The sequence below is a fragment of the Megalobrama amblycephala genome, linkage group LG12, assembly GCF_018812025.1.
Source record: "Megalobrama amblycephala isolate DHTTF-2021 linkage group LG12, ASM1881202v1, whole genome shotgun sequence".
In the NCBI taxonomy this organism is placed as follows: Eukaryota; Metazoa; Chordata; class Actinopteri; order Cypriniformes; family Xenocyprididae; genus Megalobrama; species Megalobrama amblycephala.
The window spans coordinates 29,780,019-29,852,107 of NC_063055.1; positions in this window are offsets into that span (position 1 = coordinate 29,780,019).

Below are 72,089 nucleotides of genomic sequence, written 5' to 3' on the forward strand. Positions count from 1 at the left end.
TACCTCACTAAATACAGTAATGTGTAACTTTACTGTATTTTTCAAATGGCTGTGCAAATAGTATATAGTGCTGTCTTGAGCATTTTCAGGTAGTGTCACCAAGATCTGACTTTTTTGCATTGGAAAACATTGACAGAGTAAACTGTCATAATGAAAACATGACAAAGCCATTTGACTATCTTGTTCATAAACAATGGTGTCAGGACTTTTCATCTTGATGACACTGACACTTTCATTGACACGAATACTTGCTTTTGAGGAATGACCTATCCATTTTGAGCAAGTGACACGCTTTTGCAGGTTATCAACTAGGTTTTGCAGTTTGTACTAATTGTTTTGAGAACTGCATTAACTGTTGTGCAAATGTAAATAGTGATGTGAGAAATGCACCAAAGCGACTGAGAAAAACTGTAGAATTGCAAACAGCATATGCAGTAAAAATGTGAAACATACATATTCAACACAGTAATGTGTAACTTTACTGTATTTTTCAAATGGCTGTGCAAATAGTATATAGTGCTGTCTTGAGCATTTTCAGGTAGTGTCACCAAGATCTGACTTTTTTGCATTGGAAAACATTGACAGAGTAAACTGTCATAATGAAAACGTACTCGGTTACTAACGTAACCTCGGTTCCCTGAGATACGGAACGAGTACTGCGTATGGGGAAAGGTCTCCTTTTTCCCCGTTACTGAAGCCTTTTTCAATAACGCAGTGTAACTGCATCGTCATTGGTTCACTCATAGACAAGTTGTTGAACCAATGACGGCGCGGCATAGCTGCGCGACCTATGGCGACAGAGCGCGCGAATATTCCCGCCGAAATGGGCGGGGTTTAGGGCTATATAAGCGGGCGTTTCGCCATAGGATTTCAGGTCATTCGACTGAAGCGACGACACTGAAGCCGCAGCCTCGTGGCACGGCATGTAACGCAGTACTCGTTCCGTATCTCAGGGAACCGAGGTTACGTTAGTAACCGAGTACGTTCCCTTTCGATACTTCACTCGTACTGCGTATGGGGAACGAATTCAACCGTGCCGTGCCACGGCAGGGAACGACTGGACTTGAAGTCTTGGGCACCGTGAGGGAACCAGAGGACAAGTGAGAAGGCCGGAGCCGTCGAACCCTCGTTACACTACAAAAAGGGAGTTAACTCCCAGAGTGGCATGAAGCGGAGCTCGATAGAGGCCGCTGGATCATACCGAGAGGACCCGAGCTTGTAAGGTCGGGACGTCCAAATGATAAAATCTGACAAAAGTGGACGGCGAGGACCAGCCGGCCGCCTCACAGATGTCTTTAATCGAAACTCCACTAGACCAGGCCCAAGAGGAAGCCATTCCTCTAGTAGAGTGAGCTCTAACTCCTATGGGGCAGTCGAGGCCCATAGAGGAGTAACAAAGAGCAATAGCGTCGACTATCCAACGCGAAAGACGTTGCTTTGAGACCGAAGACCCTTTGGTGCGGCCACCAAAGCAGATAAAGAGCTGATCAGATTGCCGAAAAGGCTGTGATCGATCAACGTAGGTCCTTAATGCCCTGACAGGGCAGAGTAGTTCCAACTCTTGCTCGTCCGACGAGGGAGGAAGCGCTGAGAGGGAAATAACCTGTGCTCTGAATGGAGTCGAGAGCACCTTAGGGACATAGCCATGCCTAGGTTTCAAAACGACTTTGGAGTCGTTGGGCCCGAACTCAAGGCATGCAGGGCTCACGGAGAGGGCCTGCAAGTCACCAACTCGCTTAACCGATGCTAGTGCAAGTAGCAGAGCGGTTTTTGAGTGTCAGGGGCCTGAGGTCAGCTGAACGCAGTGGCTCAAAGGGAGGCCCTTTAAGAGCTCTGAGGACCAAAGAGAGGTCCCAGGTGGGAACAGTGAGAGGACGAGGAGGATTTAATCGCCTAGAACCTCTCAAGAAACGCACCACAAGGTTGTTTCGTCCCACTGACTGGCCAGCGATAGGAGCGTGAAACGCTGCAATGGCTGCTACGTAAACTTTGAGCGTTGAAGGGGTGCGACCCAGATTCAAACGCTCCTGGAGAAAAGACAGTATCGGAGATACGTCACACTCCACTGGGTCTATGTTGCGTGTAGAACACCAGTCAACAAAGACCGACCATTTCTGGGCGTAGAGGCGTCTCGTGGACGAAGCTCTTGCCTGAGAAATGGTATTCAGCACGTCCCCGGGGAGGTTAGCAGGCTCCCGTCGAGGGACCAGAGGTGCAGAGCCCAGAGTTCTGGCTGGGGATGCCAAATCGTCCTGTTCGCCTGAGAGAGGAGGTCCCGTCTCAGGGGGATCGGCCACGGAGCTTTTGTGGAAAGCCTGAACAGCTCTGAGGACCAAACTTTGCTCCTCCAGAGCGGGGCCACCAGGAGGACTCTGTGCTTGTCTTCCCTGATTCGTCTGATGACCTGTGGGATCAGAGCGATCGGGGGAAAAGCGTAAAGGAGGGTGCTGGGCCAGACATGGGCCAGCGCATCTTCCTCCTTCGAGAAATAAATTGGGCAGTGAGAGTTGCCTTCTGAAGCGAAGAGGTCTACCTCTGCCTTTCCGAAGAACTCCCAGATCATGAGAACCGTCTGGGGGTGGAGCATCCACTCGTCTGAGGGAACATTGCTACGAGATAGCATGTCTGCTCCCAAGTTTGTTCTCCCGGGTATGTGAGTCGCCCTGAGCGACTGAAACCTCGGTGATGCCCATTCCAGAAGACGCTTCGCCAGAGCGCATAAGCGGCTGGACGAAAGACCGCCCTGGTGATTTATGTATGACACCACTGTCATGCTGTCCGACTGGACTAAGACGTGGCGCCCTGTCAGGTGTGCCTGGAACGCATGAAGGGCTCGAATCACTGCCAACATCTCGAGGCAGTTGATGTGCAGATGGCATTCCTCGTGAGACCACGAGCCGAAGGCCGGTCTGCCCTCGCAAAGAGCGCCCCAACCTGTGTTGGACGCATCCGTTGAGAGCACCGTCCTTCTGGACACCGCCTGTAGGGGTACCCCTTGGCTGAACCATACAGGGTTCATCCAGGGTTTCAGAGCCACCAAACAGGCCTGATTGACCCTGAGACGCAGGCGGCCGTGCCGCCAGGCGTGAGGAGGGACCCGAAACTTCAACCAGTACTGCAGAGGCCGCATCCGAAGAAGGCCGAGCTGCAGAACCGGGGAGGCGGAAGCCATCAGCCCTAGCATCCTCTGGAAAAACTTCAGAGGGAAATAGGCTCTGTTCCTGACCGATGCCGCGAGCTGCTGAATGGCCAGAGCTCGCTCTGGAGATACTACAGCCGTCATACGGACTGAGTCGAAAACTGCACCCAGGAACGTTATACGCTGGCTGGGGAGCAGTGAGCTCTTGGCAAAGTTGACCCTGAGACCCAGGCACTCCAAGTGGCTGAGTAACACGGATCTGTGATGCTCCAGCTCGGCTCGTGACTGGGCTAGGATGAGCCAGTCGTCGAGGTAATTGAGAACCCGGATTCCCATCTGTCTCAGTGGGGAAAGCGCCGCGTTCATGCACTTGGTAAAAGTGCGAGGAGCTAGGGACAGTCCGAACGGAAGGACCATATATTGGTAAGCCACACCCTCGAACGCGAATCTCAAGAATCGCCTGTGATGGGGGGCTATCTGGATGTGAAAGTATGCATCTTTCAGGTCCAGCGAGCAGAACCAGTCCCCGGGGCAAACCTGCGCGAGGATCTGCTTCAGCGTTAGCATCTTGAACTTCCGTCTCATGAGGGAGAGGTTCAAGAGCCTGAGATCTAAGATGGGTCTGAGACCGCCATCTTTTTTGGGAACTAGAAAATAACGGCTGTAGAACCCCGAATTGCTCTCTGAGGGGGAGACTATTTCTATAGCTCCTTTCCTCAGAAGAGACATGACTTCGGCTCGGAGGACATGAACGTCGTCCGTGTTGACTGAAGTCTGAAGCACCCCGCTGAAGCGCGGGGGCCTTCGGGCGAACTGAAGCGAGTAGCCTCGACTTATGGTTCCCAGAACCCAGCTTGACACTCCGGGGATGGCCCGCCAGGCCTCGGCCCGCGTGACAAGGGGCTGAATGGTATCGGGTGACGGGCCGCCAATCGGGGGCCCGTGCAGCGGGGAGAGTGGAAGAGGAACTTCTCTCTTTCTTAGAGAAGGTAGAATATTCATAGTGTTCGCCATAAGAATAGCATTTTGCATGGACGCAGCACTGGGCCCAGTTAGTACAACACTGAACATATCTCCCACGCCCGGAGCTGAACGAGGCGGAGGGGGGGTGGAACGAAAGAGCTTTTGGGGTGGTCCGGCCGTGGCGAGACTTTGCCCCATCCTCTTCCTTCCTGAAATATCAGGAGGGCTTAGGAGGCGTCGGGTCCAGCGTAATCTTAGGCCGGGGTCCCTGACATTGCCTCGGGAAGGAGGAGCGCTTACGATGGCGCTGTTCCTTGGGTGGTGCTGCCTGAGAGGTAGAGGGGGCAGTTTTGTTCTGCTGAGCCGGCACAGACTTGGGGCGGCTGGAAGCAGACGTGGAGCTAGGGCGTTTAGGCAGGAAGTGTCGCATAGCCTGAGATGACTTTTGTGCTGCAGTAAAACGCTCCGGCCGAAGCTGTGGCCTTTGTGGCACGCAGGGCTAAGTCAGTGGCGCTGCGGAGGTCACGGAAGGCAGGTGCATCGACGCCGGACTCATCCAGAGAACGGAGGAGCTTCGCTTGAAACACCTGGAGAATAGCCATGGCGTGCAGCGCTGAGGCAGCCTGGCCCGCGGACGTATATGCTCTGCCAGCCAGGGCAGAAGTGGTCCTGCAGGGCTTGGATGGAAGGGCCCTCTTAGTTTTCCAACCCACAGCCGTGGGGGGACAGAGGTGAGCCGCCACCGCTTCGTCCAGGGGCGGTAAATGCTCGTAACCCTTCTCTTCAGAGCCATCCACAGAGGTGAGAGCTGAATAATGCGTAGTACATAGGCGGGCAGAATACGGGGCGCGCCATGACTTCGTCAGCTCATTGTGAACCTCTGGGAAAAACGGTGCGGCGCGTTGACAAGGGGCCTGGCGGGAACCCGGCAGGAACCACTCATCGAGCCTGCTCCGTGATGGCTCCTCTGGCGGAGCCCATTCGAGGTCCAAAACCTCTACTGCTTTCGAAAGGATGCAGAAGAGCTCGGCATCCATACCCGGCTTGCAGTCAATGGGCTCCAGCGAAGGAAGGCGGGCGGGGTCAGAATCACCGGCCCAACCTTCGGATTCAGAGGCCGCGAGAGACATGACGTCATCAAGCGGCTCGTCCTCAGAACCGCCAAAAGAGATGAGGTCGCTCGCATCTGCCGAGGGACGCAGCTCAGGGCGGGAGAACAGGACGGGGGACTGCTCTCTCGGGGGAGAGGGTGAGGCACGCGGGGAAGCCGGCGTGACGTCATCCAACTCCGTGCACTGGGCCGCTCTACCCCGCCGTCTCTTCCTAGCCGGCTCGCGGGAGGAAGAAGACGGGAGGGCGCGAGCGGCGAGATCGCCTTCACTGAAGAAGGCGATCCGCGAGCGCAGAGAGGCGAGACTCATGTTCTCACAGTGAGAACACGAGGTCCCGGTGAGCGCGGCCTCTGCATGGGGTCTGCCCAGGCAGCCGACGCACTCACCGTGACCGTCGTCGTCATGCAGAGGGGCTCTGCATGTGCCACACGAGTGGCGCGGCATTTGTAACAACGCCGTGAAAACGGCGTTTGAGGGGCTCTTTTAGAGCGGCGAGGGCCGCTAGAGCAGTGAAAACCGCTGTTGGAAAGCTCTTTTAGAGCGGCAATAAACCGCGGGAAAATCGCTCTTTTAGGCGCGCCGGATGGCGGCAGGAGATGGGCTGGCAGGCGGCCGGAAGCGGGAAGCGGGCGGCTCGAGACGGCGCTCGAGGCGGCAGTCGACGAGGGCGCCGGCGCTTCTTCCTCGGCGAGCTCAGCAGTCCGCTGCGGGAGCCTCTTCGACGGCGGCGAGAGCTTCTTTCCAGGCGAGCTTCTTCCAGGCGGCGAAGGCTTCAGCCGGAGATCAGCGAGGAGCGATGTGAAGTCGTCGCTGAAGGAGAGAGAACTGAAATCCTATGGCGAAACGCCCGCTTATATAGCCCTAAACCCCGCCCATTTCGGCGGGAATATTTGCGCGCTCTGTCGCCATAGGTCGCGCAGCTATGCCGCGCCGTCATTGGTTCAACAACTTGTCTATGAGTGAACCAATGACGATGCAGTTACACTGCGTTATTGAAAAAGGCTTCAGTAACGGGGAAAAAGGAGACCTTTCCCCATACGCAGTACGAGTGAAGTATCGAAAGGGAACCTGACAAAGCCATTTGACTATCTTGTTCATAAACAATGGTGTCAGGACTTTTCATCTTGATGACATTGACACTTTCATTGACACGAATACTTGCTTTTGAGGAATGACCTATCCATTTTGAGCAAGTGACACGCTTTTGCAGGTTATCAACTAGGTTTTGCAGTTTGTACTAATTGTTTTGAGAACTGCATTAACTGTTGTGCAAATGTGAATAGTGATGTGAGAAATGCACCAAAGCGACTGAGAAAAACTGTAAAAATAACATGTATGTGGGTTATAGATCGCCGCCACAATCATAAATGTTTTTTTTTTTTTTCTATTACATTTTCTATAACATTTTCAGACCTTTTTTTCTCAAAAAATTGAATGGATGTTATCTTTTGATCTCTTGGCATGAAAACAAACATGTTTCAACCAATCTTTAATGATTTTTCATGTTCATCGCTATTTCAAAATAAAGGTCTGAACATGCCTTATGAGTATGAAAATATTCTTGTTGCAAATTGATAAATTACTGCTCCTCTGTAATTTATTTTGAAAATCAAATGATATATAGTTTGTCAAGATTAGTTTTGGTTTAGTATAGAATATTACTGTTTTAAATTTGTAATGGCTGTGGGCCCACCGGTGGGCCCGTGACAGTTAACAGGTTAAAAATAAATAGATTTGAATATCCATCATGGCACCAAGTAAAGACACTATATGAAAAACATCAAGATTCTAAATGAGTCTGAGCTTGTATCACTAAAGGACATGAGCAGTTTTATTAATATTACACAGGCTACTTCGATGGTATAAATCACATGTTTTAATGCAAGTTAAAGAGCAATAAAGACTTGTTTCTTTGCAAACAATGTTTGAGTCTCTGTTCTTAACAGAGGTGGGAACGTCCGTTCACCCAGAAGACCCTATCAACTACACACTCTAGCAAAACCCCAGCAACTGCATGGCAAGCAGGCACGTGCACACATAGACATTCTGTTTTTTTTTTTTTTTTAAGACAATGAATATATATTCCTGTTTGTGCACAATTTCCCTGTCAAACAAATATATTTACTGAATAAATAATTTAAAAAAAGACTATGTATCAGGTCGGCTTTGTCGAGTTCAGATGCCCTCCCTCCGCGACACGGCATTCATTCCCGCACACACGCGCGCACCCACCTCGTGTTTGCTGCTGGCTGACAATTTGTGACAACTATTCCCGGGAAAAGACAACAGCTGTCTGGCGATGAGAAGCGAAAAAGAAAAAAAAGCCCTTGATGAATCCCGTACATCTCTTTCAGGTAGCCTATGTATGTTCACAAACATGACATTTTTGGCTATTTAAGTTTGAGATTATTTATACGTTTAATGCCGCGTTTATTTTGACCACCAGCAACGCATCTGCCTAATATAATACTGATGCAATTTATGTCATATTATAATTTTAATTATTTTAATATGCGATTGCGTTTTTAACCATGGTAAAGATATCTGTAGGGATACCGGAAGAGGCGCATTCCACGAACGCGGATCCATGAATCCATTATTACACAGTTTTCAAAGGATGCGCAATTTATTAAAACCATTTAAAAATAATAATACAGCATTGCATAATGCAGTCATTCTTAAATCTACACTTACACAGGAGAATACATCAATAAAAGTTTAAACCCTCACTCTGAGTGTGCATGCTTAGATGTCCACATATTCTTGAAGAAATTGCAGTGGCTGTAGCATTTCTATCATAAAGAAGTGGCTGATTATTATTATTATTATTATTATTATTATTTATATAATATTATATTTTTTTATTTTGCTGGTTGGCCAAAAACAAAGATTTGATCATGCTGTGTAACAACAACAATCACAAGGCTTTTGGCGCCCTCTGTAGGCATTTGTTATATATATATATATTATGTCTTTAACATTTCAGGGGAAAAAAACGCGACACATTTAAATATAGAGATTAGCTTGTTTTGGTTAATTTAGAAGAATTCTACACATGCGAACAGACGGAGGGTAGGCTTAAAACAAACACCATCTAAATGTGTATTTTTTCTTATATTAGAGTAAAAGACATGGAAGAAAAAATAGTTTGCATGAAAGAAGCATTCCAATAACACCAAAAGAATTAAAATGATTTACCGGTTTGTGCAAAATAAACAAATTATTAGTGAAAATGTCCCACTCATTGGTGCAGTCATTTATTCTAAATATATATAGCTGAAAATAGTAGTAGAAAACATGCTCTTGTGATAAACCTAGTGAATACCAAAGAAGACCCTGGTCTCTGTGTGAACTGATTATTTTGTACAAATCTGTGAAGTATGAAACAATTGCGTGAGTGTGAGGGGAATTAAAATAAATTGGTAAGGAAGTCGGAGTTGTGTTAAAATATTTAACATTTTGTTTATCATTTTATTAAAATAAATAATTATGAGAAATGCCCTTTTTTCCACTTGAGCCCCTGCTCCCCAAAATGTCTGTGCATGTCCCTGATAGCAAGAGCTTAGCAACCACCCAGAATCTCATAACTTTAAAAAAAAAATTTAAACAAGACTTTAAGTTGGCTTTATAACAAGCCAGCATAAATTTGTCTTTCAAAGTTTTCAGTCTTATTGTTTTTCCAGGTCAAAATAAATAAGACGTTCTAGTCAAAAACTTATTCTTGTCTGACAAAATCAAACTTTGGCATCAGATGACACAAAACTTAACAAATACACAGACTACTGCACTGCCCAGTGAACACTTGTGAGATCAATTCATATAACACTGTAACAAAAACCTCTTATTGGGATTCAGGAATTATTTTGCAGCTCAATGTCTACTTTACTATACAAAAATAAATTAAACATATGCAGATACAGTAAAATACAGCAATGAACTTTTGGAGGGATTTTTTTTTCTTTCATTTTACTATTGTAAATTGTAGTAGATGAAAAGCATGAGAAAAATAAGTATGAACATGATATGCACCACAGTTGCAGTAAAAGTAAATTCAGCATCCTCTGCACATTTGGCTAAATTTCATTATAATATATACAGTACTATAGCAGTGTATTGGTCTTCTGACACAAGACTATATCCCTAGGCAATCATTTCTCAGTTCTGCAAAAATACAGTAGCTACACATAAAAAATGGCTACAAAGAAAGTTGACAATCACACATTTGAGGGTGTAAACGTGTTACAGTTTACTGTACAAAGAATAGTGAAATTTCCCTCATCTAAAGTACTGGTACTATGTAAGTTTAAAACCCCTGTAAATTATTCATTCAGCTCTTTCAGATTTTGACTGGTGTGTCATCAGTTTTGCTACCTAATGTTGTCATTATTAAACATTTTGAGAAATGTTTAATGAACGAATGGTTTGGAAACCTGGGCCAGCTGAATCACTTATAATGTGTTAGCAATCGAGAAAAGCTAAAATACATTTAGATTCTTACCTAACTCTGCTATTATTTTCTGTGATCGGGACATATTCGTATGGGATTACATTTCTCACAGGACTGTAGAGAGGCTGGAGAGACAAGGCTGGAGAGAATGCCGGTGGATCTGGATAGAAGACAGCGGATGACGAAGGCTGAAGATGGACAGGAATCTCAACAGGTAAGTAAGATGCCTTGGTTACAGAGGTAACCCTTGTTCTCTGAAGGAGGGACATTGGACTGACCGACAAATAGGAATCTTGCTAGAAAGGCCAATCTACTTTAAGTAGCATTCTGTAGCATTCTGAGCATTCTGAAGTACTCTTAGCACCAGTGCAAGGTCCCAAGAGGGTATGGAGGGGAGTCAAGGAGGATTCAACCGTCTCACCCCCCTAAGGCACCTGACGACCAGGTTTTGCCATCTATGTGGTCGTGATATGCAGATATTGCAGCAGCATGCACTTTGAGGGTGGAGGGAGACAGCCTTCGCTCCAATACATGCTGCAGGAAGGAAAGCGCGGCATTGATCAAACATCATCTGGACACCTGTTCTATGGGAACTCCTGCCCGAAGAAACAAGGGGTCCGACCACGGATCTCATATGAAGCAAACTGAGTGAAGTTACTGCCACTGCAGCTGCCATATGCCCCAGGAGCCTCTGAAAGGATTTCAGTGGGACCGCCATCCTGCCCTTGAACGCATTCAAGCAGTTAAACAATGACTTAGCACGATCCTCCGTGAGACATGCTGTCTGTTTGAACGAATCCAACTCCATACTGGGAAAAGAGATCCTCTGCACAGGGGAGAGTTTGCTCTTTTCCCAGTTGACCTGAGGACCCAACTGGCTGAGGTGACTGGGCACCAGGTCCCTGTGTTTGCATTCAGTAACTGATCCTGAGACTGAGCTAGTGTAAGTCGTTGAGGTAGTTGTTCATCGAGATAGTCCTCTCATGGGAACAAGAGCCCCCTTCGTGACTTTTGTAAAAACACGGAGAGAGGGACAGCCCAAAGGGAAGGAAATGCTTGACCCTTAAACGCAAAGTGCAGGAATGGCTAGTGTTGAGGAAGAATCAGGTTGACTGCTGCAAATCAATCTTTGGGACAGTTGCACTCACAAATGCGTTTCTGCATGAGCACTTAGAATTTGTGAAGGCTCCGATTCAACACTCACGGGTCCAAGATTGGCTGTAGCCCACAGCTTTTCTTTGGTACAGTGAAGTAGGGGTTGTAAAACCCTGACCTCATGTCAGCTGGAGGGACCGGCTCTACCATGTCCCTCGCCAGTAGGACTGCGATCTCCACTTGCAAGTCTGTTTCTGCTGTACAAAGTTCTCAACCGCATCACAGAAGAAGCCAATGGGATACGGGGGAATTAAGAAACCTGACCTTGCTGGTTTCCCTCATGTCGGCCAGATACAGCCAGAGATGGCGTTCCTGGACCACCATCGTGGACATCGCACGATCCACAGACCACGCTGTGACCTTTTTCGCACAAAGCCTGAGGTCCGCTGCAGCCTGAAGTTCCAGCCCAGGAAAGCATAGCCATCATCTCCAGGTCTGACTCGGGCATTGCTACCTTTCCCGAAGGAGGCAGCCCGCTGAATCGTCATCCCCAGAGAAGTCTGGCTTACCCTCCAATGGAGCGACAGACATCCGGTCATCAAGGGGAGCCCCAAAGAATACGCTGGTACACACCTTTGAGATGATCCAGCGTGTTCCCACGGTAGCTCTGCTGTCTGTGGAGCACAGGAGGGATGAGGGTTGGTTCCCTGAAGGAAGCAGATTTTAGTTCATTTTCATGGTGTCTCAAAATAGCACAATTAACATGTTCTTAAGATTATCTTAAAGGTGCCGTAGAATTGAAAATTGAATTTACCTTGGCATAGTTGAATAACAAGAGTTCAGTACATGGAAATGAAATACAGTGAGTCTCTATTGAAAACACTATTGTTTCCTCCTTCTTATGTAAATCTCATTTGTTTAAAAGACCTCAGAAGAACAGGCGGATCATTAATATGTACGCCCCCAACTTTTGCATATGCCAGCCCATGTTCAAGGCATTAGACAAGGGAAGGACATCTGGATGTGCACAGCTAGATCATCAGACTAGGTAAAAGCAAGCAAGGACAATAGTGAAAAACGGAGCAATAATAACTGACATGATCCATGATATCATGATATTTTTAGTGATATTTGTAAATTGTCTTTCTAAATGTTTCGTTAGCATGTTGCTAATGTACTGTTAAATGTGGTTAAAGTTACCATCGTTTCTTACTGTATTCATGGAGACAAGAGACATAATTATTTTCATTATTAAACACTTGCAGTCTGTATAATTCATAAACACAACTTCATTCTTTATAAATTTCTCCAACAGTGTGTAATGTTAGCTTTAGCCACGGAGCACCATCAAACTCATTCAGAATCAAATTTAAACATCCAAATAAATACTATACTCACATTATCTGATCCATGCATGCAGCATGCATGACAAACATTTTGTAAAGATCCATTTTGAGGGTTATATTAGCAGTGTGAACTTTGTTTATGCACTGTATTATAGTCGAGAGCTCGGGGGGTGGGGAGCACGAGCATTTAAAGGGGCAGCAGCCTGAATTGGCGCATTTATAATGATGCCCTAAAATAGGCAGTTAAAAAAATCAATTAAAAAAAATCTATGGGGTATTTTGAGCTGAAACTTCACAGACACATTCAGGGGACACCTTAGACTTATATTACATTTTGTGAAAAAACGTTCTAGGGCACTTTTAAGAAGTACTAAAGAAGAATTTTTAGTATATTAACTACTATAATAATAATGCGTGAAAATTGAGCACTTATAAGTTGAGCACTTGAGTACATTATGGAGATACTTTTTTCACTTGGGTTTGAAAGTGTGTGAGAAAGATGGAGTTGTATGGAATGAATTGAAAAATGATTAAAGCATACGTCTACTGCACAGCAGGCTAGACGTCTAAAGCATACGTCTACTGCACAGCAGGCTAGACACTAGAGATCTTCTGTTCTCAAGTGATAGTGTTTAGTGGAGCACTAGAGACCTTATTCTCAAGTGATAGGGCCCTATTTTAATGGTCTAAGTGCATGGTCTGAAGCGCAAATCCACTTTTGATAGTTAAATGATGGACAAAATGGTCACCAAAATGGTTGTACCTAGTCTTGGGCATTTTCTTGCACCATGGCGGATTGCTATTTACATGCTATTTACATACATACAACAATGTGCATGAACACACCTCATTTTCAGACCAGCACGCCCATGGGCGAACAGATGGGCGTGAGTGCCTTAGCTATTTTAACTATGTGGGCGCTGGATTTAACAGGTTAAATCACATCAACTATGCAGTTTTTTTTTTGTTTTGTTTTGTTTTTTTCTTCATTTTATGATTTTGAGTTGAACTATGAAATTGAAATGTGCTATTTGTCTGCATCTTTTTTTAAAAATTTGATCATTTATTGAATTCGTTTATATTATTAGCACATTCAAGAGCTGTTCTGTGACATTTATGCATTTATCCAAAATCAAGGTATACAGTTTGTCATTTCATTCATTCCCAGGTGTTAGACCCATAATCTTAGATTTGCTAATGACATGCACTACTTTTTGAGCTACAGGAACAAATCTATCAATATCCATTGCATTAAATCACACTACTTGGTTACTCCATGGTTACTATTTTTAACACTAACATATCAATATAGATTATCATTAAAAGAGGCTTTCTGAATTCAGTGATTTTGTTTATTTTATTATTGACAGTAGTTGCTAGCAATGGTATTTTGGTAAGAACAATGGTTTCCATGGTAATTTTTGTGTATAGGTTAGGGTAGGTAATAATCCACCACCTGGAAGGAAAGAGAATGAGTCATATTGCTTGAATGTGAGAGCAGAAATCAAAAGACGTGTCAGAGAGCACTTAGAGGTAGAACATTCTTATAATGAGTACTTACAATCTGATTCTAGACTCCATTGTCAAAACCAGCAATATGTAGATTTTTTTAATATCCTGTTGGGTAAAGTCCCAATACAAAATTAACTTAAAGCAAAGATGATAACATGCACTGAATCATGGACTGTGTAATTGATGAACGTAGAAGTGAAACAGTATCAGGATTGTGGAATAACAAATCTTGGATGTTTTTTTAATGCTAGTATTGCTCAGTTATAATTAATTCAAATAGATGTTACCTAATAAATAACAATTATGCATGTGCTTCACTTGGAGAATACACTTGCTATTTTTCTAAATGCAGTACTACAACACACCTTCATGGATAACCTAGAGCAGGGGTCATCAACTATATTTGTCCAAGGGCCAGAATTTTTCACTGCAGACACTGTAAGGGCCAGATACTCGTAATATAAAATAAAATTCGAATTGTATCCTAATACTGTATGCTATTATTTGATATACTAATTCTAATTCCAAATTTATGTTATTTTTTACATATTACCTGTACTGCAGCAAGCCACCAGGGGGCGATAGCGATATTTTAGGCTTCATATTTGTGAGGCTTTCAAGCTGTCCATCACTGTCACGCAATTGTGCGCAAATCCCAGGCAAGGAAAATTTTGACATTTGTGAAAAAATGAGCACGTGAAACAATAAAAGATGTTCAATGAGAGAACGCGTTTATCGTCATTCTTGACTGAAGGCAGGCTATGGCACAAGCTACTTTTCAGAAGGCTTTTTGTTTCGTTAGATTAAAAATAAAAAACGGTTCTCATTCCCCCTTGAATAAGGCCGGCGACACACTGGCTGCGTGAGCGACTCAGCTGCGTGGCGTGTCCGTTTTTATTTCGGCTCCCATATTTAACAGGTTGGAGTTTGCACACTGAGACACGCGTCTCAGGCGCGCTCGAGCCACGCAGAAAACGCGTGCATGCTAGAAATAGAACCGACGCGTGTTCCAGCAACGGGAGTGTTCTCTGGCTAGAGCGCAGAACAGCGGAGTTTGTGCATGTCTGAGCTTGTGTTTTGTTGCTTTGACATTGTGGAAAATAGAATAATAGACAAAATGTATTAGCATTTTTACCCGTTATTATCAATCTAAATTAATCTCGTTTTTAATTTAACTTAATTTCGTTTTTCTTTGTTTAAATTTCGGTGTCAATTTGTTAGTCAGAAAATTATTAGACTACCTTAAAATTATTGCTTAATTTAACAGACCTGTGTGTGTGCGTTTTATATCACTAGTGCAGTGTCCGTTCTCGGAGCATAAGCCCTGCCCGCGTGAGGTGCGCCGCTTCCCGCTCGCGCTGCTCTAACTGTAGTTTACTAAAAGTTTATTAATTCTGAATGTGTCGCGTCTCGCGTGTCCATCTATATTGCACCAAATGCGACACTGCACTCCCCTGTGAAGTCGATTGGATGAACGGTTCTCGAAATAATAAAAATGCAAACGGATATACAGACACAGATTCCTGCCTTTATTAGAGAGAAAAATATGTTCAGCCCCTCTCTCCGAAGCTTCGAATAGTCGATGTTCATCAAAAAATGGTATTCGGACCAGCCCTAAACTTTTTCCTCTTACAAGGCTATTCCTGAATTCAGTATTATTCTGGGGGCCGGATGGAAATCTATGGCGGGCCGGATTTGGCCCGCGGGCCGCCAGTTGACGTTGCATGACCTAGAGTCTTAAATGTTTGTCATTATGCCTATCAAATGTCAGCTTTATATTCCTTCCATCCTTCCTTCCTTCCTTCCTTCCTTCCTTCCAGGGTCAAAGATAACCAATAAACAAACTGTAGTTTCCCAGGAAACCTTGATGTAAACACACAACTCACGGTTAAGTCAGAAAGTATTTTATCATGAAAACACTTTGTTTAGTTTGTGATGGACTGACCACCAATCTAAGGTATTTCCATGCTTACAGCTCAACTGACAAGACATGCTGGGATAGGTTCCAGACACTTTTATCCAAAGCAATTTATACTGAGTTCTTGCATTTTCTGGGAAATGAACCCATGACTTTGGTGTGGCTAGTGCCATGCGCTGCTTCCTGAACTACAGGAAAGTATCTAGCTGTATCCATTGCACATTACCACATTCCTTGGTTACTACAGTTACTGTTACTTATTTAAAACAATAATATATTAACAGAGACTATCATTCGAATAGTATAAGAGACTTTCAGAATCACACAACTCACAGAACTGGGGTGTGTTTTTCCCAAACAACAATGTAACTTGCTGCTGAACTACCATAGCAGATGCATTGTTGAAAAAGAGAGCTTAATGAAGCCTCAGATATACGTCGAAGAATTAATGAGTTCTATGAAGAACTTTATAAGAGTGAGTATGTTGAAGATAGACAATTGTGTGAAGATTTTCTAAGTGGTTTGCCTCAAGTGGAAGAGATAGAGAAGGCAAAATTAGTGACGCAATTGACAGAGAGTGAGTTATGTAAGGATTTGCAAAGTATGGGTAATAGGAAAGCTCCAGGGATTGATGGGCTCACAGTCAATTTTTATGAAGCTTTTTGGAATATTATAGGCAGTGATCTTTTAGAGGTTTTTTGTGATCGTATTTCTCAAGAAAAGTTACCATTGAGCTGCAGATGTGCAGTTTTGACTTTGTTGCCAAAGAAGGGTGACTTAAATAGATCAAGAACTGGAGACCAGTATCACTTTTCTGTGTATATTTAAAAATATTGTCAAAAGCTTTGGCAAATAGGTAAAAAAAAGTGATGGGACAAATAATACACATTGATCAGTTGTATCGAAAGATCGATAATTGACAATATTGCTGTAATTAGAGACATCTTTGATGTAGCTCAAAAAAACGGGTCAAAAATTTGATTAAATTTCATTGGACCAAGAAAAAAAACATTCAAACGACTAGAGCACAATTTTTTTATGGAATGTTCTTAAGAGTTTTGGTTTTCCCCAAGGTTTTGTTAATATTATTAAGATGCTATATAGTGACATTGAAAGTATTGTAAAGGTTTAAGTGCGCCTTTTGATGTTAAAAGAGGGATAAGGCAGGGGTGCTCTCTTTCAGGGATGCTGTATCCTATTAGCAATCAAGCCAATTTATTTAAATTGAAAAAGGTTTTAATGGGTACATATTTCAATGGTGAACAAATTATATTTGTCTGCATATGCTGATGATATAGTGGTGGTTGTGAAAGGGAAAGATGATATAGAAAAAATGGAAATGGTGGTGGAGGAATATGGAAAATTATCATCAGCAAAAAATAAACTGGAGCAAGTGTGCTGCTTTAGAAGTAGGTGGGTGGGAAGAAGGAAAACCTAATTTACCGGGTGGTTTAAAATGGACTTCAGGTGGAATTAAGTATAGGAGTTTACCTGGGTAATGAGCACTATGTAAAAAGAAACTGGGAAGCAATTGAAGAAATGTTTGAAGGGAGACTAAGAAGATGGAGATGGTTGTTACCTAGGATGTCGTACAGGGGGCGCACACTTATAATTAATAATCTGGTGGCAACAGGTCTGTGGCATCGTTTGGCTTTGACGGAAATGACGTGGATGGTACTTTTAGGAGTCTAGTGATAGCAAGAATAAGACATGAGTTTTTGTTCTATAAGTTAATGAAGAACATTGAGGGTTTTAAAGATGTATGGAATTATGATGATGTATTGTGTACTGTTGTAGATGATATTTTTTCTCAAATTGTATTGAATAATACTTTGGTGTTTTGAATGGCTTTAGATAGGATGTAATTTATGGATTGTGATTAAAAAAAAATTGTTGAATAAAGTAGATTTAAAAATTCCTTCCTTCCTTCCTTCCTTCCTTCCTTTATTCTTCATTCTTTGAAGTCTTGAAAACAAAAGCTCCAATCTATTACAATATATAAAAAACAATGAAAAATAGTTTCCCTATTCTCACAAAAAGGACATTTCCTTCCTTCCTTCCTTCCTTCCTTCCTTCCTTCCTTCCTTCCTTCCTTCCTTCCTTCCAGGGCCAAAGACAACCAATAAACAAACTGTAGTTTCCCAGGAAACCTTGATGTAAACACACAACATTGAAAACAGCACAGTATCGATAATATGCATAACAGACTGGAGTGGGTAAGTATGCATGTCATATCTATACCACTTGCGTCACCAAACAAAAGTTCTAATTGGTTTCCCAAAACTCCCGGTTGAGTCGGAAAGTATTTTAACATGAAAACAATGACACACTTTAAGTTTAGTCTTGTGATGGACTGACCACCTATCTAAGGTATTTCCATGCTAACAGCTCAAGTGACAAGACATGCTGGGATATGTTCCAGACACTTTTATCCAAATAAATTTACACTGAGTTCAGGAAATGAACCCATGACTTGCACAGTGCCATGCGCTGCTTCCTGAACTACAGGAAAGTATCTAGCTGTATCCATTGCACATAACCACATTCCTTGGTTACTACAGTTACTGTTACTTATTTAAAACAATATATTAACAGAAACTATCATTCGAATAGTATAAGAGACTTTCAGACACAACTCACAGAACTTGGGCGCGTTTCCCAAACAACGATGTAACTCACTGCTGAACTACCATAGTATGATGCATTGTTGAACAAATCAACTAGCTAGTCATGACTGTTTCCCAAAACCGTATTGTCACAAACCTGTCATTCAACCACATGTGCAAAAACACATATACATGTGATTTTGCACATGTGAAATGTAACATGTGAAATGTGTTTTGCACACAGGAAATGTGTGCTTTTGGAACGTTTCCCATGTGAAAAATGTGTGAAACCCCATGTGATCACATGTGAAACCCCTATGTGAATCCCCATATGAAAACCCATGTGATCACATATGAAACCCCCATGTGAGATTTTGCACATGTGAAATTTAACATGTGAAAACATGTTAGAAGCACATGTGAAATGTGTGCTTTTGGAACGTTTCTTGTGCGTGTAAAATTCTCATGTGAAACCCATAAGATCACACTTGAAACGTATATTCCAATGTGAGACCCACAGAGTAACATTTGAAACCTATCAACAATCACTTATAATATAAATCAACAATGTATGTTACACCTACATGCCATGTACATCTGTAATTTCATGTAAACCCATGTAAAATTGAGCAATATATAACAGAAAACAGTACCATGTTCTTCTGTAGGGCCTATAACCATGTTTCCCAAAATGAAAACAATTAACTAATTCGAATTTAGCTTTTATTTAATTTCAAAATATGCAATGAAAATTTAATGTTTAAAACATACAAAAGTAAATATTAAAATTACACATGAAAAAAAAAAACCCTCTAAAAACTCTGTGTTTGTGTGTAAGTGCATGCAAGTGAATGGGTCTCAGTTCTCTTTGTCTCTTCAGTTCTCCTTTGTTCCCTCAGCAGGCTTCCTGATCAAAAGATTAGGGCAGTACAAACAAGTCTATCCTGATAAAGTACATTTTTATTTATTTTCTTTCTGGATTTTAGGATCGGATCTGTTAATTTCACATGATAATTTCACTATGTATATTGGCAGTACTCAAAAATATAAACAAACTGTGCAGACCCACAGCATGCAGTCTAGAAGACTAGAAGAAGAGTTCTTAGGATTACACAATCATTAGTATCTCTGTTGGTCAGTTGGGGTTTTAATGGCCAAGATTTCTTGGCATGTAACAATGTAAAATCTTATACAAGTCCTTTAAAGTTTACTTTGGAAAAAAACTTATTGATTTAAAAAAATGATTTAGTGTCATCAGTATCTTAGCATTACAGCAGGGGTGCCCAATACTGTGCCTAATGCTGCATTCCTGGCAACCCGTAACCCGTGTTTTTCCAACCTTCTACCCGTGAAAGTGCACTGGAACAGCAGTCAAACCCATGACTTCCCACCCGTGAACTCCCAGTTACGGGTTCTGACGTCACATAGCCCGCGAAACAACAATGGCAGCCCCAACGGATGCGGTGTTTATGCAAGTGCACGGTAAAATAACGTAAAATGGGTTATTTATGTATGCGCCGTTTTCCTCTTCCGTTTCCCTCAAATAAGCAAGGATGAACCACCTTTGGCGATAGAAATAATTGTTACTGAGCATAAGCCCTGTACGGTCCGCCATGCTGGTTTAACACTTTTACGCAGTTTGGCGTGACTTTCCTGGTACTCTACAAAGTTGTGAGTCGTGAATTGAAGTTGTGGCTTACGGGCTCATAAACCTGCCTGGAACGCAGCATATTTATCAAGTGTTTCTGAAGATTTATTTACCTGTTACAACTGTGTTTGATTAGAGATGGAGCTGAACTAGGTAGATCTCCAGAAACATGACTGGGCACCCCTGATTTGCAGTATAATAGGTTACAATTAGGGATGCACCGATAACATTTTTTACCGATACTTTTTTTCTAGTACTCGCCGATACCGATACTATTGCCTATACATTTATTAATTTCTCTCTCTCTCTCGTTTTGTGCGCATGTACGGACGGAGTGAGTGCTGCGAGGAATGTGTGAGTGAAAACGCTGCCGTGGTGAAAGTGAACTTTTTCTCTTTATTCCTGCTTTTCCCACACTGTTTTTTCACAAGTGTTTTAGTGTTAACGTTTTGGGATAATTTTGTAGAGGAATAATAATTGTGTGAAGCATACAGTGAGAGGTCTCCATTGCTCAAACATGTTGTTTGTTTTAGACGGCAAGTGTATATGATTTTAAACAAAGCCGAGGATGAAATGAATGTGGCGTTCAAATTTCGAATTGACAGATTTAATTATGTAATTTTTGCATCTTCCTATACAATGAAGTGCTTTGAGTGTGGCAAAGAAGGTCATACCAAACGAGCGTTCCCTGGGAGGGTTGAGGGTACAGAGGCTGGTATGATGACAAATGAAAATGCCAGTAGTAGCAATGTGGAGCAGACTAGCGTTGTTAATGTTACAATGAATGCACAAAAGCAGCGCGGAGATGGTGAAAACAGTAGGAGTATTGATGTTAGGGGGGTTGAGGGTGAGGATATGGAGGTTGTTTCAGGATTTATAGAAACTGAATGGTGCCAGAGATAGTCAAAAAAAAGAGCACTATTTGAGCTAATTACTCAGAAAAAAATATTGATGTAACATTTATACAGGAAACTGTTACGTTTGCTGGTGTAGAGATGAGGCAGATACGGATTTCCACAATACATTCAATACTTTAATATAAACGAAGGCAGAGAACACCATACAAACACTAACACAAACAGAGAACGGACGAGGAGTGAAGGGAGTGAGTGCAATATATGGGGAGTGAAGACAATAGAGTCCAGGTGCAGGTGATGAGTGATGATGAGGAGCTGACGAGGGAAGTGAGTGCAGGTGTGGAAACAGGAGGATTCTGGGAAATGGAGTCCAGGGGAACAAGGGATCTGTAACATATGAATGGGGCGCCCTGGAGACCTCAAACCGGAGCAGGGGGATGAGTAGACTGGAGTGGAGGTCTCCAGGGCGGGCTCAAAAGCCATGGCTGGTCAGGAGCCGAGAGCGGCCATGGCGGGTCAGGAGCCGTGGGCGGCCATGGCGGGTCAGGGTTAGCGGAGATGGCGGAACCAAAGGCTCTGCCGACCGAAGCGCAGCCGGGACTCCAGAAGGCCGCAGTGGAAGCAGTAGGACAGCCAACAAAAAGAACACCGGGGGGAGTGAGGAAGCCAACTGAAACTGAGGGACGGAGTGACGGAGCGGAGACGGAGGAGTGTAGTCCAGAGGGAAGGGCAGGCTGACGAGTGCACAAGGTGTGAGTGGAGGCAGGATGGATACTGGTGACGCTGGTGGACTGATGGGTAACGGTGGAGCAGAGGGAGGTTGGAGCCGGGGTGTAGGTAATCGCCCAGAGGTCCGAGGTGGAGATCTGGGCGAGGGGGCTTGAGGTGGAGGTTCCGTGTAAACATAAATGGATGGAGGTGGGAGAGGGAGGCAGGGAGGGAAAACAGTCTTAGAGCTGGCGGGTTCAGAAACACAGTTCATAGGGGCAGTAAGCTCGGCGGCGGCTGGAGCGGCTGACTCGGCGGCGGCTGAGACTGGCGCTGCTTGCTCGGCGGCGGCTGAGACTGGCGCTGCTTGCTCGGCGGCGGAGACTGGAGCGGCTTGCTCGGCGGCGGAGACTGGAGCGGCCTGCTCGGCGGCGGAGACTGGAGCGGCTGCTCGGCGGAGACACTGGAGCGGGCTCTGGAGATACTGGAGCGGGCTCTGGAGATACTGGAGCGGGCTCTGGAGATACTGGAGCGGGCTCTGGAGATACTGGAGCGGGCTCTGGAGATACTGGAGCGGGCTCTGGAGATACTGGAGCGGGCTCTGGAGATACTGGAGCGGGCTCTGGAGATACTGGAGCGGGCTCTGGAGATACTGGAGCCGCTTTCTTCCTCCTCCTCCGCTTATTGGGCCCAGTAGAGGAATGTGGGTCCAGCATGGGGCAGGCAGGGAGTTCGCTGGAAGGGTATGCGGAGGAAGACAGAGCTTGGCAGACTGGCCGGGCTGACCGTGTTTTTGGAAGGACTGGATGAGAGGAACACCCAACATTCTGAACCTCTTGGACTAAGAATTCGGAGCAATTTAAATACAAAACTAAATTTATAGCATCAGTTAAGGAAACATAATCGTTAGGTTCAATAAAGCGAATAGTGTTCTCATCTAGTCCATCCAAAAACAGGTCGATCAACTGAGCATCCGACCAATCTGTCAAATAAGCGAGCTCTACGAACTCCTCCACATACCTCTCCAGCGAACGACCTACCTGCAGGAGCCCGATAAGGCGATCGCTGGCTGTAAGGGTGAGAGGCGTTGGAGGAGCTGGATCCAGGGAGCCGGTGAAAGTCTCCATTTTTTTTTTCCTGTGGAAAATCCGGTTGATTTTTGGGTCCGTTCTTCTGTTACGTTTGCTGGTGTAGAGATGAGGCAGATACGGATTTCCACAATACATTCAATACTTTAATATAAACGAAGGCAGAGAACACCATACTAACACAAACAGAGAACGGACGAGGAGTGAAGGGAGTGAGTGCAATATATGGGGAGTGAAGACAATAGAGTCCAGGTGCAGGTGATGAGTGATGATGAGGAGCTGACGAGGGAAGTGAGTGCAGGTGTGGAAACAGGAGGATTCTGGGAAATGGAGTCCAGGGGAACAAGGGATCTGTAACAGAAACACACAGTGATTGCTTGAATGAAATTGACTGGAGGAAAGAATGGAAAGGGGAAGTGTACCTCTCACATGAACTGGACAGGCCTTTATCTTTTGGGGAGATTTCACAAGCTGTTCAGGAAATGTGTTCTGGGAAGTCACCTGCATTTGGACGGTCTTACAGCAGAATTTTATAAATCATTCTGGACTTTAATAGGGCAGGACATCTAGTTTTTCTTGAATGCATCAATCAAGGGACCTTTCCTTTAAGTTGTCAAAGGGCAATTCTAACATTAATCCCAAAAAAGGGTGATCTTGGATGTCTAAAGAACTGGCGTCTGGTATCATTGATATGTGTTGATTTTAAGATTTTATCAAAATCATTGACTAATAGATTTAAAAAATGTATGGCATCAGTCATTCATATGGATCAAACATTTTGTATTCCTAAAAGGACAATATTTGATAATCTGTTTTTAATGAGGGACATGATTACAGTTGCAAAAATTCAAAATTTGGACATTGGGTTTATATCATTGGATCAAGAAAAACCATTTGACAGGGTAGATCATCAGTACTTATTTAAAACCCTGGAAGCTTTTGGTTTTGGTCCTTAATTTTACAATATGAAATTTACAGTATGTTGAGGATTAATGGTTCCTTATCTAGACCTTTCTCTGTAACCAGGGGAATTAGGCAAGGGTGTCATCTCTAAGGTCTTTTATATGCAATTTCTATTGAAGCATTACTAGTCATACTAAGGAGGCAGTTAAGTGGTTTTAGTGTTCCCACTGACCCCAGTGTAGATCCAGTTAAATTAACAGCTTATGCAGATGATGTAACAGTAGTTATAAAAGAGTCTGAAGATATTACAAGATTGATATCTTATTAGATAAATACCAGCAAGCTTCATCTGCATGTATTAACTGGGAGAAATGTGCATCTTTACTTTTGGGAGGCTTGCAGGGTGCAGGACCTCCTAAGTTGCCACAGCAATGTAGCTGGGCACGAGATGGTTTTAAAACCCTTGGTATATATTTTGGGACTACTAGTTATTCGGAAAAGAACTGGGAAGGGCTAGCTGATAAGGTAATTATCAGAATTCGTAAGTGGCAATGGGTTCTTCCACATCTCTCTTTTAGAGGAAGATGCTTGATCATTAACAAGTTGGCAGCCTCAATGTTATGGCATAAATCCTCTTAAACATTTACTTTCTGGTGTTCAAAAAGCATTTGTTAATTTTTTTTGGGATGGCTGCCATTGGCTTCCTCCAGGTATTCTTTATATTCCTGTAGCAGAGGGAGGCCAGGGTTTAATACATTTGGAATCTAAAATCTTGGCAATGAGGTTACATTCATTACATAAACTCCTGTATTGTTCAGATCACGAGCCTTGGGTTGTGTTTGGAATATATATACTTAAGGATTTGGTCTTGATAAACAGTTGTTCCTAATGCAGGAGTCCTTAGTGGAGAAGATGCATTATTTACCTTCCAGTTTTTATTTATCAGTAATTGCAAAATGTATTTTTATAATATTCTCTTGTGGCAAGGGGGAGTGGTTCAGCGAACGCTGCAGCGGGGGAGAGCGTCAGGAGACGCACGGTGGATGAGCGGGTTAAGCGCAAATAACAAACACCTGTCTCTTGTTACAGTAATTGGCGTGGAGAGAGTACTTAACGCCAGGACTACTGGCTGCTACACTCCCAAGAGGCATCCGTACATAAAGCCCCCAATAATTCTGTAAATGCTGGCCAATTGGTCCCCAAAATTAACGGATGCCGGAGGTGCGGATTAACTGCCACCTCCACACTATGCTTTTGACCCCGAAATTGGATAATGACTGGCACAATAGGATATTCTACCACATCCCCGTGCACACACCGCACCTTAACCACGCGGCTATTATCCAATGCCCCAGATTGTATCAAACGTTGATGGATCGAGGTTTGGTTACATCCTGAATCCACCAATGCCTGATAGGTACCCCCCTTAATACTCACAGGTATTTGGTACCACCCAGCCTGACCGGGGGCAGCCTGCGGGACGTCCGGGACCCGGACCATTGTCCCCACCTCCATAACAGGGCACCTGTCCACAAAATGCTCCGGGTCCCCGCAACGCCAGCAGGCCGGCCCAGACCTCCCCGCCGCTCCAGTGGCAGAGAGAGGGTTAAGCGGCTGACGTGGAGAGAGCGGAGAAACAGGAGCGGGGTCCAACCCGGCCGGTGGTAATCGAGGCGCCGAGTACGAATTCTGGTTATTCCCGCCCCGCCCTCATCAGATTGACTCAGACATCAGATTGACTCGCTTCAAGAGCCTGCCTAAATGACATTGATTAATTTTAATTTGTTAAATTACTATTGTTATTATTTTTACATTTTTATTTTAACCTAAACATTACATTTCTAAACCTTGTAGCCTCTTGTTTAGCGCTCTAACATTATCGAGTTCGCTTGTGGTCTCAATGCCCTCATTTTGCTTTTTACTTTGTTTTATATGAATAAAGGCCAAAACGACATCTAAATTACTGTGACTTTTTCGTCTGGCTCTCTTAGGTGTTTTATATTATTTTATATTGAGAAGTTGTTCGGTATTAGAAGTCTATAGCTATGCTGTTCAAATTGAAAATATAGCCTACCAACATTTGTTATGACAAAATTATACTCTAATATATAATTTTCATGAAGACATAATTCCCATACCCTTTGCCTCAGTGGAGGTTTGACAGGAAATATTTCTCAGTTCTCATTGAAAGCAATGCGTTTCTGCCACGTTGCTGGGACATAAAACAACAACCAGAGAGAAACTATTTTCTCGCACATTTTCTTGTCATCAACAGTATCTAAGGCTAAGACAACGGCATCGTGGAAAGTGGAAAGGACAAAGTGGATGGACAATATGTTTAGCGTTTATATCGGTTTTCTATAAAGCTAAACGTTGAAAGCGCGTCGATCACACGAAAATGCGTATCAATAATACGAGTGTGCAATGTCGTGGAATGTTTACGCCAAAATGAGTTTTGGTGTGCATATGGTACGTAGCTTTTCGCGTGCATATGATACGCACTTTATGGCGTATTATACGCACGAACCCCCCACCCATCCACCCCCATCCTACCCAAGAGCGTGTAACATGCCATAAAGTGCGTATCATATGCATGCCAAAACTCATTTTGGCGTATATATTCTACGAGATTACACACGCGTACTATTGATATTCTCATGTGATAGTGTTGTGCCATCATATTCGGCCTGGCCTGCTTGTCTGCATATCTTTATTGGTCATTTAATATCAGTGTCTTAATGCATTAAGCATTTTCTTCATAACTGTGTTTTATTCTCAAGGAAAATGCTTAAAGGTCCCATTCTTCGTGATCCCATGTTTCAAAGTTTAGTTAGTGTGTAATGTTGTTGTTAGAGTATAAATAAAATCTGTAAAATTTTAATGCTCAAAGTTCAATGCCAAGCGAGATATTTTATTTAACAGAAGTCGCCTACATCGAACGGCCAGTTTGGACTACATCCCTCTACTTCCTTCTTTAATGACGTCACTAAAACAGTTTTTTGACTAACCTCCGCCCACAGGAATACACAAGAGTTGTGTTTGTAGAGTGTGTTTGTCGCCATGTCGTCGAAACGGTGTTATTTTCATCCCGCAGTCCAATCACCTTTGTTTGGCCTTCCCAGGGACGCTGTACTTACAATTTATGTTTAACTCGGTTCTCGAAAATTATAATTGTGGTATCCTTACTGCAATAGTTAATGTTGGACTGCAGTGCACATAATGGCCACACGAGGGGACTATGTTTATGTATATGGCTGTTTTCCGTATGAGGTACTCTTCTGAGTGAGTGCTAACGTTGTACATTTTCTGTCGCTGCTTGTGGAGATTAAAGAGTTCAGTCTCTCTGGAATTATTGTCTTTTGTGTTCATTCGGCACAACACCACAATAATCCACATGTAAAACTATGTGCAGCACACGTTATGGTAAGAGGCGTGACCTTTCCGGGCAAGGAGCGCTAAGCTGCTGTCGAATCACAACACAGGAACCGCTGGCACAATCAGAACTCGTTACGTATTTCTGAAGAAGGGACTTCATAGAACAAGGAAGTCATCAGCCCGTTTTTATGACAGTGGAAACAGCGGTATACAGATAAGTAAATTATGTGAAAAATACTGTGTTTTTTTACACGCGAAACATGAACACATGTTATATTGGACACTATAAACACAATCAAAGCTTCAAAAAAACACGAAAAACGGGACCTTTAACGTGTTATTGTGTTCATAGTGGGCTGCTTATAAGGTGTAGTGAATTTGTGGGAGAAATAACAATTTTACAAAAGAAAACTTGTAAATTGACATTTATTCAACTTTGATCTGTCCTTTTTTTAATTTTGGTTTATAAAGATGCAAAACGGAATAAACAAATATCTGAAAAGAAGGCAATATTTATTTTGTGCACAAGAAATTTGTTTTAATTTAAATTTTGGTATTCACCATAGCATTTAAAAATACAACAACCGTTCGTTTTTTGTTTTTCTTGACGTGGTTAAAAAACGAAAAAGGAATGGAATGGAGTCAAATGTGACTTTTGCTTTGGAGGTTTAGTTGGCAGAGAAAATAACCGTTCTGTCTGCCATCCGTTAGCCGGCCAATACTTAATATTAATTAAATAATCTCAGCGTATTGCCTAAAACAAAAGTCATGACATCTGTGCAGGGTGCGATTTGTGAAAAAAACAGAGGGGATGATGTTTTGAAAAGGTTTTTTTTTTTTTGAAAATTTGTTAAAAACCACAGTAGAGCTATACTATTTTTGGCAGCTGTTACAGAAACATAAAAAATAAAAAAAAATCTGATTTAACCTTGAGATTTTTGAAGTATTAGATAGCTTAGATATTTGCACTACTACAATGACACTAATAATTCTTAATTTCTGATAGAAATGCAAAAGTACACGGACCCAAATGGGTTTATGTGTTTTGATAGTTTGTCTTTCGATTCGAAATGAAGTAAGCAGAAATGAAAAACCAACACCTTTATTCATTTTTCCGTTTGTTTTTTCAAAAAAAAAAAAAAAAAGATTTCTGCTTGATTTTTTTTTTTTTTTTTTTGGTTCACGTTTTTAACCTGTGAACCAAAAAAGGAAAATAAAGTCAAAATCTTTTTTCTTTTCTTTTTTGGAACAAATGAAGAAAACTATTAAAGGCACCATTTTCTTGTTTCTGCTTATTTCTCTTTTCTGCTTATTTATTTTTTTTTGTTGCTGCTTATTTTTTTTTATGCTCTCCTGACCTCTACCTAATAGGCCACAGCACTCCTGACCTCTACCCAAGACGCCATAGCAGTCCTGAGCTCAACCCAAGAGACCATAGCAGGCACATTATCACTGAGCGCTGTACATCGAGGCATATCAGCTCTGAGATTCGTCCATTAAGACATGCCAGCAGTGAGATCCACACATCAAGTCATGCCAGGTCTGAGATCCGTAGACCAAGCCATGCTGCACCTTCTCTAGTCCCATCAAAGCATACTGAGCCACACCAGGGAGCAGACATCTAGTTTGCAAACATGTGAGTATATTAATGTTTATTATAGTTTGTTTGTTTTTAGTTTTTTTTTTTTTTTCTCTGGCAAATTACTATTTGGACTTCATATTGTTTTTTACACTCTTTCTTATACAAAAAATGACTAAGTTAAAACTTAGATGTATGTATGTTTGTGCCAACAACTTCCAAAAATTCATATCTCAAAAATGTTTTGTTGAGATGTTGTTATTTGTGATGATACAGAATAGTCCTGATGGTGATTAATCCACAATTTTAGTCATTTGGCATGTTAACTTGCAAATTTTACTTGCATTGGAATAAAGTTTTAGTAAGAAATAGTTACAATACCAGCAAATGGTCAGTGTTTACCTAATTAAAGTGACTGAAAACTAATATTTGTCTTTCTTGTATTCTTCCTAGCCCTCCTGCGTAATATAGGCTATTAACAAAACAGGAAATGATGATGGACCAACTGCGAATCATCTTCAATACCCTGCAGAGTATGAATTCGGCTTATGAGTCAGAGACAGTCCTGGATCGAAATTTGTTTCCTGAAGATGTCAGTTCTCTTCAGGAAATGGAGGAACAACTGCATAGCAATCCTGACCTCCAGAAACGGTTGGTATGTTGGCAACAGTGATGCGCGGGTTGATCCAAAATGAGCGGGTGCCTGCGGTCATCCGCGGTCACCCGCGGTTACGAGTCATCCAAAAATATTTTTAATGATATTCGGGTCGCGGTCGGTCGGGTCGTTTGAAATATAGATGCCAATTAAACCTTTGTAATTTTCAGTTTTACTTACTAAAGGTTTCAGTTTTACTTTCATGGGTATTTGTGAACATTTATTTATGGATATTATAGCCTCAGTCTTTGGCTTAGCCTACCTGTTTTTGTTCGTCTAAAATGCGTTAATAAATACTTTATTAACTTATTCTATCACTGCATTTTGTGTTTGTGAGAGCTTCAATGAGAGCTTCAATTGGGCATTCACGTGGCGAAATAGCCTAAGCCTGCTAATACAAGTGGGAAATCCTTATTTACCTTTTGAATGTTGAGCGTTATTAACTTTTGAATAAATGCTGACGCGGGACAAAATGCCCGATTTCCCAACACGTTGAACTGAGCAATGCCATTGTACCATTTTAATAGGCTACTTTTAAACGCATATAGCTCAGTATGTCAGTTTTATGTATTTTCTGAGAGGGGGCGGGATTTTTGTTAGGAAAGTCGGGGGAGAGACGCACACTTCGATTAGACTGGATAAACACATCCAGCATCTTAATTGTTAAGAAAATGAAACGAAATAAATTAATAAATCAAGCCTTTATTACATAACACTAGGCTATATCATACAGCATTCAGAAAAAGAACAGTTTGCGCTCCTAAGGGCTTTCACACTTTTCCAAGAGTGGGCCTTCTCTCAGTTGACCTGCTGATTAATTCTTCAAGCAGGGTTGAAACATAAACATCACATTCATCAATAATATGCATCTAGACAGCTGAAATGGAAAATGATGGGCCGCCTCAAGAACTGCCTGCTTTTGCCGCTGCACCTCTGAGGGCACCACGTCAGGTACTGAAACATTTCTCTCCTACTCAGGCTGGATTAATGGATATTATTGGCCAGGGAGGCTGATGGGGGGCGTATGGGAGGGGGGCGGCCACACACCCCGCACCCCTAGTTTTTACGTCTATGGCCCAATGACGCTGCAATGAGCATTTACTACTTTTAAAAAATGCAGGTCAGGAAGCGGGTCAGGTACAATTTTATTTATTTTATTTTTTTTTTGCGGTCCGAGTTGCGGGCGGGTTAGTTGAAAACGTTGGTCGGGTGCGGGTTGTTTATACATTGACCCACGCATCATTGGTTGGCAAATCATCACATTTCCTAAAACTGAGGTGACTAGTAGGGATGAGCGAGTACAGCATTATCTGTATCTGTATCTGTATCTGTTAACCATATGAATTATCTGTATCTGTACTCGGAGTGGGTGGGGCCTAACCCGGAAGTAGGTGGGGCTTGTCTTGAAATGGGCAGGGCTTTAACCGGTATGTTATTTTAAGCATGCAATTGATATGGGTTGATCAGAAATTGTTATATTTATTGCTGATTAGAAAAATATTTACAGGACAGCATCAGGATTGAGCTTCAGATCAATGGTTTTGATCACAATAGCAAACGAACTGTATTACAGAACAAGTTTTACAGAACAAGTGTTAAAACTTGTGTAAAAGTGTAAAAGTGTAAAAGTGTACAAGTGTAAAAGTGTAAAACGAACTGTATTACAGAACAAGTTTTTTTATTTCCACACCAGGTGTGTGTGTGTGAGTGTGTGTGTAGCTTAATAATTAATTTGTAATATTTATAACACTAGCTTACTACCTTTATGTTTTTATGAAAACAGCAAAAACGTGTCAGACACTCAGTGTCTGGTTACTGGTTAGAGACAGCTGAAGGTTTAAAAAAGAAAAAAAATCTCCGATAGGCAGGGACGCAATGCGAGTCGCATTCTACCAAGCAAGCACGTCTGAACGAACCCACGTTTACCAGAACTCTACTGGTTAGTAAGTACGTATTATTAACGTTACAACCCGAAGTAAAAAGCTGAAGAAACATTAAACGTTAACGGAAAAGACCCGCGAACCCGAGTCACCGACCCCTCTTACACTGATATTGATATTGAAGCTTCTGTGACGCTTCTCAAACGCACCGCGCCGCGGCTGGTGTAAACACGAGCATTGACTAGAGTGGCCGCGTATCAGCTCCGGTAGCCGTGTCGCAGCCGTAACGTGCCGCACACGCGTGCAGTGTAACACCTGTTTCACACATAATCCGTCTGCAGTGCGTATGCGTTGCGTATTTTTTTACGCACCCATGTTAACGGATTAGAGCGTTCACACTGCACGCGGTTGCGGTCCGTCATTGCGTTCCAGGAGCGGTGCGTCTGCAGCAGTGCAGCGATCGTTTACGTGCCGAGTCTGTGTGTGGGCAAAATGACAGGGATTGACCTGAAATTGTAAAAAAAAAAAAAAAAAAAAAAAAAAAAAGAAATTATGCACATTTAAACTACTTTGTACATTTAGTAGCCTACATTACATAAATATTTTTTTTTTTTTTATGATTTAACGCCATGCCAGCAACAAGCTATAGCTATTCATGCCAAAAGGAAACATTTCAATTTCACAGTTCAGCTGTATCATTTCAAAACAATTATTTTATTTTAAAAAAATGAACAGTGTTTACTTTCATAATGCGATCAGATATGTTTTTCCCCATCGTTGGAGGGGAAACTCGCATCCCAGCAGGCAATGACGTTACAGGCGGACCTAAAACCAACCTATTCAAAAACAAGGTGACATGGATGACACTCGTCTCATCGTTGAGGTGGAAAAACATAAAATTGTGTATGACCCGCAGAATGTAGGCCTAGGCCTACAAAGATTTGAATGCGAAGGAGGCATGGGAAGCAGTTTCGTCGGCTGTTGGTGTCGACAGTAAGTTTTCAAATCTTTGTGTCATGTTTACATGTACTAAACTACTCCAGCAACTGTCAATATATAAGTGTAATGAATATAACATTACGTTATTTATGTTTATGGTTTTTCAAAATGATTACAAACATATTATTGCTGTAAAGCCTATATGTTGTTCGTGAATACAGTAGTGTTGCTATCTTTTTTTTTTTGCATTATCATGTAGGTGTATACATTTATTGTATTGGTTAAGCCGAAACTCGAACAGTCTCGTAGCGCACTGAAAACGTGTGCTGTGTGAAAGCACAATGGTTGCTTCCTGCTTCAGCAACACATACGCACTGCATACGGACCGCACACGCACTGCAGACGGATTATGTGTGAAACAGGCGTAAACCCGGCCTGAGGGAGAGAAAGAGAGCTGTTCTGTGTGTGACTGTGAGTGAGCAGAGCGAGACAGCAACACAATACATCTGTAACATTATGTGTGTAGGGGAGGGGCGCTGTGACTAGCTTATCACAGAACGCTGACACAATCAGCTACCCAATGATGATTTTCATTCAATCCGAGCACAGATATTGACTCGTATTACTCGTATAATACTCGTACTCGGCAGAAGTGCTTTATCCGTACCGGATACTCGTTTCAGCCAAGTATCCGGCTCATCTCTAGTGACTAGCTTCAGTGTTTTCCACAGACTTGCACTCTATTTGTGGTGGCACTTACCCTGTTAAATGTAGGGACAGTGAAGTCGCTTTTATGTGCGCACACATCCACAGTGACCACACACAGCCAGTCACATCTCAGATGCAAATACTGAATTGAATTCTCTTCTGCTTCTTTTTGTGATTTGATGAACATACAGACAAAATGCTCATCTTTTCTAACAGACATATCATTGCACTAAGGCCAAGATTTTTTTTTTAAAAGTGCTGTTGTATATCTTGCACATGGCTCTAAGCAACTGCTTAGACTAGTTTTCTCCTGGAGCCATATTAGAACCTGGTAGGAGGATGGTGGCAGCTCATTACTAAACTGATCTCCATCAATTAACAGTCTCTATGTGCAGATGTTACTGAATGTCTGTAAATAGGTTCTGGGTTCAGTTTTAATGTATTTGTCCTTTAAAATTCAATAGCCATGTTAACTCATTTCAAACCATGTTTACATGTATGTTTCAGCAGCTGTGAGGCATAACCGTCTGACGTCTGCGGCCACAGTAAAGGACATTGATTCCACCATCAAAAGATGGCTATATCTGGCCCCGGATAGGGCTGGTGGCAGGAGAGTGAGGATGAAGAGAAAAGAGCATCAGGAGAGTACAACAGGTTAACGGACTTGTAACTTGTGCACAGTGCCGCTTGTTCATGAACTGAATCAGAAGTTAAAATGTTGTGTGCACAGTGCCACTTGTTCATGAACTGAAACATAGATGTTCAAGAGCTGTGTGAAACATGGCATTGACATTCAAGCATTGTTTTTTTTTGTTTTTTTGTTTAAATGTGAAACAATAAATATTTTTTCAGAATACTGTTGTTGTTCAGGCATTTTTAATTTGGGCCAAGGGTGTGTATAAAGTGGCTAGATTAAGGTTTTGTTGAGGCTGACATGTGGAACCAAATGTTTGGTCCTGAATAGTACCAGAATAGGGCCAGTTGTAGTCATACATTTGGCTGAGATATGGCTATGCCATGGGCCATATGTGGCCCGAGTTCTGGCAACCAGACCTGGTCCAGTCATGTACCGTAATTCACTGCTGCATTTGGGCCAAGTGAAAGTGGGTTGTGTGGCCCATCACTGGGCCAAACCAGTTTTGCTATGTGGGTATTGTAGCCCAGGTGGGAAGAATGTCTTTGTGGATATCTGAAATGACAATTATGGATAGGAAGAATGTAGTTGCGGACATCCGAAATGTTCTTTTTGATGAGGCAAAACTGAAATACAAATATCTGCAACACATATCCAGTCTAGCTGTTAAATGTTAAAATGGCTTGCCATAAAAATGAGGCCGCTGCCATCTTAGCTGCACGTCACCGCATGTCACTCCCGGATAACTGAAAATGGGCAAAGAGGCGGGACGTCGTTTGAGCTGATGTGACTGGTTGCTGAAACCACGCCCGCCTAGCTCGATGTGACCATGTTAGCAGTCAAAGGAGCTATCTATCTTAGATAAGATCTAAAATATTAATGAAGATAAGTTTTATCACTAGAAAGTTCTAAAGGTTTACTGTCAATCTACGGTGTTTTTTTTAAGATATAGATGCTCCAACACCAGTAGTGTTGGGTGTGCAAATAACAACATGGAAAATCAAATGGGACTTCATACCTTTATAAATAGAGATCGCGAGATGAATCCAATCTGTGGCACTTGGGTAAAATATGAGTGTCCATTGCAAAACAAAAAAACATTTCACATTTCTTCTGAATGATCTGCTCTCTGTCATCGTTCTTCAAGAAAGGATGTAATCTGAACAGCCTTTATGTTGTAAAACTGTATACGATCGTATCTGACAAACAAATGAGCCCGTGTCCAAAGTATATTTTTTCAAAATAGTGCAGCAGTTTTAGTTATAATATCCAAGCAGTGCTGTCGGATTTTGATATCCTCCCGCCATTGTCATTGTAGTAAATCTCACAACCAAAACTTTCAGCCAATGCCACGATCCAACAACGTGTGTTCTCTTCCGTATGCGAGCACATCTACACAGACACACATCAGTCTCGAATATTATGCAGCAAGCCATATTTTATAATTGTATAAAATAATCGAGAAAAAAGCACAAATACGGCTGAGATGCCAAATTCAGCGGCTGGAATTAGCTGCTGAGGTAACATGACGGCTCACAGACAGCAGCGCGATCCACCTGTCACTCAAGTGACCATGCCCTTAATTATGCAGAACTTTAAGGCTTAATATAATTTAAACGGATGAGTTATTATAAAATTCACCACCCTCAGAGTTGTCATGAAGGGCAAAATTAGCAGTATAGACCAAAACCACAATTTGAACCAACTTGTAAACATGTTTTTTTCTGCTATAAACTTGGCCAATTTAACATGGGACTCAGTAGCCGCTTTTCCACTGTCGGGCCAGTGCGAGCCAGGGCTAACAGCGTGCCGGGCTGGGCCTATGGCCACAGACCTTAGGCACCGAGGCCAAAATCAAGTTGCGTTTCCACTGTCGGTCCGCTAGCTCCGCAGCGCTGATCTAAAAACCGCCCTTAAAAACACCTCCCTTGATCAAACGTCACACAACCCAACCCATTTCAGCGTGTAGACCATCACCTGACTGCGATTAGCTCCGCCTTTCACCTCGACCGCGCCTCAAGCCCCAGCTGGCCCGCTTTGGACCAAGGTTTTCGGCGGGCCGAAAAACCCGTGCCTTTGGCACCGAGGAAGCACCGAAGAGGCACGATCAAGCCCCGGAAGTGACAGTGGAAACGAGACCGGCCCTGGCACGCACTAGCACGCCCGCCTTTGGCCCGGCAGTGGAAACGCGGCTAATGAGATTCTGCTCTCTTTTGGAGCCTGTCCCTAGCGGCCAGTCAATGAATCGCAGTTTAAGTCACTTCCGTATTGGCTTCACGAGAGACTGGGGGAGGTTGCCGCTTGACCCGCACCCGCCCGCTCCCGCAACCCGCGTGTTCCACTCCCGCCCGCTCCCGCGGACTTTCTCTCAGAGCTTGTGAAAATAGGCCTAAACAAATACTCAGACTAAATTCGTTCAAGTTAACATCCAGAATAACAGACTTTAAACATGATTGCGTTTAAATAAGATGAAGTAGCCGTAAAACCAAAGCACCACACGTGATAAAAACATTTGGTATTTTTTATTAGCGTTATAAAACATTAACCGTTAAAACAAAACCACAACTAGCGGCACCTCAGTTTTTAAACGCAGACTACTGCATACATATTCACCGAACGATTAACTAAACAAGCAGTTTAAATAACAGTTTAAGTAAATAAGCCAAAGCACAATACAAAATAACTTTAACTTATTAAATAAACACATAGGACTTACAAAGTAGACTAGATATACTTTAAACAAATTAAATACAAAACGAAATAAATAAAAGAAATACAATGCCTTGCTTAACAGGCTATTGCAAGAAAGAAAATAAATAATACTAATAAATAAAAATAACATAGCCTACTTTAACAAACGAGTGATCACTTGCATTGCTTACTCCATATTAGCCTACTATGAAGGAAAAGTACAGGTGCTGGTCATATAATTAGAATATCGTGAAAAAGTTCATTTTTTTTATTGTAAATTATTTAAAAAAATGAAACTTTCATTTATTCTAGATTCCCTTCCCGCGGGAGCCCAAACTAAATGCAGCCCTCTAACGGAGGTGATTTGGTTGAACTCGTGAGAATGAGTTTCTGCAGAGATACCTAGAAAACAAAATAAGAATATCGAGAAAATATTAGTTAAAACAAGACCTGAGTTGTTAAGGAAAACATGATGGATGAGATTTGATGTTTGGAGTGAGATTTACACTCTTAAAGCCGCGGTTAGAAACTTTGAGATCGGATCAACTTAATAACAGCTGGGTCACACGGAGGAAACAATATAACCTGAGTGTTTACCAGGGAACTTGTGAGTGCAGTATTAATAAAATTTTGTGTTATTTGAACTAATTTACTGCATAGTATGAGGTAATAAATGTATTTTGTTCTGTAAAGTTTCGTGATTTATGTTCGTGATGATGTTTATGATGTTATGCTGATATGCTGATTGTATGCTCTGATTGTTAAGTGAACAATACGGACTCAAAATTCATTTTGAGCTCATGAATTAATGTGAGTGAATTAAGTCTGCTGTCCGGCTATGTGCAGGACATTTTTTATTAATGGAGAGGAAAAACAGATGGCGGGCCACCCAAAGAGCAGAACGGATTGAAATTTCTTGGATTCGCATCGGAAAACGTACTCGGTTACTAACGTAACCTCGGTTCCCTGAGATACGGAACGAGTACTGCGTATGGGGAAAGGTCTCCTTTTTCCCCGTTACTGAAGCCTTTTTCAATAACGCAGTGTAACTGCATCGTCATTGGTTCACTCACAGACAAGTTGTTGAACCAATGACGGCGCGGCATAGCTGCGCGACCTATGGCGACAGAGCGGGAACGAATTCAACCGCGCCGTGCCACGGCAGGGAACGACTGGACTTGTCTTGGGCACCGTGAGGGAACCAGAGGACAAGTGAGAAGGCCGGAGCCGTCGAACCCTCGTTACACTACAAAAAGGGAGTTAACTCCCAGAGTGGCATGAAGCGGAGCTCGATAGAGGCTGCTGGATCATACCGAGAGGACCCGAGCTTGTAAGGTCGGGACGTCCAAATGATAAAATCTGACAAAAGTGGACGGCGAGGACCAGCCGGCCGCCTCACAGATGTCTTTAATCGAAACTCCACTAGACCAGGCCCAAGAGGAAGCCATTCCTCTAGTAGAGTGAGCTCTAACTCCTATGGGGCAGTCAAGGCCCATAGAGGAGTAACAAAGAGCAATAGCGTCGACTATCCAACGCGAAAGACGTTGCTTTGAGACCGAAGACCCCTTGGTGTGGCCACCAAAGCAGATAAAGAGCTGATCAGATTGCCGAAAAGGCTGTGATCGATCAACGTAGGTCCTTAATGCCCTGACAGGGCAGAGTAGTTCCAACTCTTGCTCGTCCGACGAGGGAGGAAGCGCTGAGAGGGAAATAACCTGTGCTCTGAATGGAGTCGAGAGCACCTTAGGGACGTAGCCATGCCTAGGTTTCAAAACGACTTTGGAGTCGTTGGGCCCGAACTCAAGGCATGCAGGGCTCACGGAGAGGGCCTGCAAGTCACCAACTCGCTTAACCAATGCTAGTGCAAGTAGCAGAGCGGTTTTGAGTGTCAGGGGCCTGAGGTCAGCTGAACGCAGTGGCTCAAAGGGAGGCCCTTTAAGAGCTCTGAGGACCAAAGAGAGGTCCCAGGTGGGAACAGTGAGAGGACGAGGAGGATTTAATCGCCTGGAACCTCTCAAGAAACGCACAACGAGGTTGTTTCGTCCCACTGACTGGCCAGCGATAGGAGCGTGAAACGCTGCAATGGCTGCTACGTAAACTTTGAGCGTTGAAGGGGTGCGACCCAGATTCAAACGCTCCTGGAGAAAAGACAGTATCGGAGATACGTCACACTCCACTGGGTCTATGTTGCGTGTAGAACACCAGTCAACAAAGACCGACCATTTCTGGGCGTAGAGGCGTCTCGTGGACGGAGCTCTTGCCTGAGAAATGGTATTCAGCACGTCCCCGGGGACGTTAGCAGGCTCCCGTCGAGGGACCAGAGGTGCAGAGCCCAGAGTTCTGGCTGGGGATGCCAAATCGTCCTGTTCGCCTGAGAGAGGAGGTCCCGTCTCAGGGGGATCGGCCACGGAGCTTTTGTGGAAAGCCTGAACAGCTCTGAGGACCAAACTTGGCTCCTCCAGAGCGGGGCCACCAGGAGGACTCTGTGCTTGTCTTCCCTGATTCGTCTGATGACCTGTGGGATCAGAGCGATCGGGGGGAAAAGCGTAAAGGAGGGTGCTGGGCCAGACATGGGCCAGCGCATCTTCCTCCTTCGAGAAATAAATTGGGCAGTGAGAGTTGCCTTCTGAAGCGAAGAGGTCTACCTCTGCCTTTCCGAAGAACTCCCAGATCATGAGAACCGTCTGGGGGTGGAGCATCCACTCGTCTGAGGGGACAGTGCTCCGAGATAGCATGTCTGCTCCCAAGTTTGTTCTCCCGGGTATGTGAGTCGCCCTGAGCGACTGAAACCTCGGTGATGCCCATTTCGTCCAGCGCATAAGCGGCTGGACGAAAGACCGCCCTGGTGATTTATGTATGACACCACTGTCATGCTGTCCGACTGGACTAAGACGTGGCGCCCTGTCAGGTGTGCCTGGAACGCATGAAGGGCTCGAATCACTGCCAACATCTCGAGGCAGTTGATGTGCAGATGGCATTCCTCGTGAGACCACGAGCCGAAGGCCGGTCTGCCCTCGCAAAGAGCGCCCCAACCTGTGTTGGACGCATCTGTTGAGAGCACCGTCCTTCTGGACACCGCCTGTAGGGGTACCCCTTGGCTGAACCATACAGGGTTCATCCAGGGTTTCAGAGCTGCCAAACAGGCCTGATTGACCCTGAGATGCAGGCGGCCGTGCCGCCAGGCGTGAGGAGGGACCCGGAACTTCAACCAGTACTGCAGAGGCCGCATCCGAAGAAGGCCGAGCTGCAGAACCGGGGAGGCGGAAGCCATCAGCCCTAGCATCCTCTGGAAAAACTTCAGAGGGAAATAGGCTCTGATCCTGACCAATGCCACGAGCTGCTGAATGGCCAGAGCGCGCTCTGGAGATACTACAGCCGTCATACGGACTGAGTCGAAAACTGCACCCAGGAACGTTATACGCTGGCTGGGGAGCAGTGAGCTCTTGGCAAAGTTGACCCTGAGACCCAGGCACTCCAAGTGGCTGAGTAACACGGATCTGTGATGCTCCAGCTCGGCTCGTGACTGGGCTAGGATGAGCCAGTCATCGAGATAATTGAGAACCCGGATTCCCATCTGTCTCAGTGGGGAAAGCGCCGCGTTCATGCACTTGGTAAAAGTGTGAGGAGCTAGGGACAGTCAGAATGGAAGGACCGTATATTGGTAAGCCACACCCTCGAACGCGAATCTCAAGAATCGCCTGTGATGGGGGGCTATCTGGATATGAAAATATGCATCTTTCAGGTCCAGCGAGCAGAACCAGTCCCCGGGCAAACCTGCGCGAGGATCTGCTTCAGCGTTAGCATCTTGAACTTCCGTCTCATGAGGGAGAGGTTCAAGAGCCTGAGATCTAAGATGGGTCTGAGACCGCCATCTTTTTTGGGAACTAGAAAATAACGGCTGTAGAACCCCGAATTGCTCTCTGAGGGGGAGACTATTTCTATAGCTCCTTTCCTCAGAAGAGACGTGACTTCGGCTCGGAAAACATGAACGTCGTCCGTGTTGACTGAAGTCTGAAGCACCCCGCTGAAGCGCGGTGGCCTTCGGGCGAACTGAAGCGAGTATCCTCGACTTATGGTTCCCAGAACCCAGCTTGACACGCCGGGGATGGCCCGCCAGGCCTCGGCCCGCGTGACAAGGGGCTGAATGGTATCGGGTGACGGGCCGCCAATCGGGGGCCCGTGCACCGGAGAGAGTGGAAGAGGAACTTCGCTCTTTCTTAGAGAAGGTAGAATATTCATAGTGTTCGCCATAAGAATAGCGTTTTGCATGGACGCAGCACTGGGCCCAGTTAGTACAACACTGAACATATCTCCCACGCCCGGAGCTGAACGAGGTGGAGGGGGGGTGGAACGAAAGAGCTTTTGGGGTGGTCCGGCCATGGCGAGACTTTGCCCCATCCTCTTCCTTCCTGAAATATCAGGAGGGCTTAGGAGGCGTCAGGTCCAGCGTAATCTTAGGCCGGGGTCCCTGACGTTGCCTCGGGAAGGAGGAGCGCTTACGATGGCGCTGTTCCTTGGGTGGTGCTGCCTGAGAGGTAGAGGGGGCAGTTTTGTTCTGCTGAGCCGGCGCAGACTTGGGGCGGCTGGAAGCAGACGTGGAGCTAGGGCGTTTAGGCAGGAAGTGTCGCATAGCCTGAGACGACTTTTGTGATGCAGTAAAACGCTCCGTAAAGCCCTCTACTGCTGGCCCGAAGAGACCAGAAGGAGAGACCGGGGCATCCAAAAAGGCCATCTTGTCCATCTCCTTAATCTCGGTCAGGTTGAGCCACAAATGGCGCTCAAGCACGACCAGGCTGGCCATGGATCGTCCAATGGCCTGAGCTGCGGCCTTTGTGGCACGCAGGGCTAAGTCAGTGGCACTGCGGAGGTCACGGAAGGCAGGTGCATCGATGCCGGACTCAACCAGAGAACGGAGGAGCTTCGCTTGAAACACCTGGAGAATAGCCATGGCGTGCAGCGCTGAGGCAGCCTGGCCCGCGGACGTATATGCTCTGCCAGCCAGGGCAGAAGTGGTCCTGCAGGGCTTGGATGGAAGGGCCCTCTTAGTTTTCCAACCCACAGCCGTGGGGGGACAGAGGTGAGCCGCCACCGCTTCGTCTAGGGGTGGTAGATGCTCGTAACCCTTCTCTTCAGAGCCATCCACAGAGGTGAGAGCTGAATAATGCGTAGTACATAGGCGGGCAGAATACGGGGCGCACCATGACTTTGTCAGCTCGTTGTGAACCTCTGGGAAAAACGGTGCGGCGCGTTGACAAGGGGCCTGGCGGGAACCCGGCAGGAACCACTCATCGAGCCTGCTCCATGATGGCTCCTCTGGCGGAGCCCATTCGAGGTCCAAAACCTCTACTGCTTTCGAAAGGATGCGGAAGAGCTCGGCATCCATACCCGGCTTGCAGTCAATGGGCTCCAGCGAGGGAAGGCGGGCGGGGTCAGAATCACCGGCCCAACCTTCGGATTCAGAGGCCGCGAGAGACATGACGTCATCAAGCGGCTCGTCCTCAGAACCGCCAAAAGAGATGAGGTCGCTCGCATCTGCCGAGGGACGCAGCTCAGGGCGGGAGAACAGGACGGGGGACTGCTCTCTCGGGGGAGAGGGTGAGGCACGCGGGGAAGCCGGCGTGACGTCATCCAACTCCGTGCGCTGGGCCGCTCTACCCCGCCGTCTCTTCCTAGCCGGCTCGCGGGAGGAAGAAGACGGGAGGGCGCGAGCGGCGAGATCGCCTTCACTGAAGAAGGCGATCCGCGAGCGCAGAGAGGCGAGACTCATGTTCTCACAGTGAGAACACGAGGTCCCGGTGAGTGCGGCCTCTGCATGGGGTCTGCCCAGGCAGCCGACGCACTCACCGTGACCGTCGTCGTCATGCAGAGTGCACTCTGACGGCGGAAGTGTTCTCTCGCACTCATTGACGTACAGGTGAGAGATCACTTCCAGCATCAGAGTGCGTTTTCAGACCTCACATATTCGTGACATCACTGTGGTGTCACGAGCCGCAGGGTGTAATTTGGATTTGTCTGAGCATGTTTTTTTTTTTTTTTTTTTTTTTTTGATGTGAACATATGTGGTGTCATGTCGTGACATATTCACATGTGATGACTTATTCACATGTGGTCACATATTCACATGTGAACATATGTGGTGACGTTGTCCACATGTGGCCACATGTGAAATTCATGTGTTTTTTTTCTGTAAGGGGTCACGCAGGTGGTGAGAATAACTTCTTTAAATGAATCCGTTTGAGATCGAATTAATGCTAGATTTTTTGCTATAAATTACAGACATGGCATTAGAGGACTAATTCTCATTTTCCTCAGTTATTTTGCTTTATTTCCAGGTTAAATCAAATGCTTGTTCTTACGTACTAGAGCATGTACGCACATGCGCACTCTTCAAAAACTGTGCTTTAAATCTCTTGACAAACTAAAATATATAAATGACAATTGTATATATTCAAAATAAAATATATACATTGTACTTAATGTCAGCTTGCTTATTTTGCTCAAGATAAGGATTTATTAAAGGGATAGTTCACCCAAAAATGAAAATTTGATGTTTATCTGCTTACCCCCAGGGCATCCAAGATGAGAGTGACTTTGTTTCTTCAGTAGAACACAAATGATGATTTTTAACTCCAACCGTTGCCGTCTGTCAGCCGTATAATGCATGCCAATGGTAACACAATCTATAAGAGTCAAAAAATAAACATGCATAGACAAATCCAAATCAAACCCTGCGGCTCGTGACGACACATTGATGTCCTAAGACACAAAACAATCGGTTTGTGTGAGAAACCGAACAGTATTTATATCATATCATTTTTTACCTCTAAAACACCACTATGTCCAACTGTGTTCAGCATTCGCTTAGTGATGTCTGATCACGCTCTGACAGCGGCAGTGATGTCTCACGTATATACTTCAATGAGTGCGAGACATCACTTCCGTTGTCAGAGCACAATCAGACATCACTAAGCGAATGCTGAATGCAAAATAGCAGCCGCCGAGTAGCACTATGGGCAAGTGTGAAAGCAGTAATCTCACTCGGGTGTTCACCAAAAGCAGACCAAACAAGCATACCGAGACCTCCTTGAAGAGGTGGTCTCGGTACGCTTTCAAACAAACTCTGAAGCGGTTCGCATGATATGTGAAAGCAGTCGGACCCAATGGACCAACGAATCAAACAATATCATAATTCATAACGGGAAATGTGTTACACAAACGCATTAGTGTCTGATTATGAGAGCGAGCAGTTAAAAAACATAGAGCGCCTCTTCATCTTAAATGTTGTGTTATTACACTTCTCCACGAGAATGCTATCCCGACGAAGCTTTGGTTCCTGCTCTGCATCATTATAACATTCATATATTCATATATAAAAAATAAATGGTCAAAGAGTACGGACACAACCATAGACAGCGCTGGGAGATCCAGACTGAATTTGCCGAAGCATTAATATGAATGTAATATATAATTTAAAGGCGGGAATGATGGCTACATTCATATAGAGTTTGCGTGTGTCTCGACAGTTACAAATAAATCCATAATAAGCTCATGCTTCATAATACAGTAACGTTAATAATCTCATGCATGAACATGATTTCTTTTTTTCCACCAGCTGTAGACGTGAAGACAACACACCAGTGATTCCATGAAATCAAGGCTTCATTAAGCTATGCCTTTGTTTTGAATTAGCGACCTCTAGCGGTGAAAATTAGGTTTAAAAAGGTTAGTTTTAAAGTAACCAACAGGTTAATGTTTAACAGTTTGTGAATGACTCATAATTGTATCCTAATTTAGTTACTTAGTGTTTGGTAACAAAGGGCCTGCTTTGCATCAGCAACACTGACTCGAAGACAAACAAGTCATTCATAAGAAGACAACTGATGGCATCTGTATTCATACTAGTTTCTAACTAATTAATCATTTGGTTGTTAATCATAAATATTGGGGGCTGCTGCTCGGTATAATTATTTTCAAGAACATTATGTAAATTGGTAAACTATTTAGCCTAGGCTACTAAAACAAACACCAAAATCTAACATGAACTATTAAAAATTATAGCAATTTATGCAAAAAAATTGGTGAAAAGTTGGCAGCTTACACGTTTCTTACCTTGACCACCTTCTATGGATACACTTTCTGTTCTGATCTCCCCAAGTCTCTGCAAACTACTGAGTATGCACCAATCGGAGGCCACAATTTTATGATGTCATCATGTAGAAATACTAAATACAAAATACTATTTTGTATTTGAAATACGTATTTGAAATAAATGTATCATAAATACTGCCCATCCCTGCCAACAAGAATGGGCTGGCACTGATATATATTTCCCAGAGGTGGGGACATGGGTGGGAAGTCATCCCAGGGCATCGAATTGAAGTAACGCCTCACGCAAGATAGACTTCCAGAGCTCTATCTCGAGCACTGGAACAACACTGGCTTCAACTCTGGGGCAGAGCGGAGGTTCTCCAACAGCGGAGGTTCCATGTCAGGAGAGAGGATTGCAGAGGGATCCTCGAGGACACATACCTGAACTTTCGTCTGTGCTTTGAGTCCCGCATGATAGAAGATGCAGAGAGACTCATCAGGGTAATGCATGACATGAGCTAGTTGTAAATACTCATGCATGTGGGACCTGGACGTCATTTAAAAAGGCTTAGAAAAATGTTAAGAAAACCTAGCAGTGTTTCTGGTAAAAACCATGACTGCATGACTGAAGTTTTGTTGTGTGTGTTTTTATTTATTTATTTTTAGTGCATCTCTAAAGTTATGACTACTGAGCTTTGATTTTGAAATTAGCTAGAAATGGTTTTCTAGATAAACTGATCATTATTTATTGTTGTGTCATGTGATATTTATTTATTTATTTATTATTATTATTATTATTATTTGCTTTTTCCAAAGCACTGAACTGTATCACTTATCATTTTAGAAGGTTTTTTTTTTTTTTTGTATGTTGTCATTAAATTCGAATTTACCTGCATGAAAACATTACAAGCAATTAAGGCATCTAAATACCAAGTACTTCAAATATAAATTATACTAGTATGTTCATTCATTGAACATCCCATCATGCCATAATATCAAATATGTCTGATGTTTTTGCCTGCATTCAGATATGCTTTTGAAGTCACCACATATAAAACCTGATGCAATCACACTCCAATTTCATGGACTGCAATGTTTCTCAACAAGTTGTTTTTCAGATATTAGCTGTTAAAAGTATGTTTATTATTTATTTACTTTGCTTTTTTATTAGAATTGTATTGGAAGTTACATTGTATGGTGAATTTTACTGAATATGTTCATTGACGATTATGCTGGTACATTTGGGTATCCTACACAAATGAGAACATTGGTCACTTTTTCTTAATATCAGATAATTTTCCCTTTCACTTGCATTATGTTTCTCTGAGATCACAGTTCTGTTTTGAACACTTACATTTCTCCACAATAACTTTGAGTTATTTTATCACTACAACAGAAGCCTTTGCTTTGGTGATGTACTTGTTGTGATTCGTGTATTGGGTGTGGGTAAATTACCTGACTCATACATTTGGCACTAAAATATTTGTTTTGTTTCAGTATGTGGTTGTTAGCTACAGTCTTGTGAATAAACACAGTTCATATTTCTATTCAACTAGCAACTTAGTACATGGTTACATTTTTTGACATAAGTCACATGCAGTCACTTTTAGTGAAATATCACGTTTACTGGCAGTGTTCCAACCACAATCTCTTGAAACTGCTCTTTCCAAAAAAGTAGCATGAAAGAAACCCAACTTCATATTCAAAGCAGTTTTACCTTTACATATTACAACTGTTGCTAAGTTGTAAGCTTTTATGTAAGCTTTTATTTTGGTCCAAATTATTTAGAACATTTAATTCAGAAAGTGCTGTTGAATTTAAATTTACAGTCTAATAAATCATGTAAATAGGTTATTATTAATTTATCAGACATTTCCTCCACAGTGATACAAAAGGCATTAAAAAAAACAACTGTAAATTAACAAAGTAGTGTAATTTAGCATGTCTTTGTTTAAATCGATTTAGTTTTTATGACAGTTATTAGTGTTTCATACAAATTGGGTGTGGATCACTGTTTGACTCATTCTCTTGGCACTTAGCCTGCTTTGAACTGTCAGAGGTCTGCTATAAATGATTTGTTGTGTTTGTGGTTGTGAAGATTCTTAAAATAGCTGCTACTACTAGGAACACAAGTGCAAACCATAATACAGTGCTTAGCAATGAAGTAAATACAAATCTGATGCAATTACCTCTCTTCCTGTAAAATCTCATGTTTACAACATTCCATTTGATTTTTATTTTTTTTAAACTAATAAGTGGAGGAAAGTTTTTCCGAGGACACAGGAAGTGGGCTTAAAAAAACCCATGCTAAACTTTTTTTTTTTTTTTTTTTTGAAATTCAAAGGTTTAGGGGTAGGGGTAGTGTAGGGGGAAAGAATATACAGTTTGTACAGTATAAAAACCATTACGTCTACGGAGAGTGTGTGTGTGTGTATGTGTGTGTGTGTGTGTGTGTGAGAGAGAGAGAGAGAGATAGTCTGAAAATCCACACCTGCATAAACTCTAGAACCACACTGAAGTAATGTTAATCTAGCCATCACAGAAAAACTGAATTTTTTTAATAATAAAAAAAAAAAAACCCATTTATTATGTTTTTTAAAGCCATTTGGTTGACGAGGACACAGGAAGTATCCTCATAAACCATATTTACATTGTAATACCCATGTCATTATACACATTTGTGTCCTCATGAACCATGTATTCAAGAACACACACACAAACACAAACTAAAACACCCACTGTTTTATCATTAATGTTAGTGTTGGCACTGGCAGATCCAGGGGTGGGGCCAGTTTCTTCACTGCATGAATATAAGAAATATTCAAGATGAGGCAAGCATGGTGTTTCAGGCAGAGAATAGTTTTTTTTAACATACATTAAAATAACATCATTACGGAAGAGGATTAGGGCCAAGCAATAATAAAAAAATAAAACCATCTCGAGATTAAAGTTGTTAAATTTCGAGAAAAAACTCGTAAAATTTCGAGAAAAAAGTCGAGATAAAATGTTGAGAATAAAGTCGTTAAATTACGAGAACAAATTCGTTAAATTATGAGAAAAAAGTCGTTAAATTTCGAGAAAAAAATCAAGATAAAATGTTGAGAATAAAGTCATTAAATTATGAGAAAAAAGTCGTTAAATTACGAGAACAAATTCATTAAATTACGAATTTATTCTCATAATTTAATGACTTTTTTCTCGTAATTTAATGACTTTATTAACATAATTTAATGAATTTATTCTCAACATTTTATCTCGACTTTTTTCTCGAAATGTAACATTTTTCTCATAATTTAACGAATTTGTTCTCGTAATTTAACAAGTTTTTTCTCGTAATTTAATGAGTTTATTCTCAACAATTTATTTCGACTTTTTTCTCGAAATTTAACAACTTTAATCTCGAGATGGTTTTATTTTTTTATTATTGCTTGGCCCTAATCCTCTTCCGTACATCATCATTTAAAGAATTCATCAATATATTAAAAATATTAAAAAAATAACAATATTCAGTGAAATATAATGAATAAAAATATATACATTTTACATCATATTCATGGAAACGTCTCGGTTACTTATGTAACCTTAGTTCCCTGAAGAGGGAACGAGACGTTGCGTCGAGATATTGACGCTTTGGGAACGCAACGCGTGATGTCGTCATGAAGCACATGTGAAATCCGTCCAATGGCGTGACGAGACGTCAGAGGCGGGTGACGTCACGACCAGGAAACTATAAAGCACACTCAAACAAAGCAGCGCTAGCTTCAAGAGTCTGAAGTAGTCGCTGACAAGCATGCAGGAAGTATGGCAGGGCGACGCAACGTCTCGTTCCCTTTTCAGGGAACTAAGGTTACATAAGTAACCGAGACGTTCCCTTTCAAGGGAACTCGCGTTGCGTCGAGATATTGACGCTTTGGGAACGTATATACCCACGCAGCCATATTGACCAATGCCTGTCTAATGTGACTCGTCAGCACTAGACAGAACCCTGGCCCCAGGAGTGGAGCCAAGGTCAAGGTCATAAAACCTGACGAATGTATGTGGTGAGGACCAGCCTGCCGCATCACAAACGTCTTGTAAGGATACTCCTGAAAGCAGAGCCTTAGAAGCCGCCATACTCCTAGTGGAGTGGGCCCGGACTGCCAAAGGGGAAGGAAGCCCGGCCGACTCATACGCAAGTGAGATAGCCTCAACTACCCACTTACTCATTCTCTGCTTAGACGCTGGGGCCCCAACACTAGGGGACCCAAAACATACGAACAACTGCTCTGACTTACGCCCCAGGGCAGTTCTGTGTACATAAGTGTCTAATGCCCGAACAGGACAAAGCAGATTGAAGCGTTCCTGGTCTGAATCCCTAAAAGGGGGAGGACAGAAGGCTTGCAGTACAATGGGTCTGGCCACATTAGTGGGGACCTTAGGGACGTACCCAGGTCTGGGATAAAGGAAAGCTTTAACCATACCAGGTGCAAATTCCAAGCACGACGGAGACACCGAAAGAGCTTGCAAATCCCCAATTCTCTTGAGAGAAGAAATAGCGAGGAGGAAAAGAGTTTTTAAAGTGACAAACTTAATTGGCACCTCCTCAATAGGCTCAAAGGGAGCTAGGGAAAGGCCCTGGAGCACCACGGCCAAATCCCACGCCGGAACCCTCGAGCGTACCGCAGGCCTCAGTCTCAGAGTGCCACGAAGGAAGCGGGTGATCAGAGGGTCCCTCCCCAGTGATACCCCAGCCAAAGGTACATGGTAAGCCGCAATGGCCGCCACATAAACTTTAAGGGTGGAGGGAGATAACCCTGCAGAGAACTTCTCCTGCAAAAATTCGAGAACTGAACCAACAGGACAGATAACTGGGTCCAACTGACGAACAGTACACCAAGCAGTGAAAAGCTTCCATTTCAGCGCATATAACTTCCTCGTGGAGGGAGCCCTAGAATGAAGAATGGTACTAACAACCTCGGCTGAAAGACCAGAGTCTATGAGCTGAGCCCCCTCAGAGGCCAAGCCCACAGGCTCCAAAGTTCTGGGCGAGGGTGAAATATTGAGCCCCCCGCCTGAGACAGGAGATCCCTCCTGATCGGAATCTTCCAAGGAGAGCCATCGAGAAGGGATATTAGGTCTGAGAACCATACTCTACCCTGCCAACAAGGGGCTATCAAGATGAGCCGGACCTGGTCCTGGCGAACTCTTTCCAGGACTCCCGGGAGCAGAGCGATCGGGGGAAAAGCGTACAGACGAAGCCTCGGCCACGTCTGTACCATGGCATCCAGCCCTAGAGGAGCTGGATGCGTGAGGGAGAACCAAAGTGGACAGTGAGACGTCTCCCGAGACGCAAACAAGTCCACCTGAGCCTTTCCAAATACCCCCCAAATTTGTTCCACCACCTGGGGATGGAGCCTCCATTCCCCCGGCCTCAGCCCCTGCCTCGACAGGACATCTGCTCCGATATTCTGGACCCCCGGAATATAGGCTGCACGAAGTGACAACAATTTCCCTTGGGACCACAGGAGAATTTGGTGAGCCAGTTTGTAAAGCTGGCGAGAACGCAAACCCCCCTGATGATTTATGTAGGCAACCACCGATGTGTTGTCTGACCGGACAAGAACATGGTGGCCCCTGAGGTCTGGGAGAAAATTCTTGAGAGCCAGAAAAACAGCCATCATCTCCAGGCAGTTGATGTGCCAGGAGAGGTGATGTCTGCTCCACAGACCCTGAGTTGAGCGTCCATCTAGGATCGCTCCCCAACCCGTGAGGGAAGCATCTGTCATTAGCATCTTGCGACGACAAGGAGCTCCCAACACCGGGCCTTGGGATAGAAACCAGGGTTTCTTCCACATGTCGAGGGCACGTAAGCATCGCCGCGTGACCTTGATCATGCGAAAAGGATTCCCCCTCAGAGAGAACCCCCTGGTTCTGAGCCACCACTGTAGGGGTCTCATGTACAGCAGGCCAAACGGAATCACGTTGGACGCTGCTGCCATCAGCCCCAATAGTCTCTGAAACTGTTTCACAGTGAGTGACTGGCCTAGCTTCATTCGGTTTACGGTACAAAGGATCGACTCTATACGAGCAGGCGAAAGACGCGCCTGCATCGTTACTGAGTCCCAAACCACGCCCAAAAAAGTGGTCCTCTGAACCGGAGAAAGCACACTCTTTTTGGCGTTTAACCTGAGCCCCAACTTTCCCATGTGAGCGAGGACGACATCTCGATGCCGAATCGCTAACTGCTGTGATTGCGCTAATATTAGCCAATCGTCGATATAGTTGAGGATGCGAATTCCCTGAAGATGAAGAGGTGCCAGGGCTGCATCCATACATTTGGTGAAAGTGCGGGGTGAAAGTGCTAGGCCGAACGGAAGAACCCGATACTGGTAAGCTTTGCCCCCAAAAGCAAACCTTAGGAACTTCTAGTGATGTGGAAGGATGGAGATGTGGAAGTACGCGTCTTTGAGATCGATCGTGACAAACCAGTCCTCGGACCTGATTTGTGACACGATTTGTCGTAAAGTCAACATTTTGAATTTGAGCTTCATCACTGACTGGTTCAGCAGACGCAGATCCAAAATGGGAACCTGCTAACCTGCCTAATAATTCTGCACACCTAAATATAAGGCATTTTTTCATTTCCAGCCTTCATGAACAATTATATATCACTTATAAATGATTAAAAACAATATTAATAGTAGTTATTAAGATTGATGTGGATTGGAATTGGTCAAATGTGCTTGGGAAAAAAATATGATCAGAAAATCAACTTGCCTAATAATTCTGCACACACTGTACTGTGGGAAGGACCCCCATAAACCTGGGCGGGCGAGACCCGAACTGAATGGCATAACCTCTTTCGATTGTACGCAGGACCCATTGAGAAATATTTGGCAGTAGTTTCCACGCTGTCAGATATTCTACTAAGGGAACCAGTCTCTCGAGACTGGCCTCTGGTGTAATTTGAACAATCAATTCGGTGCCCTGAAGCGGCGCACCGGCAGGGGGCACCAGAATTGACTGTTCTGAGACCCTCCTCAGAGGGAGCGAGCACCCCAGTGCCGCTACGTTTCCGGGCGGACACATGGACAAATGCTCGCTGGGAACCACTGCGCCCTGAAACACACGAGGTGGCAGGGTTAGCAGAACGGCCCCCTGAGGGCACTGAAGGGAACTGGGCACCGTAAGAGGAGGTGTACACCATTTCCCTCCAGAGGGGGCTGCCCTCAGAGTCCTGATACTCGTGGCGTCAGGACTTCTTCGCCGCAGCCTTCTTGGCGATAATGACATTCCTCAGATCTGTCCTACCCCTTGAAGGTTGCGGCTGAGCACGACCACCCGACCCCCCGTATCTTTGAGGAGGAGCACGGGTAGTGACACTCTGTTTTTGAGTGGCACGGTGTTGCTGTGAGGAGCTGGCTTTTGATGTTTGGGGCTGCTGGTGTTGCTGAGCAGCCCCGGGGATATGAGATCTACGGGGGAGGAGCTTCTGGAACGCCGCCACTTGCTTATTAGCTTCCTGAAACCTCTCGACGACAGTGTTGACGGCGTCACCGAAAAGGCCAGGGGGCGCAAGCGGGGCGTCCATAAGGAAGTTTTTATCTTTATCCTTGATGGAACAAAGATTCAGCCATAGGTGTCTCTCCGTGGCCACTAGAGCTGCCATAGCGCGGCCTACAGATTTGGCCGTTTCTTTGGTGGCACGGAGAGATAAATCTGCAGCCCGACGTAGCTCATCGACTACGTCGGGCGAAATGCCCCCGTTCTCATCAATATCCCCCAATAATTCAGCCTGGTAGGCTTGCAGCACGCCCATGGTGTGAAGACATGCTGCCGCCTGACCAGAAGCTGTATAAGCTTTGCCCACCAAACCAGATGTGACTCTGACTGGTTTAGTGGGCAGCGTCGGGGCCTTTAGGGACGATGCTGACTGTGGAGAAAGATAGCTCGCGAGCGTCTCCTCCACTTTAGGCATCGCCCCATAACCGTGCTCTTTAAGCCCCGTTATCGATGCATAGTGCGTGGTCTGAGCACTATGCACACGATACGAGGCTGGTTTCTTCCAAGATCTCGACACCTCGGTGTGGAGATCTGGAAAAAACGGGAGACCCCGACGCGGAGGCTGTGCTCGCGAGGGCAGGAAGCGTTCATCTAATTTGCTTTTGGGACGAACGTCCTGCCTTTCTGCTGGCCAGTCAAGATTTAATCTAGCAACAGCGCGAGTAACAACCTCCACCAACTCCTCATAAGCCGGAGAGTGGGATGGCGAGTCCACACTCTCCGCTGCATCGATGCTCTCCACATCCAACTCCTCAGAGCTGTACGCTTCGAGCACCGGTGCCTGATCCAGTGTGGAAGGAACCGCAGAGCGTGCTTCCAAACACTGAGAAAAGGCACTGGATCTATCAGGTAAAGGCTGAGATAAGGCAGCGCCCGTCTCAAACCCCTCTGATAAATCCATTTGCGATCCCCAAGATCTAGACCGACGCTGTGCCTCGGCAACAGCGGGACCCGAACCCTGAGGACCGCGAGCCTGAGCGCCCTCCTCAAAGAGTGCCAGGCGGGAGCGGAGCGTCCGTAAAGGAAGCAGCTCACAATGCTCACAGCCAGCACCCTCGAGTGCTGACCGTGCATGCTCCGCTCCCAAACAAGCAACACAAAGACCATGTGTGTCCCCACTCGTAATAAAACGTGGGCAGGGATGAACACACGGTCTGAACTGCTGATCCGCCATAATAAAGATATATATAGATATATAGAGAGTCACAAACAACACCAAATAAGACAAACGAGTCACATAAAGCGCTACTGAAGACACAGAAGCTAGCGCTGCTTTGTTTGAGTGTGCTTTATAGTTTCCTGGTCGTGACGTCACCCGCCTCTGACGTCTCGTCACGCCATTGGACGGATTTCACATGTGCTTCATGACGACATCACGCGTTGCGTTCCCAAAGCGTCAATATCTCAACGCAACGCGAGTTCCCTTGAAAGGGAACCAGATATACTCTTTTAAGCAAACGCAGGTTCTACTTGAACTATCTGCCTTTCTTTTTTTTTTCTTTTTGGTATCCTAACCAGGGGTTGTTAGATTTATTTGGCTGTCCACAGGTCTGGCCAATAATTTGGTGTCTATAAAAAAAAAAAAAACCTTTTGAAAAAAAAAAAAATTGAATTATGGGCTATAAATGTAACATCTAAACTGCATTGAATCATTCATTCAAGTGATTTGTTCAAAAACACTGAATCATCCAGTAATGAACCAAGTTTTTATGAGTGAGACATTGAATCATTAATTAATGCTATTTTGTTTTGTTGTCCATTCAGAATTGTGGGCATATCGTGATCTCTGTTTGAAACAAATTACATACAGTGAAGGGAAAACGGTCATTTAGAACCCTGACATGTCATTAACATAATTTACAAGTTCCTGTTATTAAAAGTGCCCACCTTGGTTGACATCTTCATTCAAAGTTGTAGTTGAAGAGGCATCCTCTCTGACGGAGTGGGGGACGGCACGGGCGTGTGGCTATCGTTAGCTGAGCTGTTGGCTAACAGCACCGTTGTAGCATAGCGAGGTCGTAATTCTGAAAACTTCTAAATTCTGAATTTTTTAAAGATGTTTGCTTCATCTTTCCTATAAATTTAATTAATTAAATATTCCAAAGGTCATATTTTGAAATGCCGTGAACATTTTTAATAGGTTTTTAGGGAGTGTTTGCATTTATTCACATGCGATTGGATTAGCTACTCATGTGCTGTCTGTCATGATTTTGGCTAATGCCAGACACTACTCTACTGAATGATGCACATTAGGAGGGTTTTTAGAAGTATCTATAAGCAATGCCAACTGATAAAGAAGTGGGTATACGCCGTATGCCTGCGCATACCCTGCACTACACCAGTGCTCATCGCTGATCTACGTCAATTCAACCTGCATAAAAACCACTCACTGATCGGCGCAAGAGCATAACAAAAGTGTGTGTCAGGGCTGCCAACTGTCAAGCATTCAGTGAGACTCGCTCATCCATTTTCTCACGCAGTGAAAAATCGTGAAGCAAAGAGGACACTTGACACAGACAGACAAGACAGAGCAGGTTACTATGATATGAAACCAAGTCTCCGCTTTCAAATTCTGTCAATTTTATTATGAAATTCAAACAATAAATACAGTTTTGGCACTCTTAAATGTGACGTGACAGATCACAGTAGGGCCTCCATTCAAGTGGCACATGAATCAATCATCTCTTTCTCTTTACTACTGGTTAATAGTAAATAAACATGAATGAACATTAGAAGGTATGTTGAAAGATACGGCACAACTTACCGAAATGTATTGTGTCTCATGTAATCACTCAATCAGTGTTCAACTGCAGAAAGAGGTAAATAATACAGCTTGTAAACAATGTCATGTAACATTAAAGGAAAACCACAATGACCTTAGCATGTTAATTAGCTAGAGAAAATAACTATAGAGTATTTTGCTAAATATATGCACTATGACATATTTATTATATTTTTATTCATATTATTAAAAATATTATAATTTAACTATTTTTAAAAAATGCATTATATCAATTTCAGTTGTTAATTTTAACCTTTAATAATAATAATACCAGCTGACAGGGCTCCCTGTATGTTTACATACAGGGAGATTTTTTCCTTGAGAAAAATGAACATGTTAATGTACCTGATATTTATCCAAATGAATCGATGTTGCATCAAAAACGGAATCATATTGAAATTGCGTAATTTGTGTTAAACACTAATAAAAACAATAGCTAGCCTACCAGTCATTGTAGCATGTAAACATTTTAACATATTGTCACTACTAAACTTTTTAGTTACCATATTTGACAATCACAATAGACTTATTGTGATGCAAGGGTTTTTTTTTTTTTTTTTACTTTTTTTACTATATTATTATTATTTAAACTGAATTCGATTATTGCGGTAATGTTTAAATCACTCGAAGCCATAGGGCTTCCTCACACAGAAAGTACAAGGCAGACTCATCTCAAGTATATTTATAAGTATAAAGTATATTGAGAATGCAATGCTAATCGAAAATAGCCTTTATCACAGTAGAATATTGTAAATAATTATATTATTTTTAATTATGTGAGTAAAAATATAATAAATGTCATATAGTGCATGTTTAACAAAATACTAACATGCTATGGTCATTATGGGTTTTTTTTAACGTTACATGACATTGTTTACATGCTGTATTATTGACTCCTTTCCGCAGTTGAACACTGATTGAGCGTTTACATGAGACACAATACATTTCGGTAAGTTGTACTGTATCTTTCAATATACCTTCTAATGTTCATTCATATTTATTTACTATTAACTAGTAGTAATGAGAAAGAGATGATCGATTCATGTGCCGCTTGAACTGAGGACCTACAGCGATCTGTCGTGTCACATTTAAAGGGTTAGTTCACTCAAAAATTAAAATTCTGTCATTTATTACTCATCCTCATGCCGTTCCACACCAGTTAGACCTTTGTTAATCTTCAGAACGCAAATTGAGATATTTTTATTGAAATCCGATGGCTCCGTGAGGCCTGCATAGGAAGCAATGCCATTTCCTCTCTCAAGATCAATAAAGGTACTAAAAACATATTTAAATCAGTTCATGTGAGTACAGTGGTTCAATATTAATACTTATATATATAGTGATGGCCGATTTCAAAACACAGCTTCAGAAAGCTTCGGAGCATAATGAATCAGCGTGTCGAATCAGCGGTTGGGAGTGCCAAAGTAACTTGATTTCAGCAGTTTGACACGCGATCCGAAGCATGATTCGACACGCTGATTCATAACGCTCCGAAGCTTTCTGAAGCAGTGTTTTGAAATCGGCTTTCACTAAATAAGTCAGTTTGGCGCACCAAAAATATTCTCGTCGCTTTATAATATTAATATTGAACCACTGTACTCACATGAACTGATTTAAATATGTTTTTAGTGCATTAATGGATCTTGAAAAGCTGAAGACTTTGATAACGTTCACACTGTCAGTTTTGACAGCATTTACTTAGAAGTGTGAATATCGAAATGTTACGTTCACACAGACTTAAAGTATCATCAAACTTAAAGTATCATCTAGAACACTGTATGAATGTGCAGCGAGAGTCAAGCCCGTATTCTCTCACTAGTAACCATAACGACAGAATTGAATGCGGTTGACACTCCCATAAATAACCGTAATGCATGGGAACGTAACCGTATTATATAGGACTGACAACTGTATTCTGCTGCTGTGTGCACGTGGCCTTTGATTCATATCATAGTAACCTGCTCTTTCTTGTCTGTCGTGTCAAGTGTCTTCTTTGCTTCACGATTTTTTACTGCGTGAGAAGATGGATGAGCGAGTCTTACGCTGAATGCTTGACAGTTGGCAGCCCAGACACATACTCACGTTATGCTCTTGCGCCGATCAATGAGCGGTTTTTACGCAGGTTGAATTGACATAGATCAGCGGTGAGTGGCAGGGCAGGAGCACTTCAGGGGTCAGTCAGATTTCAGCTGGGGCCATTGTACGGCCTCACCCCTGGATCATCCAGTGACTCACACACTCAACATACACGCACTCAGTCTCGTGTGTCAATGATTCAGTTTCATAATGTAATGCATCCTCAATTGTCAATAGGGTTTATGTGCAATCTAACTTCCGTATTCTGTAAAACAGATCAGATCGCTTCTGGTTTAGGTCTTTTGTATGTGCTTCATGAAAACAATTGCTGTTTTATTCAAGATAACTTAAAAGGAGCGAGCAAAGATGAGCATAACTGATGTCCCCCGCATCAATGTGAACAATGTGAACTAGATAGTTTCACTGATGATTATCTTAAAAGTCCATAGATATGCCATCAGTTCATACTGCTGTTAACAATTTCTCTGACAAGCGGATGCAATGAGACCAGTTTTCCGGTTTGGTCATCTGATGTTCAACACGTGGCTACGTTGACTGCACAATGGTCAATGAACAACAAGCATTTTATTTAAATACTAAAATCGCATGTTCTGTCAGATATACTTAAGTTACAATAACGCTCACACACATTCATAGACACACATGCACGCATGCACAAGCTCTCTCACACTTGCATACGCTCTCTCTCTCACACACTCGCACGCTGTAAATGTTAAAATAGTGGGTGTATTTTTTTATTACTTGCTGTTTCGCCTCCCTCCGCCTTTTTACGCCATTATAGAAACTAATGATTTCAACACCCCTAGTCTGGCGTCTCCGATACTGGTTGTTTTTGGATTGTGGGGAAACCGTAGAACCTGGAGGTAACCAACGCAGACACAGGGAGAACATGCAAACTCAACACTGAAAGCCACCTTATTTATTTATATTCATCTTAAATAAATTAAATATTTAAAAATGCTTTCAAAACAAACGTTACTTAGCTGAATATCATATAATTCACATGTTTATTCAGGTTCACTAAATGAATGAATCTTTCTAAACTGAATGATTGAGTCTTTCTAAAAAAGTATGTCTTGGTCCAGCAGCAGTTTTTGTCTGTCATGTGCCGTTGCTCATGAATGAAGTGAACATACTGGCAGGCCTCCAGCTGTGGTGACGTAACAGACTTTTACTAGGCTCTCCTCTGAGTCATCAGAGCATTTAGTTAGCTCTTCTCATTCAGAACTCAATGAAAAATGTTTGTTACATTTGAGATTACTGATAAGTTTTTATCAGGACAAAAATCTGAGAAGCATTTGAAGTCATTGGGGGGTGTGTGTGTGTATATATATATATATATATATATATATATATATATATATATATATATATATATATATATATATATATATATACACACAAACAGAGAGAGAGAGAGAGAGTACAGTAAAGATGATGTGATTTTCCTGGACAAATAAGGGTCTTTATAGCAGTCTGACACTAGATGGCAGCAATGAAACAGTTTTACAGAAAGCTATACAGCGTTATCAAAAACTGCACTCACACTATTTATGATGCTTTTATTTACTACAGAATTTTTTATTTACTTTTGCTCTTTTTCGAAAGTAACTGTTTATGTCATTCTGTAATGCTGTAATGAAAAGAAAATAGAATTATATGCAGTTTTAAGGACGCAAATGATAGTTTTAAGTTAGCTAGAGGCTGTTTATACTTATTTTTACTCAGTTACCCATCTTTTCATAAAATACTTACACCAAGAGACCATTTTCTGGTTTCTGCAAAAAAGACTGAATGTCAGCATTGGTTTTCGGCGTGAATGCCGCGAAAAACACACAAAACACATTCAAAATGGGAAAGAGCTTTGTGATTGACTGTACAAATAGATTTGACTAGAAATCTGAGGTATATTTTTACAGACTGCCGAAAGCTAAAGAAAAAAGATTCAAATGATCGCTGCAATTCACAGAAACACTCCAGGCAGTGAAATGTGGATTTTGCAGTTATCATTTTGTCAATATGTTGAATTTTGGGGAAATTCGTACCCTATATAAAAACTATACAAGTTTTAGGACTGGATGATATAACATTGATAAGTGATCAACCGGATTCAGATCTACCTATATTGTATTAAGCGTTCACAGGAAACATTGCTTTATGTATTTCCCCGGCGTCAAAATCAGGCATATATAAATGTCAGGAAACACAATTCCTGGCTGCATGTCAATATCCATGGATTACTGGATCTTTGGTAAGTTGTAACAGGAACACTATGGAGTCTGACCCTTTTGCCACCTCTGAACTGACTAATATGTGACAAAAGATGTATGTGTGAATTCACAGTACTCATAAGTGTTGGCAAAAAGTACCCGGATGACTTACTACTTCCAAGATTCTGAAATGTGCATACAATGGACACTTTGCTATCAAATGAGGCCACAGGAAAAGATTTGTGAATGGCAGGGAAGTGACTCAACCGACTCCGGTAGGTGGCATGACAATGACAGCATGGCAAATGGTAGAACGTCCAGATGACATTCATACTACACACACTTAATATTCAACAATATTATCGATCTGACTGTACTGATGCTGTTGTATGAGAATGGAACTGAGCTGGATGATGATAACTTTTTTTTTGTTTTTGCTTTATAGAAGAAATGAACTAATTTAGTAATTGATGATCTTTATAACGGAACTGAATCAACACTGAACTGCTGAACAACACCCAAGATGCATAATTTCCTGTCATCACTGACTCACTGTAAAGCTACTTTGAAACAATCTGTATTATATCAAGCGCTATATATAAATAAAGGTGACTTAAAGGTCCCGTTCTTCATGATCCCATGTTTCAAACTTTAGTTAGTGTGTAATGTTGTTGTTAGAGTATAAATAAAATCTGTAAAATTTTAAAGCTCAAAGTTCAATGCCAAGCGAGATATTTTATTTAACAGAAGTCGCCTACATCGAACGGCCAGTTTGGACTACATCCCTCTACTTCCTTCTTTAATGACGTCACTAAAACAGTTTTTTGACTAACCTCCGCCCACAGGAATACACAAGAGTTGCGTTTGTAGAGTGTGTTTGTCGCCATGTCGTCGAAACGCGGTTATTTTCATCCCGCAGTCCAATCACCGGGTCTGATTCCGGCTCAAATTGATAGGGTAAAATTAAAGACATATTTACATTAACACTGAGCGCATGCATCTCCACGTTATGGTAAGAGGCGTGACCTTTCCGGGCAAGATGTGCTAAACTGCTGTCGAATCACAACACAGGAACCGCTGGCACAATCAGAACTCGTTACGTATTTCTGAAGGAGGGACTTCATAGAACAAGGAAGTCATCAGCCCGTTTTTATGACAGTGGAAACAACGGTATACAGATAAGTAAATTATGTGAAAAATACTGTTTTTTTACACACGAAACATGAACACATGTTATATTGCACACTATAAACACAATCAAAGCTTCAAAAAAACACGAAAAACGGGACCTTTAACTTGACCTGACTCATATGTACTTTTTTTTAGCGGCCGTGAAGTAATATGGGAGAAACAAAACTTTTTAAAGCTTCCAATCAATTTAACCAATTGCTTCGCAAAATGATTCACTGTTTTGAAAGCATGCAAAACGCCACGCGCTGGTGACCCCTGCTGGTCAGAACATGTAAATGCAAAAAAAAAAAAAAAAAAAAAAAAAAAAAACAGGCCAACCATGCATAAAAATACCTTTGACAAACCCATTGCAAATGTTTTTTTTTTTTTTTTTTTTTTAAGTAAAATCTATCAAATGCAATTAACTAATCATCTAATAAGATTAAATATCAAGTGTCTGTAGTATGTGTTCTTTTATCAATTTTCAGGGCTTGTTTTGTTTGTTCCATGGATGGCTCAGCTAAACAGGCCAATAAGAGACTATTAACTTCTATTATTCCTTTTAATTATAATAATGTCTAATTAAAACATCTACAAATATATGAAACTGATCAGGGATCAGGTAAAACCCATAGACACTTGTTCAATGGTTCGCCTCAGTGAATCCATATGATTCATGGGTTCATAGAGATCACTCCCGAGCCTTTCGAAATAGGTATGACATAACAAAGCTTCATTTACTGAAATCACGTGACTTTGGCAGTTTGATACACACTTCGAGTCCAAACCACTGATTCGAAACAAAAGATTCGTAAAGGTTTTGAAGTTTTCATGAAAGCAGTGTTTCAAAAGTAGGCCTACTGCCAAAGTAACATTAGATTTTTTTAGGCCTACTTACAAAAAATATCTTATTTGATAAGATAAAGCTGAAAGAAAAAGCAGAAAATTAGGCTAATATGGTGCCACAGTACTTTTGAATGCAGATCAACACTAGAATTTTTGCTTTTGGTGATAAATTCCTCTTTCAACTTAATTATGAAATTCGTGATGACTTTTAATTAGGTGTTACACTACACAGCATTACCGAACACAGAGAATGTCAGCCAATGGTTAATTACATTTTGAAACCATAATTTTTAGTGTGACTATGCATGAAATGAAACAGAAGAAATTAATTAAAATAGCATAGTAGGTTTAACAAGTGTTTAACAAGTTTCTTTTTGAGAAACATTTTCAGCTGCAGTGCCACTGCAATCATAGACCGAGTGGTGACGGACGGCAAGAGCGCATAAGTGTTTTGCTTAATATCTGTTCTGGGTCAGTTGCTTCGTTTATTATTTGCTGCTAGGAAGGATTTAATTCGTATCTGTGTTTGTCCTATTTCCTACCTCGACTATAATTGTATTTTAATTGTACTTGTTTAGAATAACAGCCGCGTTTGCAGACTTTATTGGTGTTATTGCCCGCACTTAAGCTTTAGTTAGTTTCGGTTTTCAGCCATACACGGGTTTAGGCTTTTGCAGTGCTGATTTGCAAGGTGGGCCTAGCTCGTTTCAATCACGTGTTAATAAGCAGTATATTAATTGTGTGTGCGCGCTGTCACGGAAGCGTCAGCGGGAGCGTTCAGCCTCCTCGTGTGAAGACCGACTCGGGTATAAACCTGCGACTCTACCTGCGCGACTCCACCGAGCAACGAAACCGGTTGGCACTTAAGTTTCTTCCCTCCTTTCACACTTTTCCTTCTTCCTCAGCATGTGCTTTCAACACATTCCTGTTGTCTCTCGGCAACGCTCCACTAACCCTCGTAAAAGGCAGCGCAATGCTTCTAACCTGCGGTCTATTTACTCCTCTTCTAACACTAATAATCCTCTCTCTGTCTTTGTGGGTCTATGGAATTGTCAGTCAGCAGTTAACAAAGCTGACTTCATTCCAGCCTTTGCTACCAATTCTTCTCTTAATATCTTGGGCTTGACTGAGACCTGGATTCGTCCAGAGGACTCAGCAACCCCTGCTGCTCTCTCTAACAACTTCACTTTCTCTCAAACCCCTCGCCAATCTGGGAGGGGTGGGGGCACAGGTCTTCTCATTTCTGACAATTGGAAATACTCGACTCATTCCTCTCTTTGCAACTACAATTCATTTGAGTTTCATGCTATTACAATCTCAATTCCTGTCAAAATTCATATTGTAGTAATTTATCGCCCCCCCAGGCCAACTGGGTACCTTTGTAGAGGAACTGGACATGCTGCTGTCCTCATTCCCAGAGGATGGTATCCCACTTGTAGTTTTTGGCGATTTCAACATTCATCTAGAGAAGCCTTATGCTTCAGACTTCCACTCTCTTCTAGCCTCATTCGATCTTAATCGGCTCATCACCACAAGTACACACAAATCTGGCAACCAACTTGATCTTATTTACACACGCAACTGCATCACTGACAACATTCTGGTAAAACCTCTGCACTTTTCTGATCATTTCTTCATTACTTTTAATCTTCAACTCCCCATTTGTTCACCACCAACCCCTCTACCAGTTACCTTCAGACGAAACCTGCGCTCTCTTTCTTCTTCTGATCTTTCCTCTACTGTATCATCCTCCCTTCCCTCACCCTCACAATTCTCATGTCTGGATGTGAATACAGCAACAGACACTTTATGTTCCACATTAACTTCTTCTCTAGTATCTGTCCTCTGTCATCCAGGCCTGCACGTGCTACTCCCTCTAATCCCTGGTTATCTGATGTTCTTCGTGAACATCGGACCAAACTCAGGGCTGCAGAGAGGAAGTGGCACAAATCAAAAGACCAATTTGACCTAAGTAGCTATCAATCTCTGCTCTCATCCTTTTCTGCTGAAATTCATGCTGCTAAATCTTCCTATTTCCACAACAAAATCAACAGCGCTTCAAACACACGCACACTTTTCAAAACATTCAACTCTGCCCCCCTCCACCACCACCACCACCCACCTCATCCCTTACTGCTGATCATTTTGCTAAATTTTTCACTGACAAAACATCTACCATCAGCAGTCAGTTCTCCGCTCCACACACACAGGAACTCAGACCAACCACACACACAGCCACACACCTCCTCTCTTCATTCTCTCCCCTCACTGAGACAGAAGTATCCAAACTTCTCCTCTCCAGTCATCCTACTACCTGCCCTCTAGATCCCATCCCCACACACCTTCTACAAGCCATCACTCCCACACTTTTACCAGCACTGACACACATCATCAACACATCCCTCCACACTGGCACTTTCCCTAACACATTCAAGCAGGCTCGGGTAACCCCACTGCTTAAGAAACCCACATTAAACACGTCTCTTGTAGACAGCTACAGACCTGTTTCTCTCCTACCATTCATAGGAAAAACACTTGAGTTGTTTTCAACCAGGTGTCATCTTTCCTCTCACAGAGCAACCAATTGGATGTCAATCAATCTGGTTTCAAGAGTGGCCACTTGACTGAGACTGCACTGCTGTCAATCACTGAATCCCTGCGGATTGCAAAGGCTGATTCCAAATTATCAGTTCTCATACTGCTCGATCTATCTGCTGCCTTTGACACGGTGAATCATCAGATCCTCCTGTCCACCCTCTCATCACTGGGCATCACAGGTACTCCACTTCTCTGGTTTGAATCTTATCTCACAGGAAGGTCTTTCAGGGTTGCCTGGAGAGGGGAGGTATCCAAAGCTCATCAACTGACCACGGGTGTTCCTCAGGGTTCAGTTCTTGGACCCCTCCTCTTCTCCATTTGCACTACATCACTTGGTCCCATCATTCAGGCACATGGTTTCTCCTACCATTGCTATGCTGATGACACACAACTCTTCCTTTCATTCCAACCAGATGATCCCACAGTAGCTGCACGAATCTCAAGCTGTCTGGCGGACATCTCGGCATGGATGAAAGAACATCATCTACAGCTCAACCTGGCTAAGACTGAGCTTCTCGTCTTCCCGGCCAATCCGACTCTAAATCACGATTTCAGCATCCAGCTAGGCACATCCTCAATTACCCCATCAAATTCGGCCAGAAATCTTGGAGTAATCCTTGATGATCAACTGACCTTCAAAGACCACATTGCAAAGACAGCTCGATCATGCAGATTTGGACTATACAACATCAGGAAAATCAGGCCCTTTCTAACAGAACATGCAACACAACTTCTGGTCCAAGCCCTGGTCATTTCTAGGCTTGATTACTGCAATGAACTTCTGGCTGGACTGCCATCATGCACAATCAAGCCTCTACAAATGATTCAGAATGCTGCAGCACGTCTCGTCTTTAACACTCTGAGGTCTAAAAACGCGCCGGCGCGTTTTGCAGGTTTTTTTTCACATTGCAGCAAAACAGACTTAAAATACTCTGTCATTTTTTGTCATAGAAACATAAGTAATACATCAATTGAAACTATAGAATATCTCCTTTTATTTGTATACACTCAGAGTAAAAACAAAATGTTGTGCTTTTTGTAAAATAAAGAAAACTAACATGATGCGTGATCTCTCATCTCCCTCTGAACGAAGTCCAATCTGATAGTTCTCAGAAAATGAAGTGTAACTTAGTGAATACTAATCACAAAAAATTCATACTTATGTCTAACAAAACGTTGAAATGTCAGGTTTTAAATCGTGCAAGTCAAATCGAAAACAAACATTCTGTGTTTATGTAATCTGTATGAAAAGAGAGCCATGTCAGAAGTCCGTGATTCAGCTCATTACCCACTAATGCGGCCACACCCACGGAGCCAGCGCTATTCACAGGCAAATTCAGAGACAACACATGCATTCATCATCTCAATCGTGTATTTATTGCCTTGAAAATTGTTTATCTGGATGAAAAAGCCATGGTTAGCGATCTCTGGAAGACATTCAGTAAATTCCTGTTTGTTTTCTTCTATTGATAAGTTTTAAGTGAGTTTTTGTTTCTTTAGCGCCCTCCGGCTGTAGTATGAATTGGTAAACACCATTCATGGAATATCGTCTTCTTCTTAGGTGAATTTGTGGACTAAAATGCACAGAGCGCCCTCCGGCTGCAGTATGAATTGCAAACACCAGCGCTCATAGAGATAACAATGAATATTAAATAAAAAATAACTCCTCTGTATAGAAAATTGACATAAACATATGAGAATCCTATATTTCTCCAAATGTGCATGCTTTTAAACTAAAAGCCTATATTCAGACTCTTTGCATCACAGAAATACATTATATTTTAAAGTATAATATAAAACCATTATTTTATATTGTAATAAAATTTTTCTGTATGTTTCATATACCATGATGAGCTTGAGACATCACAGAAGTTTTTTTTCACAGCCTACCTGACTGAAATGCCTCATTAATATGCAAGTCTTTTCAGGTCATTACTATTCAATTCTTTTGTCTTCACAGGTGAGAATGAGCCATTATTCATGGAGATTCACGCCTCCTCGCATACCGTGTTTCTTGGCAAAAAGTGTCTTACAAAAACTAAATCAGTATATTGTTATAAATGAAAGAGTAGTCAGCATAATTTTTACATAATTTTGAAGCAAAAACTCTAGTCTACAACCTTCAATACCCAAAAGTCTTGTGAACACAGATTTAATATACTTTTATTGGCCTTATATCAGTGACTTAAGTTTTTTGTTTTTTCAGTAACCACGCATAAACGTTATTCCTTCAAAAACACAAACATGTACACACATGTTCCTCACATATTATTGTAGCCTAGTTTGTGCTGAATACAGTGTAATGACACTTGTGTCATTAATATGTTTATGAACAACTGAAAAAAGCACAAATGTCAGGGCATGTCAAAACTTCTCCAGGCCCCAAATCAGCCTCAGACTCCAGAGGGTTAACGAGCCCAAAAGAGCCCACGTCACGCCTCTCTTTATCTCTGTGCACTGGCTACCACTTGCTGCTCGCATCAAATTCAAGGCGTTGACGCTTGCTTACAGATCTACCACAGGCTCAGCACCCTCCTACTTCCACTCACTCTTACGAGTCTACACTCCTACCAGAAGCTTGCGCTTATTAAAGGAGCGAAGGCTTGTGGTACCATCACAGAGAGGCACGAAATCACTTTCCAGAACATTCTCATTCACTGTCCCTTGCTGGTGGAATGATCTTCCTGCCTTCATCCGGAATGCGGAATCCCTGGCAATATTCAAAAGACAGCTGAAAACCCATCTCTTTCGTGAGCACTTAACCTCATCTTAAAAAAACAAACAAACAAACAAAAAAAAACTTCTTATTCCTATCCTTTCACTTCCTCTAATCCCTCTCTATTGTAGCTTATGATAATCTGAGCACTGCCTATAACTTGTATTATGAGCACTTCTTGTCTATTTGCCTCATCATGGCGACTCGCTTGTTGTATTCCTCACTTGTAAGTCGCTTTGGATAAAAGCGTCTGCCAAATGAATAAATGTAAATGTAAATAGACCCTTCTTCAAATCTCGTAACATGGCACATGTCGTTTTGTTTACATAAACATAATCATATAGCTGACGCCGCAAATCTCTAGCCAAACTCCTCATTCTTTTTCTTTCTATTTTACGCAAACTCATACACAAGCAGTCTGTTCTTGTGGTCTTGTAAAATAATGTAATCTAATGAGATGAGATGGTAGATTTATGTTATTGCAGGATCATCTGTTTGGGGGTTTCGTTTCGTCTCTCTCAACAGCTCTAAGAACACACACAGCATCTGCTCCTGAGTGCTCTAGTCCCCTAGAGTGGACCTTTGATGCTCAAACACATCTATACACAGATGCCCACACACTTCAAAACACATTCATTTGTACCCCCACCAGGATTCAGGGAAACCTGGGAGATGTCTCAAATTCTGAGACGACCGGACACACTATGCAGTATGTCAGCTGAAAAATAGTTAGTACATTTAATAGAAAAAGAATGTAATGCAGCATTACAAATCTGTTGGTTAGCTTTAAGTTACCTGTACAACAAAAATTATAACAGAAAAATAATAAAAGAGGTCTGATGCTGTCAGAAGCACCTGCCACATTTCATTATATTTTATTTAAATATTTTTTTATTATTAAAATGTTTATTGTACTGTTCTATAATATCTGAAATACTTTAGTTCTTATGACATCCCCCAGATAGCAAAATTGCTGTGGCCCAGATCTGGCACACACTTGACACTTTCATTTGGCCCACTTTTGGCAGGAATGATGGCACTTGGGCGGTCCGCTCCTGTTTGTCAGATTTGGGCCACAAGCAAGCTATAGTAATGCCACAAGTCAGCCATGAACAAAACAAATTAAGCAGAACTGGCCCACATCTGGCCCAGATAGCAAACTTACTGTGGCCCAGATCTGGCGCACACTTGACGTTTTCATTTGGCCTACATTCGGCAGGAATGATGGCACTTGGGTGGTCCGCTCCTGTTTGCCAGATTTGGGCCACAAGCAAGCCATAGTAATGACGCATGCCGGCCATGAACAAAACAAATGAAGCAGAACTGGCTCACATCTGGCCCAGATAGCAAACTTGCTCTGGCCCAGATCTGGCGCACACTTGATGCTTTCATTTGGCCTATTTTCGGCAGGAATGATGGCACTTGGGCAGTCTGCTCCTGTTTGCCAGATTTGGGAGCCATAGTAATGCCGCATGTCAGCCATGAACAAAACAAATTAAGCAGAACTGGCTCACATCTGGCATTTAATGTTTATATTTCAACAACAAATTGGAGTAGCATCAGATTTATTGACATAAAAAACTATTTTTTTATTTGAATGTTGATTATCTAAAAACTACAAAGCAATTGAATTTAATAGTTTGGACTATTAACTGTTATTAATTTTAACCTTTAATATCAAAGTAATGTACCAAATGACTGGGTTCCCTGCATAGTTTACGGCATTATTTGAGAGAATTCTTTTCTTAAAGGATTAGTTCACTTTCAAATGAAAATTACCAAGCTTTACTCAACCTCAAGCCATTCTAGGTGTATATAACTTTTATTAATTTATTAATAAAATATTAATAAATATTCTCACGCATCCGAGCTTTATAATGGCAGTATTGCGCTACCAAACGAGTATGAGCTGAACAAAGTGTCTCCATCTATATCCATCCATCATAAACATATTCCACGTGGCTCCGAAGGGTTAATAAAGGCCTTCTGAAGTGAAGCAATGCGTTTGTGTAAAAGAAAAATCCATATTTAACAAGTTATGAAGTAAAATATTCAGCTTCCACCAGACCGCTTTCCGTTTTCAAATTATGGAAAAAACAGAATTGATGTTGTGCCAGTTCCGTAAGTTGAATAGGAAAGACGTAGGACGTTTTTGAAGAATACGGAAGGTGGTCTGGCGGAAGCTGGATGTTTTACTTCATAATTTGTTAAATATGGATTTTGACACTTTCTTCAGCTCACGGAACGCACATTTTCAAAGTAGAATATCTGGCTGTAGCATTGTTTTTCTGATAAACAAGTAGGTGAAATTAGCATATTTCCTAAATATTTGCAAACATATCGGGGTATTTTTATGTTTTATTAAAGTAAAAATCTTACATAGAGCCCCTTTAACATGCTCTACCTGAGATTGTACTTAAAATCTAATCGATTCAAGAGCTTATGAATCAGAATCAAACTGATTTGTGAAACCTATGTTGTCTTTTTTTTTTCTTTTTTTTTTTTTTTTGTGTTATATGAACTTTAGGGGTGTAGCATCTACTTTAAAAGTTAGGGATCCTTAAAATTAAATAATTTTCTCACCAAAATCGTGGTGACGAATGTAGAAATTTAATTCCCCCAACTATAATGGTTGCTACCCCCTGATAAACTTAATTATCACAGTGAATCCAGCTCTGTACATTCCATATTTTATAAATTTCACCACATTTCACATCTTTCCTTTCTTTTTTATTCACACCTGTCCGTATGCTGAGGAAAATCACGGTCTGATGTGTGTCTGGGTTTAATTATTTCAGCAACAGCAGCAGCAGCAGCAGGTCAAACCTGAGACAGTTTGACAAACACAGCAGGGGAGAGCTCAGTCCTTAACAATCAACTGTATGTCACATCAAACTGTCATATCTCTCTCATACACTTCTTTCTCTTTATTTTCACAGTTTCCCTTGCTCTCCCACAGAGGTGGGAGAATTTAGATGGATTCATGCTAGCTTGGGCAATATGTTAAAATAAAAACAAAAATAAAAATAACTGCAGTTATGTGAGGAAAAGATTGCTTTACAAAATCATATTCATCCCCTTGTAGCTTATTGGCATCTCAGTAGTAAATCTGCGGAATGTATTAACCATAAATCCATGTCCACAGAGAAATACTTCTCAACAATATTTTTTTTTTTTTGTGAGTGTGTGTGTGTTTTGTCTGTGTCTGGGCCGTTGCTAATATTGGCAGGGCCTGGGACATTTTTTTATGAGCCCCCAGGTCCAATGAGTAGGCAATACCAGCTGACAACTTAGTTTTGTTTTCAAATGTTATTTTTATCTATTGATATTTTATGAATTATATAAATAAATAAAAAAAAAAAAAAAAAAACTAAAATAATTATAAATACACTGTGTCTGCATCAGACTCGACAAAGCAACCATTGCAAATCTGTTTGTACTTCATGCAGTTCAACAGAAATAGAATGTGGAATCAGTTTACTGGGGATTTGTCGTGTCGTATAACACTGCACCGAATTCAGTGTAGATCACTGATTATAATGGGTTCTATTGTCTTTTGTTGCATCATGCCATTTGTGTGTAGTGTGAATACATTGTTACAATTAAAGTAATTAAATTTCATGATTACAGAAGTTTTAAGAGCTGAATATTCTTCAGGAATCCCACTCTTTTTAACCCATGAATTTGCATGACTTTTCCAGTCGTTGTGATCTACTATAAAAGGAAGGAGTTTAAAAAATATTTTTGTGTAATGTAGGGGCAATTCTAATAAAAACAAGTAGGCTGTTCCAAAGTTTTGGTGTAGAAATAGCAAAAGCACCTCTCAATTTCAGCCCAGCGCAAAGGAACATTTAGCAGTCTCTGGTTGGATGACCTTTTGATATTATATCAGAAATGAATGCAGGTGCTAATCCGTTCAAGGATTTAAAAACCAGTAACTACACTTTAACATCAACCCTGCAGTGAACTGGAAGCCACTGCAAAGAAATTAAAACTGTAGTAATGTGCAATCGTTTCCGCACACAAGATAGTAGCCTAGCAGCTGCATTCCGTACAGTTTACAGACGGGCAAGAGATGCTTGGTGCTTAATACTCATATAAAGGGAATTATAATTTTCAAGCCTTGTCGAAATAAAAGCATGGATCACCCTTTCAAAATCCTTAAAAGATTTTATTTTTTTACCATAGCTAAGGTGAAAAAAAAGGTTTTGCTCACAGAAATAAACTGTTTGTCAAATTTAAGGGCACAATCAAAGAACACAAAAATTCTTCACTAATGGTTTAACAAATGGAGACAAATGGCCAAAGTTTAAACAAAGTATGCTAACTATACACTGAGTTTTGCATTCCTTGAGGTGAAGAAAGTGTAAGGACATTGAGGCCTTTACGTCAGCTAGTCAAGCCAAAAGTGTATCCAAACCCCTCTTTTTAGATGCTAGGGGCAGATAGATTTGGGTGTTGTCAGCATAATAATGAAAAGAGATACTGTGTTTCTTAAAAATTGACCCCAAATGAAGCATATACAAGGAAAATAAGTCTTGACGAACATCACGAGTAAGAGAAGCTGCACCTGCAGCGAATACACCGATACTAACAAAAACATTATCAAAATAAGATTGAAACCATTTAAGAGCATTTCCCTGAATGCCAACGCACAGTGCTTCAAACATTTGGATTTTTAAGAAGTGGATAAAAAATGGCATGCTTCATGTCATCTTGTATGGTGGCCATTTAGGCAGTTGTTCAAAATCATTTGAACAGTAGATCCAGTCACCTCAAAATCTTGTTTAAAAAACTGTGGGGGAAGAACAGCATGGGTCGATCTCATGATGCATTTTCGCCCACAGAACTGCCACTCATTGGATGTTTTCTCTTTTTCTGACCATTCTCTGTAAAACCTAGAGATAATTGTGTGTGAAATTCCCAAGTAGATCAGCAGTTTCTGAAATACTCATACCAGCCCATATGGCACCAACAACCATGCCATGCTTAAAGCCACTTAAATCACCTTTCTTCCCCATTCCCATGCTCAGTTTAAACTTCAGGGGATCGTCTTGACCATACATATCTTAATACATTAAGTTGGTGCCATATGATTGCTTGATTAGATATTTCGCATGGCATTTTTCCAGGTCTAGAAATCACACTTTTAAAATTAGGCTTTTAACCTAGGTTCCCTAAAGAAATAACTCACGCTGTGTTGAGAATGACACTGTGGGAACGCTCGGCGTGATTGCATCATGAAGCACATGTGAAATCAGTCCAATGGTGTGATGAGATGTCGGAAGTGGGTGACGTCAGGAAACTATATAGCATGCTCAAACAGTGTAACATTAGCTTCAAAAAGTCTGAAGTAAGTCGCTGACAGGCATGCCAGAAGTATGGCAGGGAGACGCAGCGTCTCATTACCTCTTCAGGGAACCTAGGTTACAGTCATAACCGAGATGTTCCCTTTCAAGGGAACTCACGATGCGTCGAGAATAACACTGTGGGAACGTTTATACCTATGCTGCCATAGTGACCAACACATGTCTAGTGTGAATTGTAAAGCACTACGATGAAAGCACTTGAGCCCCAGGAGTCGAGCCCAGGTCCAGGTCATAAAACCTCACGAATGTGTGTGGTGGGGACCGGCCTGCCGCATCACAAACATCTTGAAGAGACACTCTAGACAGGAGAGCCATTCTTCTATTAGAGTGGGCTCGGACTGACATAGGGGAAGGTTGCCCGGCCAACTCATAAGCAAGAGAAACAGCCTCGACTATCCACTTGCTCATCCACTGCTTAGATGCTGGGGACCCTTTGCTAGGAGACCCAAAACAGACAAACAGTTGTTCCGATTTACACCACAGTAAAAACTCACTCACACAGTACACAACTCAGTTGAGAGACCAGAGTCTATGAGCTGGGACCCCTCAGAGGCCAAGCCCACAGGTTCCACAGTTCTGGGTGGGGGTGAAATATCAAGTGAAAGCAGTTTTCCCTGAGACCACAGAAGGATTTGATGCACCAGTTTGCAAAGTGGACGTGAGTGCAAACCCCCCTGGTGATTTATGTAGGCGACCACCAATGTGTTGTCTGACCAGACAAGCACATGTTGGCCCCTGAGGTCTAGGAGGAAATTCTTGAGAGCAAGAAAAACAGCCAGCATTTCCAGGTGATTGATAAGCCAGGACAGGTTCCCCACCCCGTGAGGGAAGCATACATCTTTAGCATCTTGCAACGACAAGGATTTTC